At 41.6% G+C, this 72,089-nt stretch overlaps 2 protein-coding genes and 1 long non-coding RNA gene across 3 annotated transcripts; 2 read left to right on the top strand and 1 right to left on the bottom strand.

The window, feature by feature from the left end:
• Positions 1-20,217: 20,217 nt before the first annotated feature.
• LOC123083349 (uncharacterized) lies at positions 20,218-21,407 on the top strand. Its single transcript, XM_044505413.1, has 3 exons — positions 20,218-20,497; positions 20,594-21,013; positions 21,091-21,407. Exons 1-3 carry the CDS (start codon positions 20,294-20,296, stop codon positions 21,181-21,183), a joined length of 717 nt encoding a protein of 238 aa, XP_044361348.1. The 5' UTR covers positions 20,218-20,293; the 3' UTR covers positions 21,184-21,407.
• Positions 21,408-55,723: 34,316 nt separating this feature from the next.
• On the top strand, positions 55,724-57,005 carry LOC123083348 (uncharacterized). Its single transcript, XM_044505411.1, has 2 exons — positions 55,724-56,238; positions 56,320-57,005. The coding sequence occupies exons 1-2, from the start codon at positions 55,729-55,731 to the stop codon at positions 56,389-56,391; spliced, it is 582 nt and encodes a 193-aa protein (XP_044361346.1). The 5' UTR covers positions 55,724-55,728; the 3' UTR covers positions 56,392-57,005.
• Positions 57,006-67,949: 10,944 nt separating this feature from the next.
• On the bottom strand, positions 67,950-68,586 carry LOC123083347 (uncharacterized). Its single transcript, XR_006439277.1, has one exon. It is a non-coding gene; the product is annotated as an uncharacterized lncRNA (long non-coding RNA).
• Between the last annotated feature and the right edge of the window lie 3,503 nt (positions 68,587-72,089).

Raw genomic sequence — 72,089 nt, 5'->3', positions numbered from 1 at the left:
GCGGAGTGTCGCCGTTGGCGAAGCCGATGAGACTTTGAATGGTGGCCCTCCATCCGTCGATCTTGTCTTCCATTGGAGGGTAATCCAGGAGCAGCTGAGCTCGCGCCAAAGCTTCTGCTGGAGTGGTGGGTGGCAGTGGCGAACGGTGCGAGGAGCGGGATATGCTCGGACTCCTAACTATGTTAGAAGGAGCAGTATCCTGTCCAGGCGACCGTGCCTCGCTCGTGCCAGCATGTTGGCGTGCATGCTGGTCTTGAGCACCCCGAGATCCACCAGCTCGATCTTGGCCCAACAGACGTATGGTACCGCGAGTACCATGACGCTATTGATCCTGCGCCTCCTGAGGTGGGCGCGGAACATGTGCGGACGCCGAGGTCTGCGCAGCCTTGTCCTTGGACCTGGCAGCGTCGTGAGCTCCCTCGTCGATGTCCGTTCTCCCGTCGACGTCTGCCCCACCACTCGTTTGCTCCGGTGGTGGTGGGACCGACGTGGACGGAGCAGCTGTCGCCGAAGTCTTCTTCTTCGGTGGCATGTCGATGAAGAAAAATGAAGATCTAGCTCGTGTGAACACCAGATCAGGTTCACACAATCTCGACGCCCCCCTACCTGGCGCGCCAAAGATGTCGGGGAAACTGATCCACGAACACCTATAGGACCGGCGGACCGAGCCCCTTTCGGTTCGGCGGGGGGCGGAGATCGCACGAAGAGCGGATCGAGTCGATGCACACGAGCAGTTTACCCAGCTTCGGAGCTCTCCGGAGAGATAATACTCCTATTGTTGCTTGTCTGATTGTATTGATTTCTTGCTCGGGAGCGCTGAGTGCTACAGTACACTCTAGCTGCTAACGAGACCGAGCGTGTGTGATTTTCTGGGTTCGAACCCCCCTCTACGTTGCGCATGGGCCTCCTTTTATATGCTCAAGGGGTCACCGACAGGTGGCAACGTAGACAAGGGTAAAAATGGAAAAAGAGGGGTGGTTGGTACCTGTACAGTGCATCCTACCTAACCCTGACGGCAGGGGACAAAGGCATTAAATGCCCGTCTGCGTCGCCCAAACAGTGCAAAAAGGGACCGTCAGGGACGCCACCGCTCGCCACGATGGCAATCTTGTCAGCGTCGCATGCCACCACGCACCGCTGGCTGCACAGCCTCTCGCCACGCGCGCCTGGAAAGGCCCCAGGGCGACACGTTGGTGGATGTGCTGGAGCGTAGGTACAGAGTGGCCGCTTGCCGCGGCAAGCACCTTGCCGCGGTCGTTGTCTTGTCGCATCCGGAAGCTTGTCGCTCACCGGGCCTTGCCGGGACGCGTGGCGTGTCGCGGCAAGTTCCTTGAGATGCCTTGATTGGCCTTCCCGGCAAGCTCCTCTTGTCGGGGCCTTGTCTCCTTGGCTTGAATACTTTGTTCTTGAATGGCTCCAAGGGAACCACGGAGGACCTTGGCGGTCGCCCGGCAAGCCTTGCCGCGGGGTGCTGCAACTGCCCGTGCACAAGTTCGGGATACTAGGGTACCCCTACTCTAGTACACCGACAGGAGAGAGAGAGAGAGAGAGAGAGAGAGAGAGGGAGGGAGGGAGGGAGGGAGGGAGGGAGAAAGAGATTTTCCATTTTGAGACAGACTCAAGCCAAGGCTTTACATATTTTAACACAATACAGATGCATACGCTCATACATACGCACATACACGTATCCTTATGAATGCACACACGCGCACCCTACCTCTATGAGCACCTTCGAGAGATTGGTACGACACATCAAGTTGAGATTGCCGAAGTTGCCACAGACGCCTTCGTAGTCGGCGGAAACGTCTACTCCCACTGAAGGCACATCGTCGGAAAGGCCTGGAATAAATCCATGAAAATGCGAGCACCGGCGTCAAGTCTAGGACTTGAACTCTGGTGGGCTGGGGATACCACTGTCCTTCTAACCATCTAAGCATAGGTTGGTTCACGCCAAGGCTTTACTTGTTGGTGTTGCTTCTTCCTTCATTTTTTATTTCAAGTGAGTTCTTTCCATTCGTTTCACGAGCTTAACAAAAAAGTAGGAGATGCAAAAATAATCACTTCCAAGTTATAATAAGGATATCTTATCTTTTTTTTTGCGAGAAGGATATCTTATCAAGGCAATGGAAAAGAGAATAATACATATAATAATATATTTATTCCCAACAGGCCACAAATTTTGAATTTCTTGATATGATTTATTTTATTTTTAAAGTTATAGATATGTCTTAAGAAGTAGAAACTCTTTCTCGCAAAGAATACATTTTGTAGTAGGTTGACACATATTTAAGATATTTAGTTTAATTTATTTGTAAGACATTTTTCAACTAGACAATCTGCCCCTTTTCTTCTCCTTCTTTTGGGGGCTATAATAAAGTCGCTAGGGATAATAAGAGAGATATAACCTTTCCTCGCCTTTGGCAGTCTGTTAACAGGCTACGCGCAACACCATAGATCGTCTGGGCAGGTTCTGCTTTTTTTTTCTTTGTACCATTTGTCTTAGTTGCTTCACAGGTTTTCTTTGGTTTTCCTTTTTTTTGCATTTCTTCACCAGCTTTCTTTGGTTTTCTTCAGGGTTTCTATTTTTCCATTTTTATTTTTTTGAACACATGTCTACATTTTGCAATATGCATTGTATATTTTAGCATACATGAGGAACATTTTTTTGTATACATTGAACATTTTTTCAAAGACACAATGTACATTTTTCAAATACATGGCTTAACATTTTCTCAAATATATGTTAAACATGTTTAAAACACACATTGAAGATTATTTTAATGTCATGATTTTTTTCTAAAAATATGCAAACAATGTTTTATATTGTATACTTTTTTTAGTGTTATGTTTTTTTTGAAATGTGTGAATATTTCTTAAGAATGTGACGCCATTTCTTGAATGGTATGAAACATTTGTTTATACTGCAGAACATTTATTTACATTGTACGAATAGTATTCTAAATGTGACATACATTTCTCTGAATCATACAAAACATTGCTTTACATTGTATAATTATTTTCTGCATGTCACGAACATATTTTGAAATTTTATCAACATTTTTTTGAAGTTATGGGAACATTTTTTTAGTACACTGCATGACATTTTTTAAAGGAGTGATAAATGTTTTTCAGGATATAGCAAAAAATATGTTTCCAATTCAAAAAAAAAGTAATAAAAAATGTGCAATAGGAGCCAGCCCTGTCGTATGTGATGGGCCGACCCATTTAGGGGCGCCTAAGACAATGCGTCATTCTGTATGTTTGGTTTATTTGGTTTATACAGTTTTTTGGTTTGTATGATACTAATACTTCAGTAAATATGGTATGAAACTAATGCATGGTTCAATTTTGGTATATACCTAGTTATTTCGGTATGGTTTCGGTATAACGAAAGTTGACGCGAATTTGAAAACGAAATACTTCTTTTATACAAATAATATATCACTATATATAAGTTTATATGCATGCATGGATTCATTCGTTGATGGTTATGGACGTGCTTAGCATTCTTCTAAAGAGAATAATGACTGCGCTACAAAAAAAATGAATGCTTAGCTGGGATCTGGCTCCTAAACGAAAAAGATTACTTGTATGGTTGTTCGTCTCAAGAAATATAAAAATAATTGTTTTCTTTGGGTTATTCGGTATAAACCATATAAACCAAAATTCAAAATTGCAAGGAAACTTCATACTATACTGAAACAGGAAACCAGAAAAATCGTAAAAGTATTATGGTTCGATTTAATTTTGGTATGATTTTTCGGGTTGGTTTTAAAATGCACTGAGTGGGGCAAGGGGTTCTCTCATCTCACGGGAGCTATTTGTAGACCGTAGCGAGACATAACTCAGACTCGCCACCACTCACGTGAGAGTGGGCAATCTGAGTACTGTAGCCCTCTAGCTCGAATATTCTCTTGTCCGTGTTTTCCTTACCGGTTTACACAGCTTGTAATGTTTTGTTTGTTTACATTTTCTTTTCTTCTTCAGGTTTTTAGTTTCCCTTTGTTTCTTTCTTTGCTTTTTGCCTGTTTTGGTGGTCTTATTCAACACATGTACATTTTTCATAAACATTGTCCATTTTTTGTATATCTCGTACATTTTTTATATAGGTAACAATTTTCCAATACATGATTAAAAAATTTATATACTTTTAGTGTTTTTAAAATACATGATTAACATTTTTTGAAATAAATGTTTTTGAACATCTTTTTAATACCTGTTAAACATTTTTCATCTTTTTAATACCTGTTAAACATTTTTCAAATAAGCATTGAAACATTTATTTTTATGACACAAAACATTGTTTTTAAGCCAGGTGAACATTTTCGCCACATTTTTATATAACATGTCATGAGTTGTTTTTGAAACATGTGAGCATTTTCTGGCCTGAGGGAGATGCCTTCCTCTGCTCAGCTCACTGTCAACATTGGTGGCCTGAGGGAGATGCCTTCCTCTGCTCAGCTCACTGTCAACATTGGTGGCCTGAGGGAGATGCCTTCCTTCCTTCCTAGTTGCCAGCGGCGGAGCTTCATGGGGGCCAACCTGGGCGGTGCCCCCCCCCCCCCCCCCCCCCGCTCAAGAAAAAAACACGTACTACTCATTAGTTTTTCTGTCGTGTGTTCAGTAAAAACATGCTGAACCTCATAGTTTTGCCCTTGCTTAGCCCAATGCCCCTCCAAAGATTTGGCCCAAGCTCCGCCACTGCTAGTTGCCACCAATTTATAACATGGTCTTTAGAAGGGGCAATTGCTATTTTTTGTCTCTTGTTGTTCTTTTATGAAAGTTTGTGACATGCTAACATAATAATGCTACTTGTATTGAGCATGCGCGGTTGGTGCTCTATAGAGAATTCCGTGTATGTAGCTCCTCACATGCTGGTCAAGCCGTGGCCGACAGTATTTTGTTTTGTTTTGTTTAAAACAATTGTTTTTGCGAAGAGACATACTTCATGAATGGCGTGGATCATTGTTAAACCAAAGGCTTCTACAAGAAAGTATTGAGACAATAGACAAAAGAGAGGGGGGGGGGATTTAATTAAACACATAAAAGGGCTCCTCAATGCAGGGATAGTTGCTCTTGAGAAAGAAGAAAGAAAGAAAAGAACATCACTAATCATACAATTTCGTCGAGAGCTCCGGCCCGGATATCCTCCTTGTTTGATTTCGCTTAAGCGGGTCAACTTTTGGCCATCCGATGCGTACAACGAAAATTATTGGGATGCAACGATGATTCACCGAGCTTGCATCGAAACCCCTCTCTTGTCGTAACTATCCAGAGTAACATAATGTTGTACAACATACAAGAAAAAGTTAATTCATGAAACTATATACAAGGTTAGTGTTTTTATTCTATGTATTTTCCTTGAGGGATCAAGCACAAATGAAACTTCATGGCATACTGATCTAATGCTACTATTATGCATGCGTGGTTGGTGCGGAATAGAGAAATTGAGGTGCGCACGGATATCCTCACATGCTTTTCAAGTCATTGCTATTGTTTTTATGAAGAACCATACTTCGTGAATGACATGCAACATTGTTGAACCAAAGGCTTTTACAAGAAAGTATTGAGAGAAGGGAGAACAAACAAAAGATGGGGAATATACTTATACACGTAAAATAGTTCCTCAATGTAAGACTGGCTGCTTTTGAGAAAAAAACATATTCCAATATTTTGTTGATTATATCCATTCTAACCCTCAATAAATGAGAAAAGAGAGGTGTGGTCCTCGCACAAATGTGAGGCATGCCTTTCTTCTTCTAATACATCGGACCCAATTTTTTGTTTTATGTTTGTGTTGTATTTTAACTATTCACTTGTTTTTCTTGTTATAGTGACTGAGAGAGAGAGAGAGAGAGAGAGAGAGAGAGAGAGAGAGAGAGAGAGAGAGAGAGAGAGAGAGAGAGAGAGAGAGAGAGAGAGAGAGAGAGATTTTCCATTTTGAGACAGACCCAAGCCGAGGCTTTACTTGTCGGTTGTTGCTTCTTCCTTCATTTTTTATTTCAGTGAGTTCTTTCCATTCGGTTCACAAAGCTTTACGAAAAATAGGTGGTGCGGAAATACTCACTTCCAAATTATTTGAAGGATATCTTATCAAGGAAATGGACAAGAGAAGAACACAAATCATAATATATTTTTCCCAACATGCCACAAAGTTTCAATTGCTTTATACGATTTTCATTTTCAAAGATATAGATATGTTTTAAGAAGTAGAATCACTTTCTCTCAATGAATACATTTTGTACTAATAGTAGGTTGACACATATTTAAGATATTTAGTATACTTTGTAAGTCATTTTCAACTAGACTGTCTGCTCCTTTTTTCTCTCCTTCTGGGGCTATAATAAAATCGTTAGGGATAATAAGCGAGATATAACCTTGCCTCGCCTTTGGGAGTCTATTAAGGGGTTAGGCCCAACACCATAGATCTTCTGGGCGGGTTCTGCTTCATTTTTTTTCTTCGCGCTGTTTGTCTTAGTTTCTTCATTGGTTTACTTTGGTTTTCCTTTTTTTGCGTTTCTTCACCGGTTCTCTTTGGTTTTCTTCGGGGTTTTAACCTTTTTCCTTTATCCTTTTTAACCACATGTCTATGTTTTCCAATACACATTGTATATTTTGAGTATACACATGGAACTTTTTCTTTGATATACATTGAACATTTTTCTGCAGACACGCTATGCATGCATTCAAATACATGGTTTTAACATTTTCTTGAATAGATGTTAAACATGTTTAAAATACACGTTGAAGATTATTTTAGTGGCGTGAAACATTTTTCTAAAGATACGTGAACACTGCTTTACACTGTATAAACTTGTTTTCGTGTGGTGAACCTTTTTTTGAAATGTATGGATATTTCTTAAGAATGTCACGCCTTCTTGACTGGTACGGAGCATTTGTTTATACAACGTTAACATTTATTTACATTGTATAAACATATTTTATAAATGCCACATACATTTTTCTGAATCGTATGAAACATTGTTTTACATTGTATAATTTTTTTGAATGTGATGAAAATATTTTCAAATGCTATCAACATTTCTTAAAAAGTTACGTCAACATTTTCTGTACACTGCATGACATCAGACAAGTGATCAATGTTTTTCAAGATTTAGCGAAAATATGTTTGCAATTTAGAAAAAAAAAGTGCAATACGAGTCAGCCCTTTCTCACGTGATGGGCCGACCCATTTAGGGGGCGCCTAAGACGAGGCATCACTCTGTGTGCTTTATTCAGTTTTCATGGTTCGGTCTATATGGTTTTTTGGTTGGTATGATATTAATACTTTAGTAAATATGGTATGAAACTAATATATAGTTCAATTTTGGTATATACCAAATTATTCGGTATGATTTCGGTATATACCATAATAACCAAAGTTGACGCGAATTTGAAAATGACATAATTATTATTTTAAATTTATGACTCAAAACACATACTTCTTTTTTACAACCAATATATAAGTTTATATGCATGCTTGTATTCATTCATTGATGGTTATGGACGTGCCTAGTATTCTCCTGAAGAGAAAAATGACTGTGTTAGAATAAAATGAACGTGCTTTCCGCTTACAAAAAAAAGACTACTTGTATAGTTATTCATCTCAATAAATGTAAATATATTTTTTGCTTCAGGTTATTCAGTTAAGTGTTTGGTTTTTCGGTATACACCATAAAAAATCAAAATTTTAAGGAATGTTCATGCTATACTGAAACCAGAAACCATAAAATTCTAAAATTACTTTGGTTTAGTTTATTTTGGGTATGGTTTTTCAGTTTGGTTTTAAAATGCACAGAGTGGGGCGAGGGGGTCTTTCATCTTGTGAGAGCTACTTGTAGCCCGTACCGAGACATAAGTTGGTCTCGCCTCTTTGCACGTGGGAGTGGGCAATCTGAGTACTATAGCCCTCTGGCTCGAATTTTTTCTTGTCATTTATTTCTCCTTTTCTTTTTGTGTTATTTTCTCTTTTTTTTTCAGGCTTTTAGGCTCCCTTTGTTTCTTTCTTTGGTTTTTGCCCGTTTTGGTGGTCTTGCTCAACACATGTCTATTTTTTGTACTCATTGTACATTTTTTGTATACACCTCGTACATTTTTTAATATCAGGTTTAACAATTTATATATATATATATATATATATATATATAATATTCCAAAAATAGATGATTAACATTTTTTAAATACATGTTTTTAACATCTTTTAAATACCTGAAAACATTTTTCAGATACGCACTAAAATATTTATTTTAATGATACAAAATATTGTTTTTAAACTAAGTGAAGATTTTTTTACATTGTATATAACATTATTTTTAAATGTCATAAATTGTTCTTGAAACATGTGAATATTTTAAAAAATGTAAAATTATATATTTTTATCGTATGATTTTGTTTAAACTACATGAACAGTTTTTTAAACTACACGGCCATTTTTTACGTGAACAATTAGCATTTGCATGTGCAGTACGGCATATACATTCCGGTGGTTGGGTGGGGGGAGCATTAGATGCTGCATTCCCTGTCCGGTCCTCAGCTCACTATCAGCGTTGCTGGACGGAGGGAGATGCTTTCCTCCCGTCCTAATTGACACCAATTTCTAACATGGTCTTTAGTAGGAGCAATTGATATTTTTCTTTCTTGTTGTTCTTTTGTGGAAGTTTGTGACAAAATAACATAATGCTACTGGTATTGAGCATGCGCGGTTGGCGCTCAATAGAGAATTCCATGTACGTAGCTCCTCACATGCCGGTCAAGCCGTGGCCGCTACTTGTGTTTTGTCAAGAGGCATGCTTTATGGGTGGCGTGGAAGCATTGTTAAACCAGAGGCTTGAGGAAAGTATCAAGAGCAAACAAAAGAGGGGAAATTTAATTATACACGGAAAAGAGTTCCTCAGTCCAAGTGTAGCTGCTTTTGAGGAAGATTTTTTTTCATTCTTTTTCTTTTCCTGAAAAATGTGTGTGTGTGAGTGTGTGTGTGTGTGTGTGTGTGTGTGTGTGTGAGAGAGAGAGAGAGAGAGAGAGAGAGAGAGAGAGAGAGAGAGAGAGAGAGAGAGAGAGAGAGAGAGAGAGAGAGAGAGAGAGAAGGAGGGTAAGTGAAAGACCCATTTTCCAATCTAATTGCATCAACGTATAACTTGTTCTCGCGGCCCAACTGAATTGTATGCTCACCCTTCGACACATAGTTTATCCTCGACCCGATCAAGTTTCATGTTCACGAACAACATTTAACTTGCCCGACCTTACCCAGTTGTATGTCCAACCCTGACACGTAACTTCTTCTACCCGACCTAGCTGCATGTCTTCCCTCGACATGCGATTAGTCTCAACACACCTAGTTGTATGTCCACCATCAACACACAACTTGTTCCATATCCGACTAGTTGTAAGTTCTTAGTAGAGACACGACTTTCCTTGACCCAGTTGCGTGTCTTCCCTCAACACACAAAGTCTCGAACCTGCCCAGTTGCATCCTCAGGAATTTACTTTCAGCACACATTTTTGGGTTTGTTTGCTTTTTTTGGCTTTTCCTACGCTTTGAAGGAAAATATGTTTTTTGTTTTGTTTTTGGGAAGCGTTGCTTGTCCGTGAGAAGTAAACCATGTGCTTTCCGAAAAGGAAAAAGCACAACTGTGCTTCCAAGAGAATGCCAACTTGTCCTTCCATGAGAAGCGCAACCGTGCTTCCCAAAAATGAAAAACAAAATAGCTCGTGCTTCTGCGAGAAGCATAACTATGCATCCTAAAATGAAAAGGCAAAGCATGCGTTTCCCGAAAAGGGAAAATAATGGTTGTGCTTCCCAAAATAAATGAAAAGCACAATTGTGCTTTTGGGTTCCGTCCTTTTCTTTTATTTTTAGATTATTTCCCTGTTTATGGTCTTTTTTTGGTTTTTGTTTGTTTTGGTTCCCATATTTTTTTTTGCCTTTTGTTTTTTCTTTAGAAAAGCTCGTCGAAACCTGTTACAATGAGATCTAGTTTAGAAGATCTCGACGCGAGAAATCCAACAATAGAAACAGTTCATGATTTGAACGCACAATTCAAGAGATAAAACATTTAAGAAAATAAATGTATGGAAAAAGCGCAAAACTCTCAGGTTGTGACACCAAAGCGAGTGGATGTCACGTTTGCTAAGGGTATCCCTTAACTAGTGATTTCACCTAACTGGCTCTTCAGGCTGACTAGCGCCTCGGTTTGGCCCATCCCATTAACACTCTACACCGCTCGGTTGCTAGCGGTACACCTGCCCAATTGACTTTTAAAAAAACAAGAATATAAGAATTGTAAATTAAAATTCTGAACACTTCATAAAATTTAAATGAAACTTATGAATTAGTAAAACATACATAAATTTTCAAAAGGTTCATGAATTTAAAAGCATAAGCATTTAAAAAGTTCATGAATTGCAAAAACATCATAAATTTTAAAACTTTGTGAATTTGAAAAAAGAAATTAAACTAAAAAAATCATGAATTTGAGAGAAATTTCACTTTTTTTAAAAAAAATTGAGAATTTGAAGTATGCAAATCTTTCACTTTAAAAAAAATCAAGAATTTTAAAAAAACTTTCATGAATTGAAAAGGTTTGCCAATTCAAAAAATGGTCTTGAATTTGAAAACAATTCATGAATTTGAAAAAGAAAAAGAAAAAGGAGAAGCGAAAAAGAAAAAAAGAGAAAACTAAAAACTGGATTAAGAACAGAACAAAAAAAGAAGCCCAGAAATCGGAGGGAACCTTGTACGTAGCCACCGAAGGAAAACGATTTAGGCGCCAGATACCATTAAACACTGTAATTGGCCTAACATGCACTAAATAGGAACCGATGTCTATTGCCGCCTGTTTGGTTGCCCGCATTCCCTTCGGCTGGCCTTGGGATGCAAAATATGACATGTTTGCTTGTCTTGACTGGGTCGCACAAACCTTAAAGAAATGTTGAACCTGGCTGAGAAGTAACACTCGAATTGGTCAGCCCCGAGCAAGGGCAAGTGAGCTCACGGGTGGCTCTCACCATGATGGCACCTGTTCTATTCTACTCACCTTCCTTAATCTCCTCCACCTAACTCATCCTAATCTACACATCGATGCTTCGGTTTGAGACAATTCCATACGGAAAAGGTGCGCATGGTGTTGTGGCTCCATTCAAACGATCAGTTCCTAATTTTGTGGACAGTAAAAGAATCTTTAATTTTGTGTTTGTTTTGAAATCTTTTGAGTTTTATCAAATTTGCCGCACACGGTCGACCGTTTGAAATCATTCAACAAGTAGCTTTTTTTTTGCGGGTAGACAAGTAGCTTCATATCACTGTTTTCGCAACTTCGTGTTGTAAGTTTTCTATATCTTCCAAGTGCACTGTACAGACGTGTTTGTGTGTGTAAGTTATTTTGGATGGATTTTGGCAAATTCACCGCACACTGTCGACTGCTCAATTTTTTTTGACCACTAGCATCATCTCATTGTTTCACAATACCTTGGTAATCGGCAATCGCAAACAAATAGACCTATATGTTTCAACAAATTCGACCTGTCCACCGTTTGAAATTTCCTTTGAGTACTAGGACCGTCGACTCTCATGTTGCATGTTGTTTATTTCTGCACTCACAATGTTGTTTAAGTGAGGTGGTATGAGATACGTTCATCACATGGACAAAAGGTGAGATTAAATCATCAATCCGCACGTAACCAAACAGCCGCACGCGCGCAAGTGTATCAGGGAAGGGCAAACATGGAACCAAACGTGGTGCTTGTGTTTTTGCTCTGCATGAGGCTTTGTGCTTGTATTTTTGCTCTCATGCAGCATGAGGCTTTGGGGGAAAAGATGCAACAGATGCAAAGCCATGCTCTACTGGGCACAGATGCAAGGATGTCAAAGTTGATGCAGGTAACTAAAAGGGAAACGTTTGTACCAGGCGGACCGGCTGAAAATTGCGCCGGTCACGCACGGGCGTCACTCGTACGCATCTTCAGTGGTGGGGCCCGTCCACCACCCTCCCCTCATCTTATTATCTTCTCAGAGGCTCAAACAACCACATCCACTCCTCCCATCTCGTGACGCTTCCATCTCATCCGCTCTATAGCTCTGCTCCACCTCATCTTGCACGCCGCCGCCGGAATTCTCTGCCACCGGCGACGCGATGTCGGCCGGCCATGGCCACTACCCACCTTATGTTTCTTCTATCCCCGCCATGACTGCTCCACGAAACGCTTGCTGGAGACGGCGCCGCAACTCCTAGCGATGACCATGCTGACGTGTGCTGCAACCACGGTGGCAAAACACTGGAATCATGGCGGAGGATGCTTGAACTGGCTGAGCCCAGTGCTCCGACGAGGCGGCGATTTTTTGGAGTGATGAAGTTTTTGCTAGAACCAGTCATCAGCGGTGCTACAACCAGCCACGAAGATTGCTGGAACCAGCGTTCACCGGTGCTGGAACCAGGCACACTCTCTCGCCGCGGATGGTTTTCTGCTGGAACTAGCTACATTTTTTGTATTGCTGGAAACAATCATTTTTTTTGCTACCACCGGGTTGCTTTTTTGCTAGAACTAGTATCCATTCTTGCTACCATTATCTCTATTTTCGTTGGAAACAACACATATTTGCTACCACCGTATTCAAATTTTGCTGGAACCAGCGCCTAGTTTTGCTACAACCGGCTTTTTGAGTTTTGTTGGAACCAGCGACCACTCCCCGGCCATGTCCAAATGTGCTATGCCCGGCAATCAACAGTGCTACAACCGGCAATTATGGAAGCTACATCCGGTTAACATTTTTGTTGCAATGGCGACGACGGGTGGCAGCGGCTAGTCTTTTTTGCTGGAACCGGCCAACTTTTTTGCTGTTACCAGCACCCCCGGGGAATAACATTTCTTCGCGAGGGCGTCATCGGAGGTGCTCTGACTGGCGACCGCCGCCATGGAAGCTGCAGTCGCTGCCCCTGGAGCTGCGACCGTAGCCACGAGGAACTGCAACCGGGGGGGGGGGGGGTGCATGCGCGGAGCCTGCGAGCAACACATGAGACGACGGACGGCGAGGGAGGTACCGGCGGCGAGCAACACAGGAGACGACGGACGGCGAGGGAGGTACCGGCGGCGAGCAGCGGCGCCCGGCGGTGAGGTGGGTAACCGGCCGACAGCCAAGCGTTGCTTCGAGGATGGGCGTGTCGCTCGTCCTTGGCGGCCCGATGGGGATTTTCTTTCTGTAGAGAAGAAGAAGGCGTAGGGGGTAGATGAAGGGAGATCGTGCGGCCCAAAAGGCTTCAATCGCTGGAGTGCGACCGGCCGAAAGTTTAGGCCGGCGCACCGACGCAGATCAGTACCCTAACTAAAACGGCATAGGAGAACCTTCACAACGCGCGTGTGTGTTCCAAGTAACAGTGGTCCAAGTTATTGCATACTCCTCTGACCTGAAATAAGTAACTCAACTTTGTACTAAAGTTAATATAAAGTTGAGTCATTTATTTTGAGACAGAAGGAGTGTATCATATGTGAGCTAAATGGTAGAAGAGGTCAGTTGGCGGACTAGTTTCGAACTCAATAAGGTAGATGTGGCTTGTTTGCAGATAAATAGAAGGTCCATGAAATACTTGCTACATGAGCAGAACGACAACCATTTACTTCGACAACACGATCACGATCTACTGGAGAACCCTTCCAACATGTCGAGGGATTGGATCCCAATCCTTATCAAATAGAGGATGATGCCAGTATGCCTCGGGCACGAGCCACCTGTCAACAGTGAATCATCATCATCATCATCAGTATAATAGGGCACCAGAAATAATCGCCACTGAGAAAGAGGAAGAATACCTGTTTTTCTTAACTGTTGAGTCATTCATCATGTTCACGGGACTGTTTAATCCACTGTCATCCAACATATGTTAAAAATGTAAGTTGGTTGTATAACAAAGAGAGCCTACTGATGATGGAAGATAAGACCGAGACACGAAAAAGGAGATTACCTTTGTGATGGAAGATCAATCCCTTTTAAGACATCAACAATTTTACTCCTTGGCAGAAAAGGAGTTTCGTCCGTATCATCATAAAAGTTCAAGCCAACCAAACTCCCGTCATCAGAGTTAATCAGTGGGCCTCCAATCCCAACCTAGTACATAAATACAAGACCAAGCCTTAGATTTAGCAGTTTAGATCAAGGCGATAAGTCAAACAGATTCCCATTCAACTACCCTGCTACTACTATGTAAAATGGAAGAGAAACCATAAATGTACCTTCTTGATTTTACAAGTGGACAGCTTAAGGTCTCCACAATCAAGTTCACTAGGACACATGTTAGGCATGTCAGTCACTTCACCGAATGTCGCCAATAATAAACCCTCTGCAGCTTCACGCCCTATGGCTACTACATTTTTAGATGGCTTTTCTACCGTGTAGAAAATATTTTCTGGGCGAGCAGCAAGGAAACTCTTCTCAACGCTGATGATAGCAATGTTATAATTCAAATGATACAATTCTAGTCTCCCGTAGGCGCGTTGATTTGGTGGAAGAAATACCTCAATCTGCAATTGTACAGTGAGCCCTGTTAACATCACATCATGCACTAGCTTAAAAGACCAAACAGGGAGAAGATTAGGAACACCAACCCTCAAGTTCTTGTCAATCTCATCTCCATCATCAGCAGATCTAACCAAACTGGCCGAGGTCAGAATGACTGAGCGCGTGCGCATACGTGTACATGTGCCCATGCTTGTACGGACGCGTGTGCGAGCGCGCTCATGCCAGCTTATAAGCAAGCCTGTGCATGCAAAATAAACCTGTTCCCCTACATACCACACCTTTAATCATTAGTTAGTGAAGATCATATATTAGCAGTACGAAAGAAGCAGCGGGCATATATAACTGTAAAATCACCTTTGAATGAAACAACTGAGACAGCACGCCGGGATATATCTGTAAAAACTTTTCTCGGGACTTTATGCCAGACATACTCCGCACAACGACACATGAGATTGCAATCATACCCTTCCCAAGCAGACACTTCACCAAAATCTTCTTCGAATGTGTTAAGCAATTTCCCATTCACTGGTTAAAGGAACAGGTAGACAAGTTTTTATTGCTACAATAGTCATACAAAATTGCACAAGGGAGGGAGAAGTCGGGCAATATCAAAAGCAACGGCTTACCTTCGAGCATTAGTGGTGGTGGTGTAGGATAGCCCATGGATTTTAGCAAGTTAATGTTTCTCATAAATCCTGAGGCAACAAGGTTATTAATATTAAGTGGATGATAGTACTCTGCATACATTGGCTTGCAAGATAATTCACACCTGAAGGCACAATTGTCTCTACACCATCGGGCAAGGAATATCTAAATCTGCTACTTCTGGTTCCTCCACTTGAGCTACCTAAAATGAACAAGGTGAAGAGTAACCAGCAAACACTGGAAAATGCATGTATTGCCCAAAAACAAAGCATGCAGCATAACATCTTTGCATGGTGAAACAAGGATCTTATTTTTTCTTGCGAATACGTAGACTTGCGCATCTTTTCATTGGTAGAAAGGAGAAAACAAGGATCTTATATAGTGATCAAAATTCAAAAGTAGAGTTGTAAAGTATGACCACAAAGGAGGATTAATTAGTTTTTCATAATGCACAAATTAGTGGTCCTAAGAGATCAAGCCATGCTCACCTGCATCATCTGTGTCTTCATCTCCTTTCCTATAACAGAACATACAGGGTTCATTATGGTAATATATAAACGAAGTACTTGCCCAACATCAAAACAACCATACATGAACCTGAATAGAGAACCATAAAACAGGAAAAACATATAAAGTAAAATATGGAAAACATTTATAAATGCTCAAAGGAAGTCGGAAGGAAAAGGGATACAAATGCCACAAATATGAGTCTCATTGTCCATATTTTAGTCTGAAGAAAATGTTAGCTCATCCACATTTAGACAAATAATACTACGCCTTAACAATGAAGCAAGAGAAGCAACATGATTTCTAGTACTAACACTAAGTATCCATCAGGTTCCAAACTAATATCAATCCGCAGATAGTTCTCTCGTACTAATCCCTAAGGCTCTAGTGTGCATTACAAGGGTGGAATGGAACAGGAGAGGAGCCTAAGCCAATTGGAGAAGACATACTTGAGTACACCAAAATGCAGTAAGCGTTGACGAAGTAACGAAGGTGGTAGAGACCATATCTCAGACGTGAGTTCATTATGAATCATCCCACAGAAGTCGCCCGAACAAGTAAGTGATGCTCCAAGTGCGGCCTAGAACAAAATGAAAGAGGCAAGATTTTATAAATTAAAGAAAAGTGACGGACTATTACATTTACGGGTTTAGACCATTAACACCATGAGAAAAAATATCCGTTTCAAATTATCTGGAATGGCATCAAAAAACAAATTGGGACTGCATATACCTCTGTGAACAAGGGAAACAAGACCTTACGAGGTTCACCATCATCAGAAACGGGATATGGGATCGTCTGTTGCAGATGTTTACTCATCAACTGACCTGACTTGAAGGCACGCCCAAAAGCCACTACGGACTCAAGATTGCACTGTTCAAGTTGGCTATCAAGATTTACAGGACAAAAATCTGGGAAGAAGTCGAAGGACGTGACAATCGCAATATCCCTATCATATAGTCCCAGAAACCCATCCACAGCTCTGTTACTTGGAAGGCGCACTTCAATCTATAGTGATACAAGGAGTACATCAGCACAGAATGATCACGAACAGCCTAAAATAAAGTTGAAATATGGCGAATGGCAGCTAGCACTAACCCTCAATTTATCATCCTTGTTTCTCTTGGCCTTGAACTTTGTAACCAAAATTGTCGACGTAACAAACCTTGTTATGTGTTCTCCTTCAGGCCCGTGTGGTAGGGTTATGCCCGAGCACGCAAATAACATCTCATCTCCTGGATAAGATTGTAATTTTTTAAATAATTTCATTAGCTAGTAATGACTGAACAAAAACTTGGAAATCTCATCATTAGCATTTAGCAGCTAGCGTAATTAATTACTTACCATCGAACAAAGCGAGCGAGACAGTATAGTCATTCGCAGGAGGAAGTAGGCCAACAACGTTATCCCCAAATGGTTTCTCTTCGTAAGCACTGTCTGAAACAACTTTATCACCAATGTCACGGCAGCCAAACTGTTCCTCGTCAGCAGCGGCATCCAAGAACCTTCCCAAACAGGTTTTTATTTTTTGCACGATGCCCTTCGCTCAGCCTGGGTTCTAGAGTAGAACCTTCCCAAACAGGTTTTTATTTTCTGTGTATATATGTGTTTTTTTTTTAATTCTTCTTTATTTCTTCAGTTCGTTTTTTCTTTTATTTTATTTTCTCATCTTAGTTTTTCTTTATTTTTTCCCATTTTTATTTCTTTGTTTTGAAATCTGAACGTTTTATGAAATCGTAAACATTCTTATATTCCTGAGTAGTTTTTAAAATCGTGAAATATTTTTCGAATTCGTGACATTTTATTAAACCCGTGAACATTTGTTTTTGAATCAGAGAATATTTTTTGCATTGTCAAACATTTTTTGTAAATTGGGGGAACAATGTTTGAAATTCAGGAACATTTTTAATCAAATTGTTTTGAAATGCTTGTATATTTTACGAATACATGAATTTTTTTTAATCAATGAACTTTTTTGCTATTCATGAACATTTTTAGGAATTCATGAACAATTTTGAATTTGCGAATACGTGTTCAATTTCAAGAACACTTTTTGAGTACATGAATATTTTTCAAAATCACAAACATTTTTTGATTTCCCAAATGTTTTTTAATTGTGAACATTTTTCTAATATGCGACCAATTTTTTTAATCCATGAATATTTTATAATTTCGTGAACATTTTTTCTTTCAAAATTCGCATTTTTTTAAAAAAATCGAAACTATTTTGGAATCCTGAATTATCTAAAGAAAAAAATGAAATGAAAAAACAGGATGCCTCGCACATGGCTAGCCCAAAAGGGCGCGCCGGGGAGTGGGGGTGCGTGCTGTTTTGGACGAGGCGCGCACAAGTAGGCACTCTCTTTTTTTGCTTGCATACTCTTTGGATTTGGCCCTTCCCCATGATATTACAACCCCTTGGCTTCGTGAGCCCGGGGTGGCCGCCCCATCTGCGCCCCTCAAGGCTGGATCCTGCAAGCGACGAGGAGGAAACCCTAGCAACCAAGGCGGCTTCCCCTCCTCCCCCGCTGCTGTCGCCGGCTGGCGTGGACAGGTGAAGCCCAGTTGGAGTAGTGGGGCCTTACTTCCTCTCTGCCTGTAGTACAGCTTTGCGCGGGATGGCGGCCGTGGGCTGCCGTGGGGCTCAGCAGCGTGCTACGGGACGGCAGCGTGGTGGCATCAAGGTACGGTGGCTGCAGGGCATCGCCCTCCTTCTGGTGGATGTGTGTGAGCCTCCATCCAGCCAGATCTAGGCAGTTTCGCTGCTGGGTGGCGGGTGTGTTACGGCACGGGGCAAGCAACAACTACGCCCTGGTGTGGTTTCCATGGCATGGGGGCGTCCGATGGCGGGTCAGGTTGTGGTGGCGGTTGAACCTGGTGGATCTAAGCTTCCATCGAGCCGCGTGTGCGATGTGGTGGGGCTGCTAAGGCTTCTCGCGGGGCGTGGAGGCAGGGGAGGGATCCGCCGGTGGTGGCATTGGCTTGGACAATGATGACGTGGATTTGCGTTGGGAGCCAATGGGTCCATGGTAGGGAAGAGCCAAGCCCAGTGAGCCTAGGAGGGGACGGGACCATGACCCAATCATCCCCGTCGAGAAAGCGTGCGTCCCCCTTATCGCCTCTGCCGCAGCACAAGCCCAGCCAGAGGTCCCCATTGCCTGGAAGCGGGTGCAAGACCAGCATCATGACACTGTCGGCTCGGCTTCGCACAGTGGAAGCTGCTCGAGCCTGCCAGGCCGTGTGGCCGCGTGCCGACGAGTTTATGCAACAACGACGGAGTTGCAAAGCAACGACAACATTGACAACGATGCTTCCATGATGTCATCTTTCATTGCAAAAAAGTTGCAACATCATCCATGTTGCGAAAGTCCTTTCCGCAACATGACGACGAAAATAATAATCCTGCAACACAATCTTTGTTGCAAATATTTCTGTAACATAAGCTCTGTTACAAATGGTTCTGCAACATTGTCCTTGGTGAGGACAGGTCTTGGTCATTGGACGGCTGCCGTGATGGTGGATATTTTCAAAAGATCCTCCAACCGATGCGTACACGCCCCATAAAATTACGATAATTGTACTTGGCGAACATTCGCTGTAAAGGGGGTAACAGCGAACCATCTTTGATGGCAGTTTTAGTTGTAAAACAAGATCAAACGATGTTAGTTTTTATACGAAAATGGCCTTCTTGGGGAGAAACTGTCATGTCTTCTAAAGAAAATGTCACCTCCCTGACTTCATCACAATTCACAACTATAAATGTCATCAAATCGTTTGCATGTGCCACCTTCCCTGGCTAACATTCGCTAGTTAGGAGGGTCCTAAAATTAAGATGTTTAGCTAGTTTATTTGAAACATTAAAAAAATATACTGTCTCATCCTTTCTACCACCCTGATAACTGGTGGACCCACCTAGCTTTTTATGTGCATACCGATAACGTTTCAGGTATGGTTCCTTTCGGGATTTTTTTCTTCTTTTTGGGTTTCCTTGTACGGTTCATCTGTTTTTTAGCTTCATGTATGGTTTAATCGGTTTTCTTCCATTTTTAAAGTTCATGAATTCTATAAATTATTTTAAAATTGTAAAACGTGTTGGTCTATTTTGAGAAAAAAATTAAGAATTTTAAAAAATGTTGACTAGTTAGAAAATGGTTGTGTATTTCAGTAGTTCAACAAATATTCTAAAATTCAGAATGATTTCAAGAATTTTAAAAAATATTTTCAAATTCTGAAAGTATTGATGTATTTTAAGAATTTTCGTGGATATTAAAACAATGTTCATCTTGTACTGTGAAACAATGTTTACAAATTTTGTTAAAAAATGCTACCAACTCATTCACAGATTTTAAAATTAAATTGAAAAGTGAAAAATAAATAAAAGGCCGCTTACTGAATATCGACGAACTAGCTAGCATAGCCCAGTTCACTGGTTTGATAGCCGGCCCAGCTACCGTGCCTTGCAGGCTTCGTTTCTCTGAACCGTTCCACGCTCTGAATTCCCGGATCGTGGAGGCTGAGTGGTGGCTGGCGGTGAGGCGGAAGGTAGATGAGATCAAGGCGGCGGAGGAAGGAGAAGACCCGGCCAGTCCACACACCCCGCCGATCTTCACTCCCCCCTCCTACCATGCATGCCCGATGGCTTCCTCCTCCTTTATATCTCCCCCACTCCACCTGGCTGCTGCGAGGTCATCAGTAGTCGGTACTGTACTACTGTACTGCACGTCGACGATGGCCGCCGAGGTGCTGGTCGGATCCGAGCGCCGCGTGCTCATCAGCGCCCTCCCCGCGCCGCCGCCGCCCGACAGCCTGCTCGGCCGCCTCGACCAGATCGACCTACGGGTACGTGCTTACCGATCACGTTACTTACACATTTGCCATTGTGCGCCTGTGCGACGGCGGCCCCGTTCTTGACGCGTTCTTGGCAATGACTGGCAGCTGAGGCAGCTAGAGGAGGAGCGGCGGCCGTCCTCGGCCGCCGAGGGCGACGGCGCGCGTCCGGCGCCGCGGCACCAGCACAGCAAGTCCATGCCGTCGGCGCTCCAGCCGCAGGACGCGCGCGACGTGAGGGGCACGCTCATGGACCGCCTCAACCTGCTCGAGTCGCGCATCAGGCAGCTCAGCTGCGAGCTCGACCTCGACGGCTCCGGGAGCGGCAAGGCTGCCGCCGCGTCGTGCCTCCCGACGCCCGTGCCGCGCCCGCCCGAGGACTGCGCGTGGTCCGAGCCGCCGCTGCCCGACCCCGCCATGCGCGCGCGCGCGGCGGGAGGCGGCGCCGGGGCGAGCTGGAGCGCCGCGCAGATCCTGCAGAGGGGCGCCCGCCAGCTCAACCGCAACAAGACCAGCCACCCAGCCAAGGTACGTACGTACACGAGCTCCGTCGATCCATCCATCGGCCGACGCCATTACATATTTGTCACCTGAAATGACCGCAGGTGAAGAAGCTGAAGGAGGCCAAGTGCGCGTGCGAGGAGGAGAAGAGGAAGGCGGAGCGCGCCGGCCGGAGGTGGTTCACCGTCGGGTGCTAGTTTGCTAATCAGTGGACGGATGGCCTCACCATTTGATCCCTGCTTGATGAATTAGAATGTGCCATTGCCTCTTTTTTCCCCTCTGTTTTTTTTAAGTTGCCCTGTTTTGTTTTCAGTTAGTATATATATGTATCGATCGATTTGTATTTTGTAAGCATGTGTAGTGCCCATATATATGTTTGGAGTGCTGATTATTTACAACAAATCTCAATAAGTTTGTTCTATTGTGCTACTGGTTCACACTCTAGCTCTGCAGATCCACCACACACTAGAAGAATACTAAGAAGACTAGGCCCGGAAGGGATTCTTTTTCCTGGTTTTTTTAGAATTTTTTTCATGGTGCCTGTAAAAATTACGCGTGTGATGAAAGTGTTTCGTTGCCTTCGCTTGCCACGTTTCTATCCCACCGTGTGGATTTGACGAGTGTCACGCATGGTAGAACCTTCGATCATATCTTTTATTTCATCTTGGGCCTGTAGCGTTTTTCACGTGTGTTTCTTAAGCGGTTTGCACTTTGCCCAGGCCTTCTGGGCTGTACGTGTCCTGCACTGCGATTTTGTAGATATTTTTCTTGTCTCTCTCGAAGCCTCGAGTCCAATCCCGTGACACCGCCGCTCTTTGCGGATATAAAAAAGTCCACCCGACGGGCTCGATCATCTCTCGGTGTCTCCCGTTCCATCCCCATCTCCACCCCCCTGTCCTGTTTCCGGAAGCGCCCGTGGAGGCCGCCGGTGACCCTCACCATCGGAGCCCTCCCCATGCCGTCGTCGGAGGGAGTTGTCGCCTCGGCTAGGCTAGCGCCGTAGCCGACGCGTCTACACGCCCCAGCTCGCAGTCTCCTCGCCTCAGTGATTGATAGGTGCAAGATGGATGAGGGGAGGAGCGGGGATGGTGCAGTGGCCAAAGGAGGCGTGGCGGCGGCGGCGGGAGCTGTTGGAGATGGACCTCACTGCTGCCCACTGTGATGAGCCTCGCCGTCGCCATCCCATGGTGCTATGATGCCCGTACGATGGCCGGCCAGGTCCGTATTGTGTGTTGAGATCCGCCCTGTGGGCAGCCAACAAGGTCCAATATGCACGCGAGGGAAGGGAACAGCAACGTCAGATGGACTGGCCCGATGTGAGGGTGACCACGGGCATCCAGTCGTATGACACACCGCTCCCATCGGTGAGGCCAAATCTCCATATTATTCATCCAAATTTGTGTTCTCTGAATGACGTGCGGTGAGCTTCATAGTTGGGTACAGACTCCTGTTTAAAGGCTTCGATCTACACAGTTTCTGGGATGGATGAGTGATGTGAGTATGTGACTAAGTTCGAGCTTCTATTCTTGATTTCTATTTCTTCTGAAAATTGGAAGGTTTCCATGTGGTTTCAGTGAAATTTGTTGATTTGAGATAAGTTTGGTTGATCTGATGATTTGTTGTTTCTTACTGTCAAGCAAAAGTTGATCTCATGTTGTTTGTTTTGTAGTATATGGGATTTATTTTGCAGCACATAATTTTGCAGTGGACGAAGTGGCAAGAACTGACAATTAATCGATTTAATAGTTATATATTTAGTGTTTGCACATGCGTTCATCTGCTCCTCTGGCCACTTCATGCCATGCGTGCGTGCAGTCCTTGCCTCATTTGTCATATTCACGCTCATGGCGAGCCTCGGTGGCCTGCGGCCGCCGGCGTGCCCGCTCGGCCGCTGCGAGCAGGCATCGACGGGGCAGATGGTGGCCATGTATGCTGGTGGGTGCCTGCTCTGTCTGAATTTCGAAAATAAGTTTACATGAATTCTGCAAGTTCAGTAGATTTTGTCTACAGATTTCTTTTCCTAGCATTAGCTTTTACATGTTTATTTGGTTTGTACGCAAGCACTCTAGAGCCATGGATGCAAGACAATAAATTTGTGCCTGGTATTCCAATATGAGTCGTTTAGAGAAGTGAAAATGAAGACTCTTAATTGCAAACCAGTAACATAACAAGAAGAAAATTTTATTGATCCCAAATGACATATGATGGGTGTTATTAGGATAATGGATCTGCTCTCAGTTTCTATGAGTTCATTTCATTGTGCAAGATTTTCCAGTACTATAAATTTTTAGATATAGCATTGCCAATCGTCTGACTATCGCTTGTGAACATTCCAGGCAGTACCAATATTAATGTGCTTGAAAAACCTCGGACAGTGAAGACTGAAGAAAACATGGGGGTGCAAGGGCACATCCTGTATTCTTGATATAATGGTAGGAAGTATGTAAATAAGGTTTTTCATAGTGGCACTGACAAAGCTTCTTTTTTGTAGATTTTTCTATTTACTCTGTAGTTCAAAGCTGGTGCTTTTGTGAATTTAATTTGAGAGTATTTGTTGGTTATGTAACTGAATTTGGACCTCACAATCAGCTATTAATTTTCTCTGGAAATTTTGATAGAGAAGATTAATATTCCAAACGTATTCACATGAGGTTTTATGCTCTTCATAGTTCTGCAGCTATCTCTTCAAGTATTTTTGTGATTCAGTTTCATAGCATTTATGCCATGCCAGCAAGGTTCAGGGTAAATGGTCCTCTTGACCTATTCTATTCCTTAATATCATTTACTATTGCCATTTGTATTTTTGTGATTGGTAGATAAAGGCTGGCACAGTTGCACTTAGCGTTTATAGTACTATATATTTAGCTAATCGTACAAGAACCATCTTTGTAGCAGATCTAGGTTTTTATGTGTCTCTCTATACTTAACGGCTATGTTGTAAGGTTCAGTGGTCAATTGGAGTTTTAATTTCGTAGTTGTAGCTCTAAATAAGGTTTCCTTTGTTATGCAGTATATCCATATTATAATTAGAGGAGAGGAGTTGTACCGCCTTGCACATAATGTGTTTTAATTGAATTGGTTAAAAGAACACAACAACTGTTCACCTTGATAGAAGTTAATCTTTTGAATTCCTTGGGAAATTGGAGTGGCTCTTGTGCTTGCAGAAGCGCTCTTTTTGTGAATAATATATTGTCCTCCTGTTACAATATATACTATGTCAATATTTTTCTATTTGCTTAACTGATTAATGGTCTCCAAAACTGGGCCATAGTAGATGTCATTTCCTTGCTTCCCTTTCAACCAATGTATATCCTTGTTATTTGCTATGATTTGTCGTCCCTTCGCTTCTATGTTTCCAGTGTCTTGCAAAATTTGTAGCCAACAAGAAGATGATTGAAACATTGCAGTTTCTTGGTAGGCAGAGAAGACATGTTCATGTTGAATTGCCAAGGCCCATGCTTCAAGTGAGATCATTCACTTGAGTTCTCAATGGTTTATTCCAAATTTTTGAGTTCATTCATTTCTTCTTTATCTTAAAATTCAAGCTCCACTTGTGTATTGAGTTAGCCACTCATTTCCATGGAGCAGCTTGGATTTTATTCACCTACATGCTTCGTTAAAAATATGATTTATGCTAGAGATTGGTCTCTGTTTTCAGTACTAACCACATTCAGTAAATCTGAAGAGAGAGAGCATTCGTCTCAGATTGAGATAATCATATTGACTAGGTCCAAGTTCTATTTCTTCTCTGTCATGATGTTCTGGTCCTGATTATTGGACACTTGGTGTCCAATTTGGCTATAGCAGCCTATGTACTGAAGTATGTTTTTTGCATGTATGATATGGCTGGGACAGGTAGAAAGGTTGTTCAAGAAAATAATGTTAGAAGGCGTATAACAATTAAAGAATTTCAAACGCTTTCGGGTAATATGAGGTTGTTCCATAGTATTGCACATGTGTGCTTCATTGATATTTCAAGTGTACTGTTTGCTGCTTTTGAATGAATATATTGCTTCTTAACCTGATTTCTATTGAATTACAATGTTGTATGTATTGCTATTCTTTAGATTACTCACCTAGCAAAGAGGAAGAGGCATGCTTGCGTGGATCGGCTTGGATAGGTTGGCTGGTGATGATATGTCTATTTCGACCAGCAGCGGTTATTTCACTACCACTAGATCAGAGAGACAAACCCGGCTGGAGGATCAACATCATAGATATAAGAAGAGAACAAGAGCTTCGCAATTCTGCATTGAGTACCCACTATCACTACATGTAGATCACCTATGTATGTACCAAATAGATGTACCCTTTCTTGTATGAACTACTCTACCACGAACCAAATTTTGGGACGACTTACCAAATATTACAACAAAAAAAACTAAATTGCTTATCAGTCCTTATGGAGTCCTTATGGCGCGGCGTGCCGCCGCGCACTACCTGCTAGTGCAAATCTACTAGTGGTGGGACCGCCACCCTGTGGCGCCGCTTGAGAGAAAATTGTGCGCATGTTTTCATTTAAAAATAATACATAGAGTGCTCGCCTCGTCTAAAAAAACATCTCAAAAAAAATCCTCACATTCATAAACAAGAAAAAAATTACCACCGCAGCCTAAGAACGAGCGCCACTTTGCTTAACCCTCCATTTAAAAAATACCAAAGGTCCTCACCTCCATCTAAAAATAAAAAAATAGATTAAAAAATAATTCCCACCTATCTAAAAAAAATTTCGAAAGATTTTTCACCGCGGCCAACCAGCTTGCGCCACGTAGCATAGCTGGTTGGCCGCCCTTCACGCATAGCTTAATGGGTTTAATTTCTTTCCAATAGATCCAGTTTCTTTAGTCCCCAAGCGACCGTAGGATTATGCACTCTTAGCAACATCCTAAGGGCGCCATAGAAACAGACTACATCAGGATAGAACACATCATGTAGACGCTACCTACCTAAAACGATATCATGATATCGATACCAATGCAATACCATTACAGAATGTAAATGCAAGATTCAATCGTTGCCTAAGATTTGATTTCGATTTCATATGAGCATCGGCATTAGGTTTCACTTGAAGATAAGATCCAATAAATATAATTAATGCTTACAAAAGCATGTCCGACATTAATGCAAGAAGCAACAGAGCAATATATCTCAACATTAATTTAGGAGATAGATAAGTACAAGAAGCTATTGAGCGACATCCATCCAATATATGATTTTGCCCCTATATAAACAACAGGCAGAGCACACCAAACACAACACAAGCAAGGACTTGCCAACCCAAAGTTAAATAGACAATTCTCCTCATGGCACCCGTCAACCAGGGCATCACAAGAAGAACCATGGCCATTGCTTTCCTTGTCCTTGTGACAGTGTCTTCTTGTGCGGGTCCTTATGGTGATGTCTTCTTCTATGCCATGGCAAGGCAAAAGAAGACATTATCATAAGGACCGGTAAAGCAATGGCCATGGTCCTCCTTGTGTTGGCCTGCTTGACAACGCCACGCCATTGTCGTTGCAAGGGTGGAAATACAGACATTTGCTTGCCTAAAATCATTTCTAAAGGTGAAAGTACCTACCGCAGAAGGATTCTCCATCCAAGCATGCCGAGATCCGCATTGTCAGGGTCCCACACCAAAAGTACCCTGATGTATTGGCTACATCACATCCCGTTTAACACTAATAATCACCATGTGGGTCCCACTACATTTTTGTTAGAGAGCACGCAAGGTGCACGCATGGCTCTACCGTTCTCTCTCCTCTATATCACATACAAAAGGCTACATTTTATTTCTTAGTGATATTCATATATGTTAAATCAAAAATTCAATTTTGGAATTATATATATATATATATTTGAAATCCCGATGACAAGACCTTTCAAACAAGATAAATATGGACATATTTTGGACTCATTCAAATACTGATTTCACAAATTGATTGAGATAATCAAAATAAATTTCATAAGAGATTTCAATTGTTTCGATTTGTATTTTGTAATCGTCTGTAGTGCCCATATATATGTCTTCATTCTGAGAGTGCTGATTATTTACAACGAATCTCAATAAGTTTGTTGTACTATACTGGTGCTTCATACTCTAGCTCTGCCAAACTCACTTGTAGATCCACCACACATCCTCTATATCTAGAAGAATGCAAAAGTATTTATTTTCGATAGATCCAGTTTCTTTAGCCCCAGAGCGACTGTAGGATCATGCACCCCTAGTAACAGCCTAAGGGCATCACAGAAACAGACTACATCAGGATAGAACACATCATGTAGCCGCTACCTAAAACGATATCATGATATCAATACCAATGTAGTGTCATTAGAGAATGTAATCCTTACCTAAGATTTGATTTCGATTTAATATGAGCATCGACATTATATTTCACTTGAAGATAGGATCTAATAAATACAATTAATGCTTGCAAAAGCATGCCCGTCATTAATGCAAGAAGCAACGGAGCAAGATGTCTCAACATTAATTTAGGAGATAGATTAGTACAAGAAGCTATTGAGCGACATCCATCCAATATATGATTTTGCCCCTATATAAACAACAGGCAGAGCACACCAAACACAACACAAGCAAGGACTTGCCAACCCAAAGTTAAATAGACAATTCTCCTCATGGCACCCGTCAACCAGGGCATCACAAGAAGAACCATGGCCATTGCTTTCCTTGTCCTTGTGACAGTGTCTTATTGTCAAGAGCCCACACCAAAAGTACTCTAATGTATTTAACACTAGCAATCACCATTGGGTCCCACCACCTTTTTGTTAGAGTACGCAAGGTGCACGCATGCCTCTACCATTCTCTCTCCTCTAAACACATACAAAAGGCTACAATTTATTTCTTAGTGACATTCATATCTTTTAAATCAAAATTTTACTTTTTTGATTTCTTATATGTTTGAAATCCTGATGACAAGACCTTTCAAAAAAGTCAAATGTGGACATATTTTGAACTCATTTAAATACCATTGTTTCACAAGCTAATTGAGATAATTAAAATAAATTTCATTACAGATTTCAATTGTTTCGGTTATTTTGAAACAAGTATTCCAATTATTTCAGAAAAGTGTCTTCAAATTTTACCATTACCTTTTTTGTAAAGGGAATTTCAATTATTTCAAAGTAGTGATTTATATTATTTTTGAAAATTGATTTCACGTATTGGAAGTTACTGGATTTCTATTATTCAAGATAGTGATTGCAATTATTTCATTATTTTGTAACACCGATTTATTTCCAATAACAAATATTTCTATTATTTCCAAAAAAACTGATTGAAATATTTTTTATAAAGATTTCACATTTCACAACGTGATTTTAGTTACTTCAAAAGTGTGGATTAAATTATTTCAAAATACACATTTCAATTATTTTAAAGAACATTTTATTTTTTGGCACAAATGATTTTAATAATTTTTGTAAAAGTTGGATCCAATTTTTAGAAAGATTCCTGTTTCAGAAAAGTGATTTCAGTTAAGTCAACCATAGTGGATTTTTCCAAAACAATGGTTTCAATTATATTGTTGTTAGGAAAAGACCAATCTATGATACATTTTCGTATTTCGCCTGTATTCCTAGTTTTACCGAGTGACAACCACTTTACATGCAAAAGGCTACATGAATCTCCAACAAGCCTCAAACAGTGGCCCGTTACCCGGTAGGTACCTGGTTGCCTCAGTTAGAGGAGAAGATTAGTGTTGCACGGTCTATCTCCTAGCGAACCATCTCTTTCTTCTTCTCTCTTCCTGCTCATTGCTTGACCTAACATTCGATTGAATCTGCTTGCCTTCCATGGTGGCCACAAGCAGTAGACCCCTGATAGTCATAATGCGGTGGCCTTTTTTTGGTTTTGAGTAGGTTCTAGGAGTAGGTTCTAGAAGGTATTGTAAGTTTTTCCTTTCTTTTTTGTGTTTTGTCTATCAGTTATAATTGTTTCTTTTGGTTTTTTTTAAAAAAATTCTCTTCTCCCCCTTTTTTTTTGTTTTCATCTTCCTTTTCACATTTTAATTCATGAACAATACTAAAATTTGTGAATACTAAAAACATAGAAATTTAAAAAATGAATTGATATATATTTTAAAATTCATTAATATTTTTAAAGTTTATGCACATTTTAAAAGTTTGTTAACAATTTTAATTTGTGAACTTTGTTCAAATTTACAAAAACTGTTTAAAATCCACAAATATTTTAGAAATTTGCAAACCTCTTTTAAAATTAATAATTTTTTTATTCAGGAAATTTTAAAATACAAGATTTCCAGCCAAGGCAGATAAAACCAAAACAAAACAACTAACAAGAAAAACCTGCTAGAGAAAAAAAGTGTAAAATTGTGAATGAAGAGCGGTGTGATGATGCGTGCGTTAGCCTCTAGTATTACATAGAAGTGCCCTACGCCCCTTGTGAATATGTGGGGAACGTTGGTGGTTTGGTGGACGTCTACTATGTCAGCATGTGCTTCTGCCATTTTTCTCACATGACACCCGTAGTACGACCATTGGGGTTCCTTGGGCTGTTGGGCATGGGGACACATTTTTTTTCTTTTTGATGTCAATGACATGCACTCTATCAATTTCATTGAAATAGGAAAAGATAAGAAAAATACACTATACTCCCTTCACTACATAAGCCACATCCAAAACCATGAGGTTAGAGCCTAGGTGTCCGGAAATTATTTCTTAGTGAAAATAAAAAGTGGTGTGGGATCCTGGCTAGGTTTCCCATGGAGTGCTCCTATATGGCGACTCATGCGCCAGTTTTCCTAGGCGCCGCTCTCTTGCAAGTGTGTTGGGCTGGCCCATTAAGCATGACAGAAAGATCTATTAGCTCGGTCTTTAGTTGACTATTTGACCAATAACCGCTCACGGTTGACTTTTGAAATTTTTAAAAAGATCGTGAAATACAAAAAATATTCATCAATTTGAACAAACTCACAGATTTGAAAAAAGTTCGCATATTTTCAAAAGGTTCATGAAATTAAATAAAGTTTGCAGATTTAATAAAAGTTCACAAACATGATAAAATTTCAAAATTTATTAAAAATTAATGGAATATAGTTCTTGAATTTAAGAAAATTTATCGAATTTGAAAAAAGTTCACAAATTTCGAAAATAAAAGAGCCATGAAAACTAAAATTAGAAAAAAACAAACAGACAAAACCCGCATAAAACGCATAGAAGCAAAACAGAAAAGGACATGAAACAAAAAACCGGCAAGAAGAAACAGAGCACCATTATAATGATAAATGGGCCGATTTGTATATAGTCCATTGGTAGCCGAGATCAAGCATCTTATGGTAGATCGAGAGCTTATTCCGTTGAAGATTAAAGGTGCAAAACAATGTAGCAGATCGGTTGGAATTTTATAGTCGTACTGGGAGTACTACCGCTATATGGCTAGATAGAGGATCGGTGTTGGAGATGCCCTAAAAGAGTTTTATTCCATATGAATAGGGTTACAGTCGAGAAGCAAACTTTTTTTTTTGCAAATATGCGTGACGGCCAAGAGTACCTATTCCCGTTTATTAGTAGGTATATAAGTAGATATGTACTAAAGTTGCAGGCCAACTTATTTCCATGGCCATATCTATCAATGAAATCGTGTTTATTTATAGTTCTATGAATTGGTTGATGAATTTCTGGGTCATGTGCGTGGGTGGGTGGGGAAATGGGGAAGAAAGAGTTATAGCCAATGAGAGTTGGGTCCCAGCAGACTAAGGCATAGCCTAGTGGTAGGAAGGAGCTGATGTCTTTCCACCCACCCAGGTTCAAGGCACGGTACTTGCAATTTGGGTTTGTTGCACCAATTATACTGTAGGCAATTCCTTTACAGTCTTTCTGTCAAAAAAAAGGAAACAGTTGGGTCCCACCTACAAGTAAAACTATACGGCGGTCGGCATATGATCCAACTATGCAATTGAGGCGGGGTTGCATGTGCTGATGCAAGACATGGCTTTGGCGGCTCAACACAGTAATGATTCTATCATTGTCCAATCTAATTCCTCGGAGGCATTGATGGCTTTGACCGAGGACAATCTGCCCGGTCAGCATATGGTCATTTTGTAGAACTTTTGCCTCTCGAATGTAACCCTATTCATATGAAATAAAACTCTTTTACCCTCAGAAAAAAAAACTGCACGGTGGTGGAATCGACGGAGAAAGGCGGATATGACACGCGGGAGGTGAGGGAGCTGCTAGCTGGGCTCGCGGTGGGAAAAGGAAGAGATTCCGGCACGCGTGAGCAAGACAGAAAACGATCGACGTTGGGCGTCGTCTTGGTGAGGCGCGCCGGTCATCGCCCGCAGTTGCGCACGGCACCGGTCATCGCATGCGTGCATGTAGATGTAGTGGTTGGACGTACGTGAGTAGCGCCGGTCCAAACGCGCCGCTTACTAGCTCGCTTTGGCGAAAGACCGAGCAAATTGAGCGACACAGACGGAAGCTGCGCGCGCGTGGCCTGCCATTGCCCCTCCTCACCTTCCTTTCGCGCGTGGTGTGGCTGGCTAGCTACTTCTTCATGCCCGGCCGTGACTTCTCTGCCCTGGCTGCGCCTACCTCGTACTATATCTATCTCCAAACTCATGCACCAGCCGTGTACCCAATGCACTTACTCGCATCGATCTTAGCTAGTCCGGTGCCTGTGCGATCAAGATGGCCTCTCGAAGGAGAAGCAGCACTGCGAACCAGCTGACGATGAAGCTCCCCTGAACGCCCGTTATCAAGCGCGTGGTGTACGCGGTGAACCAGCTCACGATGAAGCCCGTCGGCTGGCCAGCAAAGAGGTCGAGTGGTCTCAAACTTGCTACTCTCTATATTTCTTGATAAAGGGTACGTACTTTCATTCAACGGTTATATGAGCTGATACAATTGTACTGAGTAGATACCGGTCTTTGCATAACAAGATGCACACAACCAACATGTCCAACAACAAACAAATCATTGTTTTTCTACGTTAAAGGTAAATAGGACCAGCCGACTGGATGTAGGAGGTCCTAACCTGCACCGTCATCCATGATGGAGGAAGACCTCCCCGGCCGTGTGCTCCAACCCGGTAGACATCATCGCAAAATGGTCTCCGGGATTGACCAAATACTAAGCCAATGTATATATGCATGAATAACCTGCAGAAGAGATGAAACAATTTTTTTATTGAAACACTACATCATTTCCCAAAAGCGAGAGAACTGAACGTAAGGCCATCACCCCATGAGAATTGGAAAGAACTCTTTTTAACTCTTTTTAACATGGATATTCCACATTATTAGATCTTAATTGTTTAAGTATGGATGATTTAGTTATAAACCTTAGTCTTGACTAGCTTAATTTATTTTAATATCAATTACAAAAATAATTATATTTAGAGTGAACAATATGGGGGTTGTGGACACTTGTGCTACAAATCTACAATGCTCTGGAATGCCTTATTCTCCTCTAGACATTATAACTTCTCTTCTCCGTGTTAGTAATCTAACTTTGTCTTAGAATATACTCGATTAAGCATGGCCTTGTTTTCACTTACTAAAACATTAAGACACTTAGATTGCGGAACCACCACTGTAACAAATCACGATTAAGGCACGAAACTATGCCTTTCTGAATAAATGGTGAGTTTTATTGTCTCAAAATGGAGCACTAAGATTATACAAACACAGAGAGCCCACTTCTAGACTCTGCATAGTTAGGATGCACACAAGAAACACCAACGCACACACACAAAAACATGGCGGTGAATAGCAAAGTCATATAAGACCAAAGCTATGCGTAGGCGAGAAAAAAAAACCCAAAGCGATCAGATCCACGATCGACAAACTACAACAATGCCAATATCCGCATCAACCATCTCATGGCACCACACGAATGACAAGGTTCTTCAACAGCAACGCCTTCGGGAAGCATCGATGCTCAAGCGCCACTGTTTCTGGATCCAACCATCCAAGTTCAGAATCTAGGTTTTCACCCCGAAGAATCAAACTGTGCTCGAGGATAAATTCGTGGACGATAACTTTGCTCCTACGGAATTTTGAAGGAAGAAGAATGCAGACTTGGGGGACCCACCTTGCTGTTGTAGCCTATAGGTTGGCATTTATGTGGGAGCAAGTAGCTCAGGCATGGAGGAGCATGTCGCAAGCGCCGATGGGAGATGCGGTGTGTCTTGTGTTTCAAGAAAGTATATGGGTCAAACAGCTAACAAACTGAAGCAAGACAATGCAAATAATACCTCTCATTGCTTGAGCTGCAAGTAGTCAAATGAAATTCAAGATCCAGGAAGTTTGAATCACCCGAACCATTGCAATAATTTTGTGTAGTGCTTGCGACATTTTGAATATGAGACACTCTCGGAAAAGTGGAGGTTAGGAAATTAGAACTTCACCCAAACATGGCATGCCAACAGACTTAAAGGGAGGAGTCCTAGGGGGTGCGACGAGGCTTGAACACAACCTCTAATTAAAAGGTATTTAAAATGCATATTTCATATATTTATAGCAAAATTAGGAAAACCCTTTTTTAGTACATATGTAGTACAATAACATATGAAACTTAATATTTATCTTAAAGACCCGCAAAAAAGAGAAGAATTATTTTAAAAACAAAATTTCCTCTGATATTAAAATTGCAAGCAATAATTTCTAATATTTTGTATACTTGGAAGCTAAACAGATGGTAGTATGCATTACTAAAGACAAGGTATTTGAGGAAAATGAACTTATAAGAATCTGATGTACTAATTTATGATATGCAACCTTGTAACAGTACCTAAAATATAAATGTCACAAGGCATGGTAATTTCCTTTTGTCTTTGGTCTTTACTACTAAGATGATGAACAAAAGTATGCAGAGATATGTGACTCCACATATAATACTGTATTCATAGTAAGATAGAATGAAAAAAATTCAAAGATGGATTACTTGGGGGAGACTCCACTTAAGATGGATTTTCCTTTGTCTTTATTATCTACCAGCTATGGCTACTTGACCTCCTCCATCCATCACAATCAAGAAAGGGGGAACGGGTCGCCTCACTACAAGAAGGAAAAGAGTGTATAAAATCATGCAAATGCCCCCCTCCCCAAGGAAATAGCAAGAAAATCATACCAAGGTGGAGGTTGATATGAGCGACTGGGGATAGCTCGTGTTGGGCGCCTCTAGAGCACCAGTGCGGCTGTTGGGACAACACCCCCTCATGCTAGAGCACGACGATCTGCCCCAGAGACGCCACGAGAACCAATCAGCCACACTGGAGATACGATGGTCTAGACCACCCTCGGAGCAAAAGCAAACCTGTCCCTGGCGGTAATGGAGTCAGAGGCCCAACTCAATGATGGGGGGGGGGGGGGGAGAAGTCATATTTGAGGAAATGTGAGATTAAAGGGATTTGCTAGATAAGCATTAATCCCCTATAAGGAATCTTTTCTCCATAAACATAGCTTTTAGGGGATCTTCTAGAGTTGGTTTTAGTTTACTCAAGTATCAACCTGCATGAATTGCAAGGGCATAGCTTATACAGTATTGAACGTATTTGAAAATTAATATTATGATTGCACAGACACTGAAAATATGGTGTTCAAAATAATCTAGATTTATACTCATTGTAAATACTATCTTGATTAAAATATCACTTATGTGGATTTTTTTTCTAAATCATTATGATTTTTGCATGAATTTTTATTACAAAATTTTGAAATGCACCATGAGAACATATTCTAGAACATCATCTACTCGAATCAGGTAATGGTATTCCATTCTTCGTTTACACCCTTCCTACTATTCCCCACTCTTCGATCATGATGTTTCAAGTTGTCACATACATGTATTTGTTGTGTCATATAACATTACTACGCAACTTGGATGTCACATAGTGTAAACAATCTAATCAATCAACTATTACTACATGATGTCAACCAAACCATGTCACCACCAATTGTGCCCAAATGGTTATCAACACTCCTCGGTGGTATCACCATAGTACCCTCATAGTTTATGTAATTTATGTACCATACATAACAAAAAAGTGTATTTGGTTACATCACAAAAAAGACCGATGATCTTTCTATAAAAGGTGTCACCCAAAGAAAATTCTCGTTTCAAATTAAGACTGATCAATGCAGAAACATTGTTAAGGCTTCTAATCCGCAACTAACAATCTCAAGAGAAAACATTCCTAAGAACAAATGTTCCACATGCTCTTGTCAAATTCCTTTAACTAAAAGGTCTGTAGATTGCAATGTCTATATAGATTATGCAATCTTATTGGGGATTTTTCCCATGACAATCCAATATGCCAGCATTCAGACTTCTACACCGAAATAACCATTCGGCAACATTATTGATCAATAAACATCCACCTCTATGCACATCTTGTGCTTGATCTCTATCTGTCATGATTCACCCAACTACAAAAGAAGGTTATTGACGGTTGTGGTCAAACTCAAGTCAAGTTGCAGAAAGAACTCCAACGTAGATCATAAGGTTGAACTGAAAATTGAATTTGCAACTACTAAAAAACACCAACATGGAAATTTCTATGAAGAAAATAATATACCTTATTTCTTTCCACATTTCTCACATAAGGCGCCAGGGCACATAATATCATCAATGTCTAGAAGATCCCGTGTAGATTCAGACTAAAATAGGGCACTGAAGTTAATTGTTGTTCTATATTCTGAAAGCACAACATGCATAGTAATAAAGTTAAATATTTATTCCATTTGAAGTTCTTAACCCATATCGACTTTTAGAGGAGTTCCATTACAAAAGTGAGTCGTAGTTATAATTGTGTGTGTATGTATGTATGCATGCATGCATGCATGTATGTATGTATGTATGTACGTACGTACATACGTATGTGTGTATTTTTAATTCCGAACTGATTAGTACACATGGCTAGCTGGATTTCATGCTTGGAAGTGAACCTACATTTAGGTTCTACATGACATTTAACTATCAATTTCGTGTCTATTATATTTTAATTACAGTAGTTTTTAATCAAAATACATGTAGATGAGTATTTCAAGTGGGCATGTTCTTGTTTAGCTAGCTAGCTGCTATCCTCTAATTATACGTGTATGACCTAAACTATCCTATATGGCCATAATTTAAAAGCAGACATGTAACCCTCAGTTTTCATTCTCTATTAGTTAAATTCATTTGTTGGTACTATTGGTTATCAGGTTATGATTCACTTAGGCATTGTCAAGAAAATTTGATTCGATGGCAGTGATTTATTTTCGCACATTGTGTGTACATGATAATCTTTATTTGTCGTTCCTTATTTTCCTCTGATGAGTTGTGTCCATGGGATTTTCTCGGGTCCACCACATATTCCACCTGATATTTTTGTGTTAGTGTTCTTTTGAATTGGTTAAGTATTACATGACAATTTCTAAACATGAAACGCTATATGACCGGGGCCGCAAGATAAATTTGCTGCATTACGTAAATTTCATAAAAAGAAAAAATATATAATGTATTTCATTGGGGTAGTGCTCATTGATGTCTACTACACAACTTGTTCTTGTAGACTCGTATTGGACCTCAAAGCGCAGAGTTTTGTAGGACAATAGCGAATTTTCCTCAAGTGGATGACCTAAGGATTATCAATCCGCGGGAAGCGTAGGATGAAGATGGTCTCTCTCAAACAACCCTGCAACCAAATAATAAAAAGTCTCTTGTGTCCCCAACACACCAAATACAATGGTAAATAGTATAGGTGCACTAATTCAACGAAGAGATGGTGTTATAAGTGTAATATTGATAATAGATATTGATTTTTGTAATAGTAACAATAAAAAACAGCAAGGTAGCAAGTAACAAAAGTGAGCACAAACAATATTTCAATGCTTAGAAACAAGGCCTAGGGTTCATAATTTCGCTAGTGCAATCTCCCAACAATGCTAATATAATTGGATCATGTAACAATCCCTCAACGTGCAATGAAGAATCACTTCAAAGTTCTTATCTAGCGGAGAACATAAGTAGAAATTGTTTGTAGGGTACAAAACCACCTTGAAGTTATCCTTTCCGATCGATCTATAGAGCTATCCCTATAAGTGCTAAAATAACGCCATATGATACACATCAACCAACTCTAATATCATCTAGATACTCCAATGTCACCACGAGTATCCGTGAGTTGATTATATGATATGCATCAAACAATTTCAGATTTTATACTCAATCCAACACAAAGAACCTCAAAGAGAGCCCCAAGATTTCTACCGGAGAAACAAGGACGAAAACGTGCATCCACCCCTATGCATAGATTACCCTAATGTCACCTCTAGAATCCGCAAGTTGAGTGCCAAAACATATATCAAGTGAATCAATGTAATACCCCATTGTCACAAGGGTATTCATATGCAAGACATATATCATGTGCTCACAAATCCATAAAATATTCAATCCGATAATAACAAAATCTCAAAGGGAAAACTCAATTCATCACAACAAGATAGAGAGGAAGAAACACCATATGATCCAACTATATTAATAAAGCTCACGATACATCAAGATCATGCCAAATCAAGAACACGATAGTGAAAGATAAAACATATAGCTACTGGTACAAACCCTCAGCCCCGAGGGTGGACTTCTCCCTCCTCATCATGGTGGCCATAGGGATGATGAATATGGCCTCTGGTGATTATTTCTCCTCCGGCATAGTGCCGGAACAGGGTATAGATTGGTTTTTCGTGGCTACATACGCTTGCAGCGGTGGAACTTCTAAGCCGGGGTTATTTCTAAGGTTTTTGCATTTATAGGATTTTTGGCATCGGTTCCACGCTGAAAGATCGAGGATATCTCCTAGAGGGGGGGGGGTGGTGAATAGGCGGTTTAAAATAATTACGGTTTAGGCTTGAACAAATGCGGAATAAACCTAGCGGTTAATTTGTCAAGCACAAAACCTAAAACACTAGGCTCACCTATGTGCACCAACAACTTATGCTAAGCAAGATAAGTAACTATGTGATAGCAAGATATACGACAAGAAACAATATGGCTATCACAAAGTAAAGTGCATAAGTAAAGGGCTCGTGTAAGAGATAACCGAGGCACGCGGAGACGACGATTTATCCCGAAGTTCACACCCTTGCGGATGCTAATCTCCGTTTGGAGCGGTGTGGAGGCACAATGCTCCCCAAAAAGCCACTAGGGCCACCGTAATCTCCTCACGCCCTCGCACAATGCAAGATGCCGTGATTCCACTAAGGGACCCTTGAGGGCGGTCACCGAACCCGTACAAATGGCGACCCTTGGGGGCAGTCACCGAACCCGTACACTTTGGCAACCCTTGGGGGCGGTCACCGGTACCCGTCAAATTGCTCAGGGCGATCTCCACAACCTAATTGGAGACCCCGACGCTTGCCCGGAGCTTTACACCACAATGATTAAGCTCCGAACAACACCAACCGTCTAGGGCGCCAAGCCACCCAAGAGGAACAAGCTCTAGGGTGTCCAAACACCCAAGAGTAACAAGCTCAAGGGTACCAAGCACCCAAGAGTAATAAGCTTCTCAACTTGTAACTTCCACGTATCACGTGGAGAACTCAAACCGATGCACCAAATGCAATGGCAAGGGCACACGGAGTGCCCAAATCCTTCTCTCTCAAATCCCACCGAAGCAACTAATGCTAGGGAGGAAGATGAGAGGAAGAACAAGAAGGAGAACACCAAGAACTCCAAGATCTAGATCCAATGGGTTCCCTCACATAGATGAGAAAGTGATTGGTGGAAATGTGGATCTAGATCTCCTCTCTCTTTTCCCTCAAAAACTAGAAGGAATCCATGGAGGGATTGAGAGTTAGCAAGCTCGAAGAAGGGCAACAATGGGGGAAGAACACGAGCTCAAAGGATGAGGTTCATTGGGGAAGAAGACCCCCTTTTATAGGTGGGGAAAAATCCAACCGTTATCCTCACAGCCCGCATAGAGCGGTACTACAGCTCCAAGGAGCGGTACTACCGCTCGTCCTCACGGTACTACCGCTAGGGATCGCGGTACTACCGCAAAGGGTAGCGGTACTACTGCTTGGGAGCGGTACTAAAAAAATACATCCGTGCCTACCACCGCATGACTTGGGACTAGTTTTTGATCCGGAGGGGTACTATCGTTGTAGGAGCCGCGGTAGTACTGCTCTGGAGCGGTAGTAAAAAATTACATCCGCTCCAATTTGCGGTAGTACCACTGCAGCCTTTTCAGAACACCAAAATGGCCACAACTTTTGCAAACGGACTCCAAATTCGATGAAACCAAATTTGTTGGAAAGCTAGCGACAAGGGCTAACACAATCTTGAAAGAAATATCAATAAGAAGCAAAATAGAAAAGTCCCATAATAAAAAGATGAGAACCCTTCCTCGGATAAGACCGGTAAAACCTCCAACACCAAAAACATCAATGAAGACGCATGCAAACTCCGTTTTCGATGAACTCAAGCTTGTCATCAAGATGACCATAAGCTCTAAGACTCACAAAGATAACCAAACAAGAACCAAGAAACATGATGCAAGGATGCAATGGTTTGAGCTCTCTACTAACGATACGATCAAGCTACCAACTTGGGAGCCCCCCTAGATAGTACGACAAACGATCCTATAACCCGGTCTCCCAACTACCACCACGAGACCGGTAAAATAGAAAACCTATCAAGGGCAAACCTTTTCCTTGCACATGGTCCACTTGAGCTAGATGATGACGATCTTGAGTCCCTCAAGTTGGACCACCTTTCTTGATTGCGTTGGCTCGATGAAGACTAGATGATTGCTCCCCCATAGTCCACTGTGGGTGATCCACTCTTCGGCACATCTTCATAAGTCCATTGACACCACAATGGATGGCAAGATTCAAGCACTTGATCTCTTCGTGATGCTCCACTTGAACTTGCACACGGCAATCTTGATGACGATCACCACTTGATGCCTTTCCATGGGTTGTATGATATCTTCCTCTTGACGCAAGCCCATGGACACATACCTAACTCCACATAGAACTCTCACATAGACCATGGGTTAGTACACAAAGTGCAATGGACAATGTTTACCATACCATGGGATCACGTGATCCCTCTCGATACATCTTCTATGCTTTGTGAGTTGATCAACTTGATTCACTCTTGACTTAGTCTTGATCAACCTTGAATCTTTCCAACTCTCTTAATTTGGATGATGTCTTGAAGGTAAACATGAATGATCACACAATCTTCTTCTTCAAGACATGCTTGCAATAAGGTCAACACTCACATGACCAATCTTCGGATAATTCCTTAATAGCACATTGGTTAACTCATAAACTCCTTGAAACCAACACATGGACTTCAAGAAAAGCCTATGGACAAAACCTTCAAATATAACTCAAGGCAACCATTAGTCCATAGAGATTGTCATCAATTACCAAAACCAAACATGGGGGCACCGCATGTTCTTTCAATCTCCCCCCATTTTGGTAATTGATGACAATCACTTTCAAGAGAGTTTATTCAAGGAGTTATGCATCACAATGCAATGCAACAACCAATGATGCAGGAGAATGAGATGCAAATGCTTAGGAAAAAAACCAAAGCAAGGAGAAAACTTTGAAACCTTCTCCACAAAACTCTCTGAAACTTCTCCCCCATTGGCACCGATTGCCAAAATAGGCGAAAAGCTTAGAAGGCTAATATAAAACGTGTTCATCCATAAATTGTGTATTTCTCAACAAGATAGTGGAATGCCATAGACATATCCAAAGGTAAATACTTGGAGGAATACAAACTATATTGAGGCACACAGATTGCTAAAGAATGATATGCCACAAAGACATAACAAAGAGAGACACAAGCAATGAAGCAGTCAAAATATACCAATTGAAGCAAGCAATCAAAGGATATCAACTGAACCAACTAGACCAAGGATCCTATGAGCCACAAGAATAAATGATATTATGATATGAGCAGAGGAGTGTTCTAAAGAAACTAGAGAAGCTTCACATGATTTGTGCACAAATAAGAATATTTGTATTGGATACCAAGTGCACAAGATAGGATCATAGCTCCCCCAGAATCAATAGAAACTCACAACCAGTGCGAGTGAGCATATAGGAAACAAAGCCTAGCACTTGCAACAAGCACATGATTGAGCAACATGTAAAAGAGGCAACTTAATAATAGGATCAACCAAAATGATGTGTGTGAGTCATGACAAAGCACTTGAGAAGACTAATAGAAGGATGAGCATAAAGCATCAACATAGTCTTGGGTAAATGAGATACACGGTGCATGACATGTCCTTCCCACACACAACAAGCAAACGGGTTCACAAGCACACTAAAAATGTAAAATGAATAACCAACACTTGTGACAACCCATGGTGAAGAAAGAAAAAGAAAGTCTTATCAAGATGAGGGATACCAATTAAGATGGCAAAAGAGTGCATCAAGATGCAACGAGATAAGACACACACTCAAGGCAAAAGCTTTCATGGAGCCACCAAAGAAAAAAAAAGAAAGACAAGGTGGACGTGAAAGAAAGGATATCATCTAGATATGCAACTTCTCTCAAGTGTATAAGGTTCTAGGTAGACAAAATCATGATGATATATGTCTACAAAGAAGGATGTACATATCCACAAGGAACAAGATAAGGATCACAAGAAGAGTGTTATAAAGAAAATAGGATAGCTCCCCCACGAGTTGTGCATTATAGAGAATTTGCATTTGAATACAAAATGCACAAGATGGGATCACCACTTTCACTATATCTAGAAAACACTAGACAAGAACAAGAAATTAATAAGATCCACAAGTGGTATGGAAGACAACGAGAGTTGACACAATCCTTGGCAAGAGAAAAGGCAAATAAAAACAAAAACCAATGTAAAGATGATCAATAGATTCTACCACACATAAGTGAATAGCAATAATCAAAAGACAAGAAGTATTTGGAAATAATTCCCTGTGGTAGATAACAAGGATATCCAACATCATCTTCACAACCAACACAAGCAAGATGCAACTTGTAGAGCTAACATGTCACCTAGGAACAATATAATTACAATATCAACTCTAAGTGACAATATCTCAAATGTACACATTTTCTAGGCTTGTAATATGCCCATAGCATATTACTCCCCCATATGTGATACCAAAGAAAACTTAACAAGAGGCAATAAGAGGATCCAACGAGAGATAATCAATGGACTTTTAGAATTTGAATTTCTCATGAGAGATATACCACCTAGCGACTAGATACTCTTGTAATATCAATACTAGACGGTATTCCTCATGTACACACATTTATAAGATTGTGAGGTGCACAAAGCACATCACTCCCCCATAATGGGATATTCCATTAATCTCTCACAAGAGCCAACTAAGAAACAAACAAGATGCACAAAGGCTCAACGCACGACACACACGTACATGACGTGCAAACCAACATACACATACTTGATTACTCAAGTTAAGCAAATTGGAAACACATCATATACAAACACATGCAAGGTACAAAAACACAACATGCTTAGGGGCAAGTAACTATCAATGTAAACAATTTAAGTACGAGTTACTGCAAGGAGGAACATTGGATATAACATAGAAACTTGATAACCCAATTGACTTGGCTTGAGACAATAAGAATGATGAAGTCCCCTTAATTCTTCATAATGTAGCCAAGTCTCCAATGCTCTCCAACAGCACCTATTGATCAAGTTTGAGCTTGTTGGTCCCCAACCAAGTTTGGTCCTAAGAGGGTAGTCACAATAGTCTTGGCAACCCAAATGGTTCTTTTCTTGACACCATTTTGAGTACCAACAAACTTGGCAAACACATTGCCAACCTTATCCTTCCCAAAAGAATAGATATTATCAGTAATAATTGGGTTGGATAAGTCACCACTAGTGCATGAAGAAGCGACGTGACCTTTCTCACGACATAAGTAGCAACGTCTACTCTTCACTTTCTTCTCACTTGATTTCTCAACTTGAGAAGCATTAGCTTGAGTATTCTTGGGAAGAGGCATTTATTCAACTTGTGGTTGAGCATGAGATTGAACTTGTGGCCGCTTCCCTTGTTGCTTGTCACTAATGGCCTTCTTCTTCAATGGGCAAGATCTCACATGATGCCCTTCAATTTTGAACTTGAAGCAAACAATCTTGGCCGAATTCTTGACTCGTTCTTGGCCCTTCTTCTTGTTCAACTTGGACTTCTTCTTCTTGTTGGAGTTGAATCCAAGTCCACCTTTGTCATTGGGGGATTTTTGCACACTCAAGATATTGTTGAGTGTGGACTTCCCTTCATGACTCTTTTCCAAGTCTTTCTTCAAAGAAGTGACTTGGGCCTTGAGCTCTTTGATTTCCTCTACATGGTTAGTCTCAACACAAGTACTAGAGGAAGTATAAGCTTCATCATTAGAGCAACAAGGCAAGGAAAGCAATTCATCACAAGATGTACCAATGTTATGCATAGACGAATTACGAGGACTAGCACAAGGCAATATAGCATTTTGACTAAAAGTAGTGCTAATATCCACATGAGGCTCACTATATGTTACCTTAGCAATCAAAGCCTCATGAGCTATTTTTAGCACATTATGGGATACAAGAAGATCATCATGAGAGCTAGAAAGCTTTTCACGACTTTCTTCCAATTTCCCATACTTGCTAGATAGCAACTCAAGTTGAGCCCTTAGCTCAACATTCTCCTTTAAAATGGATGCTTCACAAGAAATAGAGTTAGTAGCACAAGCATCATCATTAACAACAAGAGGAGAAGGCAACTTGGAAAGCTCTTTTAAATAAGAAGCTTCAAGTTGAGCATGAGACTCGGTGAGTTTGATGAGCTCACCCTTGATGACCCTTGAGCCATTTTCGAGGTGCTCAAAATCCTCAAGGAGTCTAGCATGAGCAACTTCAAGCTTAGCATTTTTAGTTTCAAAAACATTGGCCACCTCAAGAGCTCTATCATTAGATTCCTTCACTCTAGATAATTCTAGAGCAAAAGTCTCCTCAAGAGATTCCTTGGTGGTTTGTTCAAGTTCAAGAGCTTGAGAGAGGTCCGCAATCTCATTAGCGTAATCACGCTCATGACCTTCCATTTTATCAATGGTGACCTCATGCTCCTCAAGACGAGATTCCAACTCATCAATATATTTCTTGCTCTCAATAGCAATCGACATGATTTCCATGAAGTTGGAACGTGCAATTTTATTCTTAAGAAGAGCTTTAAAAATCATTTCCCCCTTAATTTTTAAGGAGGCAACATCATCATTCTCTTCATCATAATCGACATCATCATCACTCTTGCCATCATCAATATTATCACAAGATATATTGGGATTAAAAGTGGGAGATACCTTTGAAGCCTTGGCCATAAGGCAAAAAGCAATAGATGATGATGTAGGATCCCTTGAAGCACCATTCAAGACCACATCTTGTTCCATGGAGTGTTTGGTTTCCTCTACATTTTTAGCACAACAACTCGAGGAAATACATGCATTTTTATCATGGCAACAAGATATAGCAAGCATATCATCATGAGATTTAGTCAAGCAATTTCTACATGATATGCAAGAACTATGAAACATTTGGAGTGCTCGAAGTGCTAAAGTCAAAAGATGAAGCATTGCAATAAGAAAGTGATGAAGGATTATCAACAATAAGCCCACTATCATCATTGCAATGAACACCACTACTCACCATGTCATTACCTTGTGGAAAACCACATGTAGGTGAAGTAGAAGAAGTTGAGAACGCAACACGGTCGGAGGTGGAGGGAGAACGATCATCCTTACAAATCTTGGACACACCATATTTATCTTGAAGCTTTGTCCACAACTCATGAGCATCCTAGAATGGCATGAGTTCAAATATAACTACATTGCTCAAAGCATCAAAAAGCACATTAGAAGCTTGAGCATTGAGATAAGAGTTTTTCTCATCCTCTAAAGATAAGCTTTGGGGATCCTTTGGAGGAGAAAACCCCATATCTACAATTCGCTCTAAATTTGGGTCCATGACCCTAAAGAGATTAAGCACGCGAATTACCCAAACATCAAAATTTGTGCCATCGAAACTAAGAGTGTCAGAGAAACCTAATCCCCTAGTCGACATCTTTACTCTCTAGGCGGTTAAGCCCAACAAAGAGAGACGAGGCTCTGATACCAAATGAAAGATCGAGGATGTCGCCTAGAGGGGGGGGGTGAATAGGCACTTTAAAATAATTATGGTTTAGGCTTGAACAAATGCGGAATAAACCTAGTGGTTAATTTGTCAAGCACAAAACCTAAAACAACTAGGCCCACCTATGTGCACCAACAACTTATGCTAAGCAAGATAAGTAACTATGTGATAGCAAGATATACGACAAGAAACAATATGGCTATCACAAAGTAAAGTGCATAAGTAAAGGGCTCGTGTAAGAGATAACCGAGGCACGCGGAGACGATGATGTATCCCAAAGTTCACACCCTTGCGGATGCTAATCTCCATTTGGAGCGGTGTGGAGGCACAATGCTCCCCAAGAAGCCACTAGGGCCACCGTAATCTCCTCACGCCCTCGCACAATGCAAGATGCCGTGATTCCACTAAGGGACCCTTGAGGGCAGTCACCGAACCCGTACAAATGGCGACCCTTGGGGGCAGTCACCGAACCCGTACACTTTGGAAACCCTTGGGGACGGTCACCGGTACCCGTCAAATTGCTCGGGGCCATCTCCATAACCTAATTGGAGACCCCGACGCTTGCCCGGAGCTTTACACCACAATGATTGAGCTTCGAACAACATCAACCGTGTAGGGCGCCAAGGCACCCAAGAGGAACAAGCTCTAGGGTGTCCAAACACCCAAGAGTAACAAGCTCAAGGGTACCAAGCACCCAAGAGTAATAAGCTTCTCAACTTGTAACTTCCACGTATCACGTGGAGAACTCAAACCGACGCACCAAATGCAATGGCAAGGGCACACAGAGTGCCCAAATCCTTCTCTCTCAAATCCCACCGAAGCAACTAATGCTAGGGAGGAAGATGAGAGGAAGAACAAGAAGGAGAACACCAAGAACTCCAAGATCTAGATCCAATGGGTTCCCCTCACATAGATGAGAAAGTGATTGGTGAAAATGTGGATCTAGATCTTCTCTCTCTTTTCCCTCAAAAACTAGCAAGAATCCATGGAGGGATTGAGAGTTAGCAAGCTCGAAGAAGGTCAACAATGGGGGAAGAACACGAGCTCAAAGGATGAGGTTCATTGGGGAAGAAGACCCCCTTTTATAGGTGGGAAAAAAATCCAACCGTTATCCTCACAGCTCGCACAAAGCGGTACTACCGCTCCAAGGAGCGGTACTACCGCCAGAGCGGTACTACCGCTCATCCTCACGGTACTACTGCTTGCGAGCGGTACTAAAAAAATACATCCGTGCCTACCACCGCATGACTTGGGATGAGGTTTTGGTCCCGAGCGGTACTACCGCTGTAGGAGCCGCGGTAGTACTGCTCTGGAGCGGTAGTAAAAAAAATTACATCCGCTCCAATTTGCGGTAGTACCGCTGCAGCCTTTTCAGAACACCAAAACTGCCACAACTTTTGCAAACGGACTCCGAATTCGATGAAACCAAGTTTGTTGGAAAGCTAGCGACAAGGGCTAACACAATCTTGAAATAAATATCAATAAGAAGCAAAATAGAAAAGTCCCATAATAAAAAGGTGAGAACCCTTCCTCGGATAAGACCGGTAAAACCTCCAACACCAAAAAACATCATAGAAGACGCATGCGAACTCCGTTTTTGATGAACTCAAGCTTGTCATCAAGATGAACATAAGCTCTAAGACTCACAAAGATAACCAAAAAAGAACCAAGAAACATGATGCAAGGATGCAATGGTTTGAGTTCTCTACTAACGATACGATCAAGCTACCAACTTGAGAGCCCCCCTTGATAGTACGACAAACGATCCTATAACCTGGTCTCCCAACTACCACCACGAGACTGGTAAAATAGAAAACCTATCAAGGGAAAACCTTTGCCTTGCACATGGTCCACTTGAGCTATATGATGACGATCTTGACTCCCTCAAGTTGGACCACCTTTCTTGATTGTGTTGGCTCGATGAAGACTAGATGATTGCTCCCCCATAGTCCACTATGGGTGAGCCACTCTTCAGCACATCTTCACAAGTCCATTGACACCACAATGGGTGGCAAGATTCAAGCACTTGATCTCTTCGTGATGCTCCACTTGAACTTGCACACGGCAATCTTGATGACGATCACCACTTGATGCCTTTCCATGGGTTGTATGATATCTTCCTCTTGACGCAAGCCCATGGACATGTACCTAACCCCACATAGAACTCTCACATAGACCATGGGTTAGTACACAAAGTGCAATGGACAATGCTTACCATACCATGGGATCACTTGATCCCTCTCGGTACATCTTCTATGCTTTGTGAGTTGATCAACTTGATTCACTCTTGACTTAGTCTTGATCAACCTTGAATCTTTCCAACTCTCTTAATTTGGATGATGTCTTGAAGGTAAACATGAATGATCACACAATCTTCTTCTTCAAGACATGCTTGCAATAAGCTCAACACTCACATGACCAATCTTTGGATAATTCCTTAATAGCACATTGGTCAACTCATAAACTCCTTGAAACCAACACATGGACTTCAAGAAAAGCCTATGGACAAAACCTTCAAATATAACTCAAGGCAACCATTAGTCCATAGAGATTGTCATCAATTACCAAAACCAAACATGGGGGCACCGCATGTTCTTTCACATGCAAAGATGGGCCTCAGGGGGCCCACTACCCACCGGGCATGCCAGAATGGGGTGGCACGCCTTGTGGGAAGCAGTCCCCCCCCTATAGTGGTTTTTTTCTCTAGTAATTTTATTTTCTTCCAACAAAAAAATTGTCAAAAAGTTTCGTCCAATTCCGTGAACTTTTATTTCAACACAAAAAACAACACCACGATAGTTCTGCTGAAAACAGTGTTAGTCCGGGTTAGTTCCATGCAAATCATACCAAAACCATATAGAATTATTGTAAACATGGCATGAATACTTCATAAATTATAGATACTTTGGAGACGTATCACTCATCTACTCTTAATTTTCACCCAGCATGTCGTGCTTTGCATGTTTCATACTTTTACTATTTTTTACTTTCGCTTATAAATGCATAGGAATCATTTTATTTCTTGCATCCTCACACATCTTTTTCTGTAACATCCTAGTGTAGGTACGTCAATGCATACAAGACACACATGCTAAACTGAACGCAAGCTATATATTGATGGAGTCACTTTGCACACCCTACAAAAGCAGAACAAAGAAAACATAAATAAGAAAAAGGGAAATATTTTTTGAAAATGGAAAACTCTTGGCCATTGGCATACCGATTCAACACCAGGGAAAATCGTGTTTGAGGTACCTGCTTTGCACATAACCCAATTTCACATAGGTTCACTAACGAAAATTTCCCTCAAACAGAATTGTATGTTTATAAGGGTCCTATGTCAAATATATTTAATTACTTGTAATCTCTAGTTACATCTTGACTGTATGTTGCAAATCTAACAATTGAAATATTCTTGATAATGTGGATTAACATGGTGGCTAAAAAAACATGTATTGTGCTTTTAATATATACCGATAAATAGAAGATTGATACATTTCTATAGACCTAACAAATGTGATATAGATACGTTGCTTTTAAATATAACCATTATGATATATTCTTATGCAATTGTTAAGATCTAATGCATGTGATCTATTTATTTACGATTGTGTAAACGGTATGGTCTATCTAAATGTAGTTATGCAAATCTAATGGAAGTGGTCTCTTTCAACGTGATTTTGTTGACCCAATGGTTATGATTTGTTTTTTTATAATTATGAAGATCTAATGGACACAGTCTATTTATTTATGATTATGTAGATTTAATAGATATGATCGATAGCAAAGCTAACAGTTGAAATATTTTTGATGATATGGATCAATATGGTGGCTAATAAAAACCATATTAGGGTTTCAATTTATACTAATAGATAAAGTATCTGTACATTTATATAGTTATAACTTATGCCATATTTTTAGTATGTTTATCAAAATATAATGATTATTATATATTTAGATACACTTATTAATCTACTCCCTCCGTTCCTAAATATAAGTATTTGTAGCGATTTCACTATGGACTACATACGAAGTAAAATGAGTGAATGTACACTCTAAAATGCATCTATATACATCCATATGTGGTCCATAGTGAAATCGCTACAAAGACTAATATTTAGGAACAGAGGGAGTAAAACATTTGATCTATTTAGGTACTATTGTCTGGATCTAAGGGGTACGACCTATTTAAATGCAATTATGTAGATCTAATGGATGTAATCTAGTCCAACGCGGTTATGTCGATCTAACCGTTATGATATGTTTACTATAATTCTGAAGTACTATAATTATGAAGATCTAATGGGTAGAGTCTATTTACATACGATTATGTAGATCTAACATGTATAATCTGTTTGGGGGGGGGGGGGGGGGGGGTTATGTAGATCTAAAGAATACAATCTATTTATGTATGGATATGTAAATCCAACGGATACAATTTGTTTAGGGACAATTATGTACATCTAACGGGTTGATATGTTTAGTTACGTTAATGTACTTCTAACACATGTGATCTGTTAAATCATAATTCCAACGGTTAGAGTTATGCACGTGATGTGGAGTCACGTGGTGTCTCGAATAGAACCCCATATTGTGCTTTTAGCATACTATATAGCTACATTATAAAAGTAATTATATTTAGAGTAAGAAATACCGGGCATGTGAACATTCGAGCTACATTCTCTAGAACGCCTTATTCTCCTTTAGACATTACAACTTCTTTTTTCGGTCTAAGTTATTTGACCTTGTCCTAGAATATACTCGATCAAGCCCCTTGCTTTGAGCTACTAGAACAAAGACACTACTCATATTGGGGAACCACCACAGCAACACAGCTTGACTAAGACATCATATTGTGCAAGAGGATAAAGTCGTGAAAAATAACCTTGTTGCTAGGGAAATTTGAAGGAACTCACCTTGTTGTTGTAGCCTATAGGTTTGGCATTACTTTAGGAGGCAGTAGGTCAGGCATGGAGGAGGAAGTTGCAAGCACCGATGGGAGATGCATTGTGCATTGTGTGTCAAGAAAGTGCATGATATAGATGGTAACAAAACTAAACCAAGACATCACAGTAGCAGTGTCAGCATGCCAGTGCTTAGGCAGCAACCCCAGATCTTGACCAAGACCTTGGGCATCTCGTCAACCTTGGGCTGCTCCAGGACAAACTCGTGAATGTCGGCGGTGATGTCGTTGAGGGAGAGGTAGAGCTTGCCGCTACGTGTAGCCATCCGTAACATATTCGAGGTGGGAAGGTCACCAAGTACATGTCATCACCGAGCTTCTCCACCTGCCAGTCCCACTCGCCATCCACTAGGTGCACGATCTCCACATCCAACACCCGCCACGGCAACAAACAGGGGGCCGCCGAAATGATAGTCGTGTTTCCCCCAGCACGCCTGGTTCCACCTCACCTTCCTCTTCATTGAACTGGAGGCAGTAGAAGCCCTCCCTATGGATGGTGTGGCTCACGGTTGCAGTTACTTGCCCCTAGTTGGGAGGTGGGCAGTCGCGTGGCCGTCCTCATTGCACAACACACAAAGAAGCTTGAAATCACGCTGCGGCTGGAAGTGACCCAGGCGACCACAACGAAAGCATTCCGGCCCATCCACATCTTCCACTGGGGTTGGGGCGTCCGTCATGCCTTTGAAGGATGAAGGAGGGTAGCACTATCGATGGCAGCGCCATTTCCAGCCGCACCGCCGGCTTGTGCTTTGGCTTCTTGGCAAACGGGTTGCCCACCCTGTCGCCGTAGTGAGGGTGTTGCATCTCCTTCTCTTGAGCTCCAAACTCCACCGCTTGTGCTCCTCCTCCTTCTTTTTCTTCTTCTCTTGCTGCTTGATCCACCACTAAGGCTTCCCCCATGGATCATCGCCCTATGCCTGTCGCTCTCGTGGCGGCTGAGCCTGGACGTGCAGATCTAGCAAAAGTCTCCTCTTTGCCTCCGGATGCAGCTGCGCCATGGGGCGCATCTCTGCGAATGACCGATCAAGCCGTGCAGGAGGCATACAGGGTGAAGATGATGCGCAAAGTGACTCAGCCACCACACTTCAGAGGGAGCTGCTGGAAAACCTAGTTGAGGATCCACCTCTCCACACCGCAACCACAAGCACATATAGTGGCGCTCCTCAAATTGGTCCACACCTTTGGTTGGGCCAACGATGGCTTGGGCAGCCACACCCCACCCGACATGCCAGAAGCATGAACTAAAGGGCTTGGGCCACCGGTCTAGAAACCCCATCTATAGCTGGCGAGAGACTGGGCCTGTGCCTGGGCTTGGGCCACTGGTCTAGAAACCCCATCGGCCCAACTCCTGGCACGGGAAGCACGCTACCCTTGCTCTAGGGAGTTCCTACCTGCCGCATTATGCGGCAGAATGGCAGGGTTTCGCGTGGGTAGTCCTCTGCCTGGGCCGGCCCACCTACGTGCCACTTCTTGCTTTCTGTCGCGTGAAAAACAATTCCGTGAGAGGCAGGATTCGGTCCTCAGACCTCACACTACACAGGCTACAAACCCACAAGCAGATAACCAATCCACAAGACATAATGTACGAGAAAAATAAGCGCAAAATTCAATAAGGACACATAGCAGTTGTTGAGACTTGGAAAACATTTGTAAAACTTTTTTTTAATTGCAAACATTTTTAAATGCCATTTTTTACATTCCAAAGTCTTTTTCTGAAAAGTAAACAATTTTTGCAAATCCATTTTTTGTAAAAAACAGAACGAAAAAATGTGAACATTTGAAATTACTGAATATTTACTGAGATTATGAATATTTTATGATTTTGGAACAAAAATTTGAAACAAAACTATTTTATAAATTCAGTACAAAAAGTTAACATGTAAACAATTTTTTCAAAAATACGAACAAAATACGTATTGGTATGCTTTTTTGGAAATGTAAACAAATTTGAAACATTGGAACATTTTTTGAAGTTGCCAAAAAAAATGTTGAAACCGTGTACAATTTTTTAAGGATGAACATTTTTATGAAAAAATGTGAATACAATTTTGAAAACATGAACATTTTTTTAGTAAAATGCAAAAAAAATTTAAATACCCCAAACATATTGTGAATTTGTAAATAAACTTTAAAAACATGAAAAATTTCGAAAACAAGAACGATTATTGAAATCCCAAACATTTTCTTAATCTGTAAACAAATTTAAAAAATATGAACTTTTTTTAATTTGTGAACAAAATTTAAAAATGGGAAATGTTTTCTAAATTCTTGAACAATTTTTTGAAATTGTTAACAAATTTTAAAATAAAATAGTTTCTCAAATGTTGAACAAATTTATCAAATTGTAAAAAATCGAAATTTTTGAACTTTTTTGACAATATGCTAACAACTTTTGAAATTCTAAACTTTTTTGAATTTTGAACATTTTTTCTATTTCCGAACAATAACTGAAAATAGGAACATTTTGTGAAATTTGGAACAAATTTTGGAAAATGTGATTTTTTTATAATTTCTAAACATATTTTGAAAACGGAAAAAAGTGAAAAAAGTAAAAGAGGAAAGAAAAAAAAAAGAAAAGAAAAATAGAAACAGAAAAAGAAGCAAAAAAAGAATGAAGTGAAAATAAAAAACGAAGGAAAACCGAGAAAACCCGAAAGGAAATATCACAGAAAAAAAATCCGGTACAAGGAACCTTCGAGAAGGTTCCCAAAACCGTTGGCCGCACATCAAGTGGGCCGGCCCATGTCTAGTCGCTCGCATAATTCCCCTGTGCGAAATCCCGACAATTCGCCGCAGAGAGCGGCGAATAGGGTTTTCCCTGCTTTATGCCCCCACGAGCTCATTTCGTTGCTTCCTTAGCCCATCACTGATGCACCCTGCAGTGTCTTCAGTTACTTTTACTTATCATAATGTATCAATCCCCTGGAACTCAATGGTTTTGAGGAATATCTTATTGATAATTCGATCGTATTCACGTTGGAACATGTTGATTGGTCTCGTCCTTGGTTCCCGCATGTAAACAAGTTGATTGATTGAGAAAGCTAAGGGTAGGGTGTGTTTGGTTAAAGGTGTGGTATGAATGGGTTGAGACCGTTCAATTATTTTTGGGATTGAACCATTCAATTCATGTGTTTGGCTCAATATAAGAGATGAGCTAATTATTTAGGATGGAACCACCAGTCATGCTCACATGGGCATGCCTGCAAAGGATGGCCATTTGATTCGACCAATTTGGTTGGGTGAAACGGTTCAGCATCTTCGCGGCATATTCTTTTTTTTGACTCGAACCATTCAAGTAATTTATAACCAAACATGTATATTTTTGGACGATCCCAACCCATCCGTGGCCACCCTTGCAACCAAACGCACCCAAGAGCATCTCCAATGCCGACCCTCAAATCCTCGCACGCGTACGGATTGTGCGGTCCTGACGTGGTACGTCATCCAATGCGGGCCTATGTAGGTCCGCAGGACGATCCGGGCTCACTTTCTCCCACACACCGGAGATAATCGCTGGGGGGGGGGGCTTTGCGGGCGTCCAGATAGCACCCACACCCGCTTCTGACCACCCTGGCCCACCCAAACCCCTCCTCCCTCACGGCGTGCGTTCCCTCCTGGCACCAGCTGCTTGCATTCATGCCAATGTGGAGCGGCCGCTCCACATTGAAGCCAGTTCAGAGCGGAGGCGACCTCTGACTGTCTCCGCCATTGAAGTGGGGCGTCGGTCGAGGGCGCCGCCCGCTGCATGCCCGGCTGAACACGCCTCCTCGCCACATTCAAACGGATGTGGATTGCCCACCTTCCTCCATTAAACCCACGCGTTTGCCGAGATGCCTACTCCGGTGACACGTCTGTTCGCGAGCTGGCCGAAAATAAACACAATGCCGGTTGGCTCCTCGTGTCCGCCCTTTATTTAAACGATGCCAGATGATGGTCAAGAACCGCATCACACCTCTGCTCCCCGTTTTCTCCTTGAACAATTTTCTTCATAGCATCTTGCGAGCAGGAAGAAGAGTTCTCCGGCACAAAAGCCGGTTGGGTGGCCCGTCGAGCCCGCCGGTCACGAGCCAAGCAACTGTCTGTTCCACCTCCATAGACGCTCCAGGCTGACGTAAGCCAACTCACAGAGGCTGAAGCTCCAAGTCGGTGTGTTGTTCAGCTCACCGAGGAGTGACGAGTTGCTCCAGGCCGACACGAGGGGGGGGGGCACGGTGGCAGGGTATCATGGCTTCTGTGGACAACATCGTGTCGTACCGCGCCTGCGACCGCTCCTCCCGTGCCTGCGACCGCGCCATCCATCGTCGACGTGCGCGTAACCGCACCCTACCAGCACTGAAAGGAGTCGAATACGCGGACATCGATGAGGCGGTGGCCAACACATCTGCGCCCGCCGCCATCATCGACGAGAAGTAGAACACGGGAGGCCGACGCCGCTTGGGTCGCATGAAGGCCACCACCGAGGCGACGTCGGGTGTACACAGCCAGTATCTTTCCCTCCGGTAGGTCACCGTTGTCCCCCTACCCTAAAACCAACCCTGATACGTGGAGCGTAGGGCACCCTTCCCCTCAGGCTGAAGCATCAGCCGGCGGTTTCACTCCTATGAGCGGTGGGGAAGCGAGCCGCCTTTGCGCTGAAGCATATACCTCCGGGGCTCACGGCTGTCGGCCATGAGGAAGACAACGGAGATCCGCCGCGGCCGGCTGTGTAGACTAGTCAAGAGTATCCATGTCGTCGGAATGAATATCCACCGGCGCCGGCCGTTGACTAGTTCTATCTTAGCCTGGTATCATTTTTAGGTAAAAGAAATGTCAAAAATATAATAAATTTCTTCTGGTTTGTATAAAATCCGCCGTGTTTGCATGTATTTCGTCCGGTTAGTTCAAAGTGGTTAAAATGTATGCGAGCAATGTTGAATGATGGCCTTCGGCATCCGCGTCCGCGGATTGGTCCTCTGTCCGGGGACGGATTCGACAGAAAATTTGCGGGTTGACGTTGGAGATGCCGTAATGCATAAAATCTTGTTCCCGCCTGTCCGCGGACACGTCTGAACACGAGCACCAAGATCCCTGCGTGCGTGTGTAGTACTCCCTCCGTAAACTAATATAAGAGTGTTTAGATTACTATTTTAGTGATCTAAACGCTCTTATATTAGTTTACAGAGGGAGTATTTGCTAGCTAAAGCAAATCTTTGTCTCGTCCACCACAGCACTCGCGTGGGTTGGTCTAGTCCTTGGCGAAAGCTAACAAGGTTGGACGTTGTTGTGACATACGTGCGGTGCCGGTCGTCGGCGTACGTAGCCGTCCATGCGAGCTTAGCGGTTGATCGTCGGCGTACGTAGCCGTCCATGCGAGCGTAGCGGTTGGTCGTCGGCGTACGTAGCCGTCCATGCGAGAGCGGCGGTTCAAACGAGTCGCTTCGTCGAGCGACGAATGTGACTGGTGGAGAAGCAAACGACCCAGACGCGCGCATGAGGACACGTACGTGACCGGCCGAAAGCCTGGCGTGGCCTGCCCTCAGCCCCTCCTCACCCCTACCTTACGCACGAAGCTAGCCAGTACTCCTACTTGTATATAAATATCACTACATGCCCGGTAGTGCATTCCAGTGCCAGTGCGACATGGAGATGGTCTCTGGAGGAAGGAGGAGGAGCGACACCCCTGGAGGAGGAAGGAGAAGCCGCCCTGCGACTCAGCGCACAATAAAGCTACTGGTGAACACCCGCACCGGGCGCGTGGTGTGCGCGGAGGCGGGCAAGGATGTGGTGGACTTCCTCTTCTCCCTCCTCGCCCTCCCCATCGGCACCGTCGTCAGGCTGCTCGCCGCGGATCCCATCGGCAGCGTCGGCAACTTGTCCCGGAGCCTCGACGAGCTCGACGGCACCTACATCGTCGATGAAGATGCAAGGGACGCCCTGCTCCCGCCCAGGGCCGGCGGCGGCCTTCTCCTCCTGCTCACCGCTGGCGCGTCGTCCTTCTCTCGCGGGGTCGTGCAGGGCGTCGTGACCTACACCATCACGGACGACCTCAAGGTCACCCCCATGTCTCGCATCTCCGAGATCCCCATGATCAACGCACACCGCATCAGGGACCCCCGCGACCTCCAGGAGAGGATTGTCCACTTTGGCCGCACCGAGGTATGAAACTAGTACTATACTAACTATTAGTAGAGATCGATCGGTTGAATTAATTTTGATGGAGGATATGATGTTTGTCAGAGTCTGAAGATACTCAAGGCGTCACTGCAGTCCCAGACGGTCCTCACCGACGTCTTCCTTAGGAGGCCTTAAACCGCAACCTCAAGAGTCAATAATCGATCCTTATGATCCCCACCAGAGTTCACAGTCTTCTTCCCGTGTCGGTGTTGCATGCGCGTGTGTGCATGTGTGTCTAGCTTTGGTGATTTATATCTATATATGGTCGTGAAGAACATTAAGTAAAGAGTCTGGTTAGTGGTTTAGGTTAGGGGTTTTTTTGTCCTCGGGGGTGCCGCACTCGGATGGATGGTGGTGCTTCTTCTTCGAGATTGTCTTCCGGGCTTCAATCCTCCTTGAGTTTGTTCGTTTGGACATAATCGGTGGAGCTCCGGTGTAGATTCCTACCGTCTCCTTGGGACGGTGAGGTCAGGGTTTCTCGTCATGTGGCGAGATTTGGTGTCTAGTGGTTCAGTTCTATGCAAGGGTTCAATGGCGACGACGGTGCCTCCAGGACGGTCCTTAGGGACACGTGCATGAAGATTTTCCAGCTATCATCGACTAGGTCAGGCCGGCTCCGGTAGTCCAGCGGTGACATCGGTGTGTCGGCGGCTCGTACTCGTTTGATGGTCTCAAAATCTCAATGTAATTTTTATTATGTTTGAAATATTTTGTATTTTCAATGAACTTTCATAATAGATCTTTCTGCAAAAAAGGGGTAGTTATCATCTGGTATCTATTCAGCTGCATGTGACTGTAAATCACCGATCAACTGGTCCCATCGTGTTCACTTGGTCCTTGAATCAACTGTGATTTTTCTTCCGTGACGGTGCACTGTGCAATCTTGGTTGGACTTTGGCGTCCTTTTGATAACAACTTCTCCTGGATTTTGCGATAGTGCTTCACACCTATACAGAAAATTTCCTACGGGTAATCTCCTCCATGAATTTAAAGTAACCCCTTTATTCCAACTAATGGACCTTGTGATATTTTCTTCAGTAATGCTACACCTATGTAATTTTTTTTCGAGAGTACGCCTTGGCGTACCATAGCTTTATAGAAGGCAAAATTAGAGTTACAAGAAACTACACTCGCTGCGAACAACGAGCATAGCACAACACCACACCCAATCACAACACCGCAAAGCAAGCTACAACACAAATGGCCTATCCTAATCGAAACTCAACACCGCGTCTCGACCGACGCCGGACATCTTCGAAGAACACCAACTTCCGTATAGCTTCACTTGTCGACGCACCATCCACTCTTATCACCTAAGAGGAAGTGGCAAGTGGATGGTAGGACTCGATCCGGTCCGAGAAAGACGCCGTCTTGGACACACCAGCGACGGGCGTACATAGCCGTAGAGGATCAAGGAGGACAGCGGCAAACACCGAAGGAGAGCGACGAGGAGCCGTCCATGTCTCCAAACACAATGCTCCCAGCAGAGGAACGACGTCGAAGACGCCACCATTGTGTCAATCCAACCGAATTGAGGCTTTCGCCCGAAGACAACCACAACTCCAAGCAACTGAGGGAGGTGACGAGCACACCACAACGACGCCTCCAAGGAGGGGAATGGCATCCGCGGGTGCCATCGCCGCCGGCCTGACGGAAGCCGAACAAGATTTTCATCCGCACGTCGCACCTCACCACACCATCTAGTATTGGGCAACACCGTCCCAGAAGCTTCACACAGCCGCCACCGCAGCACTTCGCCGACGTAGCTGCCAAGCCGAGGGCCATCGACCGGACGCACAGCAAGGAGCACACTAGCCACACCATCAACGACCCCGCCTGGACAGGAACCGCAGCCTCTCCGCACCTCCGGCAAGTCCAGGCCGCCCACAACAGCCATCGCCCACTCCAAGGGACAGCCTTGCAATGACTGGACCCGCATCTCGACGAAGCCAGGCTGCACCATCGGAAAAGCATCCTTGCTCATCACGCCGAACAGAAGTGTCCGGCCGCTCGCTGCTCGCCAAGACTCCATCTTGGCTGAGCCTCACAGCGCCAACACCAAACTGCCCGCGGACTCACGCTTCTGCCACCGAACACCTACGTAATTTTAGTTACGTGTTTAACGTAAAGAGCAACGTGAAGGGCATTGATTGGACATAGAGGGAGGCAGCGGCCCAGCCCTCGTTAAATTAGGGGGGCTGAGGGGGGGGGGGGGTTTCTTTAGGCAGTTTACGTACACAATTACGTAGCTTCACGTAGATGAAACATTATCGCTAGTCCTGGCCATGGGTAGTCCGGCCCGAAAAAGCCCGACCCGACGCTGCTCCCGGGCTTGTCCCAGGCCTAGATTTTGAGCCCGAAGGTCGGGCCCGGGCCCATTGTTTTCGCATTTTTCTGAAGGGGACCAGCCCATGGCCTGAGGCCCGGCGGGCTTTTACGCGTGCGGGCCGGGCTTGGGCCCAAAAACCAGGCTCGATGGCCGGGCTGGGCCGGGCCCGGGCCTGGATTTTTGTGTCGGGCTTGGCTAGGCCCGGCCCGAGGTATGGCCAGGTATAATTATCGCTTTTTCTTTGGCCTCCATGTCAACCCGTAAATTAATTCCTGTAGGAAATCTCCGGCAAGTGCAGCATGCTTGCAGTTTTTAGTAACAGAGAACATGGAGAATTAAGATTGGATGGAAAGGGATGGGAGGGGCCCACACCCTTGAAAATCAGGGGGTGAAAGAATTTGTTAGGCAGGTTATGTAGGTTTGTGTAGATTACCCGTAGATGTAGGATTATTCTTACTCTGGATTTTGCCAACAACGACCCGCTAGATTTTCACAAGAGACTCTTCCTCTCCAATAACCACTAGATTTTTTTTCTCGCAAAAAAACCACTGGATGTTGACAACAACATCCTTCTAACAGCCTCGCCACCCTTCCCAGAGTGCAGCGAGACGACCACAAACATCCACAGTGTCGCCAAGCGTCCCATTGGCACACAGATCAAATATAGAAGATAGCCAGAGATTGATAAAAACTTGAAAGATTACAAAATCTATTTTAAAATGCAAGAAAATTCATAAAAATAAGGGAAATTTGAGGGGCAGGTAGAAAAAATACTAGAGGGTTGAGAAATATATGAGGAATGGTGTGAGCACCTTATATCCCCTCCTAGTTATATCTTCCTTATTTTTCCCTTCCAAGAAATTTCCTAGAAACTATCAGAGGCTATGAAAATAGGAAAAATGTCTAGGATGTTGAGAAAATTGTGGGTACAGCTGTTTATCCCTTCCCAACTATTTTTGTCCCTTCTCCTTCACCACACCAAACATGGAAAATCCATTTCTCTGTCAAGGAACATCCAGGAAATGTTCGTGCAGGGAGGGATGCCTGGGTAATCCTTGAGCCGGGATTTTTTGGGCCGCATCCGAGTACGACCTTAGCCCCAAAACTACAAACAATAGTATTTACTTACTTAATGTATTATTGGGATATATGAATTCATAGTTACCCCTAATTTCTATTTAAACCTTGCTCTTCTAGTGTTTTGATTTTTTGGGGCTTTTGGGATGAAAATATAAGCTCGATTCCGGCCCGACATTGGATTCAACACAAACTATTGAGCTGGAGTATCCATGCCTAGGCCTACCTCAGAGCCTTGGAAGGCTTGGGTTCCCTACGGACCAGAACATTCCGTCCTCCTAGGTTATTCCTTGCCCTAACACTAGGAAAGACATGATTACTCCGCGCTATCTTCATTGATCCCATCACTTCAGATATTGGGGGTCTCCCCTATCCCATAATCAGGAAGACATTATAGCACACATAAGGAATCTAGGAAGAAGCATAAACATCTACAAGTCAGCTTGAGAAGGTTAGAAGGAACGTAAGACTATCCAGATTCAATTATTTGACACTTTAACATAACCGCTACGGTTTAAGGGGGCTCATGTTGTGCGAATGTCTGACTCAGTCCCGCCTGGCCTATGTGACGGACGCCTCACAAATAGTAAAATTCAAGTCAAGTCAATGAAAGTCCAAGAGACTAACCATGCTTCAAAAGTCAAATGAAATGCGAAGCTGAAATCAAAAGTCAAGAGATGAAGGCTCAATCAAGCCCGCCACTACTAGGGATAACCTTTGTAGTAGTGCTTGTTTTATAGCTAGTAGTAGCGCTTGTACAAGCGCTACCAGTAAGACGCTACAGCTAACTGGTAGTAGTAGCGCTGGTTTTCCAACGCTACTACTATACCTAGTTAGCAGTAGCTCTTGGTAATGAAAAGCGATGCTGATAATAGTAAGTAGTAGTATTGTTTCTTCTGAAAAGCGTTACAGCTAAATTTTTCTGTATTTTTGGAAATGCAGCTTATTGTCGCTGTATTTGTATAGGTTTTATATACAGTACTTTCATCATATGATTTTATGACCATGATTAGTTATTATATATAACAGTGGTGAAATAAACGTGGATTAGATTGAAGTGGAGGCAACATGTGGTGCATGTCGAAAGTACTACTAATCCAAACTTGATCATATTCATTTCACCCACTAATATATATATATATATATATATATATATATATATATATATATATATATATATAATAACTCATCATGCTCATATAACAACTTAGTATCATGCATCATCATAATAATAAATAACTCATCATTGGTATCATAATAACAAGTCCTACTCATCATCATCATACAACTTCTACTCATTATCATAATAACAAGTCATACTCATGATCATCATAGTCATCTAACCAACCGTACTTAATTGTTCTTAGCACATGACCATGTTTGTTAGGTAGGACCTAACTACCCTCTCTAAGGTAAGATAGAATAAAATAAGATAGGCCCTGACTCTCCATTATGGAGAATGGAGACTATCCTGTCTCCAATTCTTGCGCTTTCCACAATGTTCAATGTTGCTTCCAAGTAGCTCCCTACGATTGTCCATATATTTTTCCATCCTTTGATTGTCATGTCTTCATCGGTTTTAGAAATCCGGTATGAACAGTAGTGAAGCCTAGGCAGACCTAGCTGTAAGCTAATAACATCAAGGTGACCTTTCGGGAGCATGAGATGAGTCACACAATCCTTCGGGATTTTCTGTTGAAAAACATAGTAATAACATCATAGTTAGCAATGTAGTTTAGCTTTAGAAGAATTTATGCAAAAGAGGCACGAATGTCGTAATAGTAAAAAAATCTTACCATGCCATCTCCATGGATGTTACCGTAGGTCAGCATGTGCACTAGTGGCACGTATTGACCATAATGTGCAGGAGTTTGATAATTGATATTGTAATTCTCAATATCAATAATAAATGAGATGAGATAATCTTTCTCCTGATAAGTTAATTCTGCGCCATCGATGTAGTAGGTTATGTCTACCATCTTCCATACATTCTTTGAAGAATGAAAATAAGCTATCCATGGAAATAAACTGTCAACCATTTTGAAATAAACAATATAAATTACTTAATAACTATATTTGAGAAAATCACATAGCGGTAGAATTGGAAGCATACCAACAAGGACCCAAATGTCCATATTATCTTGATCGATGTCAGGATCACCAAGATCCAGGATGACAAGCATACCCTCATGAAAATCATACGCCTTGCACAATGCTTCCCAATTCGAGTAACCAAAATGAGATACGCTCTCCGAATTGTATAGATTTACAGCAAAATCAAAACCATGATGGGTCCTTAGGTGAACTATCTTTATTTCCATACTTTCTCGATCTTCAAAATCCATCATCTCCAAGACATAGCGTGTTGCATGACATGGGATAAGCTAGTTGAATTGTAAAAGACAAAAATTACACGTTGAAGAAGCAGAAGTCGTGCTTAATTATGAAAAAACACTTGTCGTCGTTGCGTACCATTTCAACATCGTAGGTCTCCTGGAGCTTAATGTTGAAGCCCGACCTTCTACCAGGTGAGGCCTGTCGCACAAACCCCAGTCGTCGCCGCACCAGTCGCACTCTGGGAGACTTTCATCGTCCGATGACATTTCCTATGTTCATAATTCAAAGATTAAACTTCTAAAATTAAATATATGTACTAAAAAACTAAATTAGATCATTATTATTCATCACGGGTTGACTATCGGTCTTTCGGGATTCTCCTTCCTCTCTCATATATGGTGGACACTCCCTCACTGAGTTTTTGACCGTCGATGATGGTCGCTACTCCTCCTTCCCCTAGTGCATAACAAAGGTCTAGAACAAGGAGAAGAAGGAGAAGCGACCCACATGACAACAGTCGGCATTCTTCTTCTCTCATATATGGTGGAGACTCTCCCTCACTCATTTCTGTCATGTATGGAGCCCCGACAGACTTAAAGTCAACTCGAAATGTCGTTTAATTCTCTTTCTAGCAAATCCGGGGTACTCGATATTTCCTACATATTCTAGCATGCTAAAATTCACGGAAAAATCTGGCATGACCTTTGCCAAAATACATATCAAGCGCCTGAAATTTGCGTGAACAAAGATGGATCAACACTCCGGCAAAACATAGGCCACTGTGAGGTGTTCCCTGCAAACATAGGCCACTTCGGCAAGCACTAGCACTACAGAACACTACATATCACATGTCTAAATCTCCATCATATTCCATGAAAATTATCACAGCTACTCATGTAGCTACTACTCTACTACAACTATCAAAACATCTACATCATCATCGACATGGGGATTTGGCTGGTCTCACCTCTAGGTCGGAGGTGGTCGGTGACGGGGATGATGCACGGGCTCCTTGATTTCTACAAAAACTAAATATAGAAAACATTATTATCCTCATCTTAGGACTTAGTGAAACCCTATGTCTAAAACATCCTAGTTCTAGCCCTAACATTTACTAAAAATACCTTGTTCTAACCCTAAAAATTGAAAAGACCTATACATTTACTAAAAGTACCCTAGTTCTAGCCCTAACATCTGTCCATCCATCCATCTATCTATATATCCTCATAAACCCTAGTTCTAATCATCGACATGGGCTTTTCCATATTTTATTTGATGCCGACATCGAACGAAATCTATTGTATTCAAAAGGACTTAAATTTACTAAAAATATTCTAATTTTCGGTTCTACTCTACATTTACTAATTTTCTATTTTATTCAAAAGAAGAAAATTTACTAAAAATTCCTATTCTATTCAAAAGACCTGCATTTACTTATTTTTTCAATTCTATTCAAAAACCTACATTTACTAAAAAATCTCATATAGCATCATACATTTCCGTACCTAAAAATTTCTATTACTAATTTCTTTTACTAAAAATTTTATTACTAAATTCTATTACTAAAAAACTTTCTATTACAGAAAGGAGGAGGAGGAGAGGTGGAGGAGGAGGAGGGAGGAGGAGGAGGGGGAGGAAGAGGGAGGGAGGAGAGAGCAGGAGGAGGGAGGGGAGGAGGAGGGAGGAGGAGGAGGGGGCCGTCGGAGGGAGGAGGAGGGAGGGAGGGACCTTGGGGCGCTGGTGAGCGACGGTGGGCGACGGCGGCGATGGCGCGCGGCGGAGTGGTGTGAGAAGAGAGTGGGGACGCGAGCGGTCCGGTTGGATAAGGTGCCCTTAGTAGTAGCGCTCGTTCACAACCCCCGCTACTGCTATGATCAATAGTAGTAGCGCTTTTATAGAACCAGCGCTACTGTTATTGATCATAGCAGCAACGCTTTTAGTGAAACAACGCTACTACTAAGGCTAAGCATGTAAAAAAAGCATAAAAAAACATTGGTCATCATTGATCTTTTTGTGTAGAATCTAAATTGTCAGTATGAATCTTCACCGGTTTAGGAACCGGTGAGGATTCATATTGCGACCACAAATCGTACACGTAGAGTACAATAAAGACCGAGTGGTTGTGATAGTTTGAGAGGCACCATATTTAAGGTGGTAAACATTCTGTTCACGGAGCGAGGTGGGACCAAACTTGGGTCCTAGAGGGGACTGAAGTTAGCAGTAGCGCTGGTTGCAGGAAAGTGCTACTACTAAGTACAATAGCAGTAGCGCTTTTTACGTATGAGCGCTACTAGTATACCTAGCCTGCCGGCAACGGTCTGGCAATTATAGTAGTAGCGGGTTTTATAACTACAACGCTACTGCTATGTGCATAGTAGCAACGCTTTTTCTTCCCAAGCGCTACTGATAATTAGTAGCAGCGCTGCCTTCTAAACAGCGCTACTGGTGAACTCCTGTGTATAAGGTTTTTCCTAATAGTGCGGGGAAATGAAGGCCCAATCAAGCTCAAGCAAATGATTGAGCTAATCCACAATGGACCATGCATCATCCCCTCCTTCCTAGTCCACCATGGACTCATGAACCAAGAACGATCATTTCTCCCCCTCCTGCCTATCATCTCAAGGCGGTCTTGTTCTTTTGTCGAGGACCACTAGGCGATAAAATGTCATGCACTCGGAATGTACTCACAACTACTCTCACTTAACAAAACTAAGTGGCAGAGGCAACAACCCCTCCAAGGAACGGTGTGTCGAGGGAAGTGGGCTCTGCCACATTCCCCTACAAGACTTCCATCTTTGAGTCCTATTTCCCCATAAAGGCAAGGTACTAGTGTTTGTATTAGAGCCCCGATTTTCATAGTTGTACCACCCCAGGTTTCCTTAAAGGGAGCCACACAGCTTCCGTATACCCAAGGGCCTATGACGGGGTGAAGAAGGCGTCCATAGCGGGATGGATGAGGATACAAGGTACTGCTAGAACGACAACTATGCCCAGAGTTATTTCCTGTTTTCGGTGTTTATGTTTGAAGGTAAAATAAATATTTTGTACTTGTTAAATCCAGAAAAGTATAAGAGCAAGTTCCAAGTCATAAGAGACCAGATGAGCCAAGGACCCAGGCCAAAGTTTTTCCAAGTGCAGGAAGCTTTTTTAATTCATGGATATTTGTTTTAAATCATGAACATTTCCCAAGTACATGAAGTTTTTTTAAAAAATAAAAAATATTTTTTGACTCCACAAACATTACTTAGTTTGTGTATTTCCAAATTTGCGATTACTCTATAAATTTGCAAATATTTTTTAGATTTTTGCACATTTTTTGAATTTGCGAACATTTTCTAAATTCATGCACACTTTTTTAATCTGTATACATTTGTGTAAAAACTTTGCAAACATTTTTTGAGTACACGAACAGTTTTTGAATTTGTAAAAAAAATTCAAATTAGTGAACATTTTTCAAGTTTATAAACATTTTTTTGAAATTTCCTACATTTTTACATTTTTTAATATTCTTAATTTAAACAAAACCGACGAAAAGAAAACCTCCTTTCTTGTTCCCACGTACACACCTCGGTCCCATTTTGTTTTGAGACATTATTTTTCTAGAACAGAGCCGACCGAGCAGTGGAATGGTGGATGCGAGCAGGATGAACTGGTGCCCCGACCCACAGGGGCTCGACGTGAGTGAAGCCTGTGTACGTACACAACGGGAATGCTATATCTATACCCCTATATAGTGTGCGAATAACTTTGAAAGATGGTCGTTGGATGAAGTCAATCTGACGGTGCAGAGATGGCAAATACGAGCACTACTGGCCGTTGGATATCATCTACATTCCACCAGATTTTGCCACATGTACAATCTAAAAGGCTCCATGGTTGAACTTAAGCATAATACATAAACCTCAAAACACAAGCACTTCTCCTTTGTTCTACAATCTTCAGTATCATAATTGCCCAAATTTTTTCTACATGAATTGCCATTATTTGTTTTTACTTTATACTTTACGACACACAATTCCATGAATCTTAAAATAGATTAGCTTTTTATAAAACTAATTGATTTTGAATGAGATGAACTATAAGAATTAAACGAACATCTACATCTTGCATATATGGCTCAAAGCTTACATGCTATAATGTGGTATTTATTCATAATTTGGTTGTCAAATCTCATGTGTGCAATGCACGTGTACCTTACTAGTCTTGCTTAGAGCTAGAATAGCATCCATGTGTGCGAGCATATAGTGCCGGCCTGTTAGCTCAGGTCGTTTGCTCGCTCGGTTCAACGTATTGGTTTGGACCATTTTTTCTTTGTTTTTTCACTGATTTTTTTGGTTTTGTATTTTTAATTATTTTTCTTTGTTTCTTTCTTGACATTTACTGGTTTGTTCTTGTTTTTCTTTGTTTCTTTCTTAGTCTTTTGCTTTTCTTTATTTTGATGTCAAATATTTTACATACACATTCAACATTTTTTCTATGCATTAGGAACCTTTTTGGTATACACGTTAACATTTTCCAAATACTTGACCAATTTTTGGTATACTTGGAACATTTTTTATATAGACGTTTAACATTCTCCAAATGATTAAAGTTTTCAAAACTTATATTTTTTCGTGTCTGCTTTTTTTATACATCAGGAAACATTATATATACATATGTTTAACATACATTTTTTACGTCTACTTTTTCCATTCACATTGGAGATGTTTTGTTTATTTTATGAAAAAATGTTTATATACATTTAACATTTTTGAAAAGATATATTTTTTATGTCTACATTTTTCATACACATTGAACATTTTTTGTATACAGTGGAAACATTTTCTATATACATGTTTATCATATCCAAATGCAAGATTAATACTTTAAAAAAATGCTTTTGATGTCTACTTTTCCCATAAACATTGTACAATTTTTTTATACATAGGAAACATTTTTATATACATGTTTAACTTCTTTCAAATACATGATTAGTACTAATTTATATATATATATATATATATATATATATATATATATTATGTTTTGATGTCTATTTTTTCATAAACATTATACCATTTTTGTATGCATTAGAAATATTTTTCTATACACATTTAGCGTTCCTCCAATGCACGATTAACATCTTTCAGAAAAATTATATACAGTGATTTTTATGATAGATATAATCAGAATATTCTGAAATACAAGCAAACGGGAAAAAGGAAATAAAACAATATTAGAATGCAAAAATCAAATAAAGAAAAAGAAAAAAAAAGGCTAAAGGCCTGAGACCGCGTTGTGCCGGGCCAATCTGGCGGCTGCCTGAACCGAGACACCCTACTGTCTCATGTCAACCGAATAAACTTGACATGAGCGGGCGTCACTGCCAACGGGTCAGGGGCGGCTTCGAAGACATATGAAGTTGAGGCGACGTGCCCAATCTGTCAAGCGGCTGTGGATTCATGGCGACATGCTTTATTGGACTGTAATATGTCCAAGAGTGTATGGTCCTTGCGCGACGATGATTCTCTTCTTCCAATCTATGGCGACGAGACTACCTATCCAAGGTTGTGGCTGTTTGTTTGTTTTTTTTTTTTGTTTTTTTTTTGGAGACAAGGCTGTTTGGTTTGTGCAGCACTCTCAGCAGGGACAAATTCATCTCGGTTCTTTTTACGTTGTGGGCTATTTGGTGGGCTAGGAGAAAGGCCATCCATGAGCATGAGATGCAAAGTCCGTTGTCCACACACATGTTTATTCAGAAGTACTTGCAGGAGCTCAACGACCTCCAAGCAAAGACCCGAAGTACTAGAACTGCAAGAACTCCGAAGGCGGGGCATGTTTTACACAGCCCAGCGGCACTAGGCGCATTTTGTTTTGCTCTTTGTGCCATAGGTTCACGCCTCGCTAAAGACACAAGTGAAGTAGTTTGAAGTGGCCTGCACTCTCTCTGTTTCTCTGTTCGGCGTGACAGTTCAAGGCTGAAGAGGTTGTATAACGGTCACGTATGTAGACATGAGGATTACACCTACATCATTCATAATTAACAAGCTTGGATCCGCAATGCGGTCGATCGTGAACCTTTCCCTCTCACTTGCATTGGTAACACACATTGACACGCCACAACCAGGGTGGACTTTTATTTACTTATAGGAGTACGTACGTACAGCGAAGTAGTAGTAGCAGCATCAAGGACAAGTGAGGAGCAGGGCATGCAGCTAAGCGTGGAGCTGGTGACGGAGGACGATGGCGCCACCTTCCATCAGCCGGGCCGCTGCCGCGGCAGCAGTCTCACCCATGGCGGCAACCTCGAGGGCGGCCGGGGCCTTGTTCCCTCCGGCGCTTACAGGGGCCGGCGCCGGGGCACCGCCACCATGTACGAGGGGATGGCCGGCCCTCAGAGCGTCGAACGAGATGTACCTCGCCTTGGCGGACTCGCCCGCCATGACCGCGCACAGCACCACGGCCAGCGCCAGCAGCCGGCCGGTGGAGAGGCGAACGGTGGCCGTCGCCATGTCACTCTGAGTCTGATCTCTCCTCCGGTGAGTACGTCAGACCGGGCTGGGATCGTATGCGCTGTTCAGTCGCGACGAGGTGCGTGTGGTTCTGATTCAGGTGCATCCATCCCCTCCCTCTCCCTCTATTTGTAGGAGGTGAAGAAACCACTGAAGATGCGATGCTGCAGCTACGGGCGCCTCCATTGAAGGAAGGCACATGGTTGTGGTTGGCGATGATCATCAAGTGCGATTAATTGGCCGGCTGCAATGGTCGCTCGTCGTCGTAGGTTTGGCAGGCCTGGCTCCTAGCTAGGTTCGGCGGCCGGCGGTAACTCCGGCTACTCTCTAGCCTCAATTCTTTAGCCAGTCGTTACGTCCACCACGAAATTAATTAGCTCATAAGCTGCAATGAGATAGATACTTTTTTTTTGCGGGTATCAAGATAGATACATTGATCAACATAGCATGGTATCCCACTATTCGCTCAATGCAGCTTCACATGGCACAACTTTGTCATTAGTTGTGCATCATCTCCCACTCCTCTTTGACAGCTCTTCAAAATGTTTAGGAATTTCAAAAAGTGTTCCAGCTCTTCAAATTTTTTCACCAATTTATAAAATGTTCATGTTTTCATATATTGTTCACAAATTGAAAAATTGTTCACATATTTTTTTATTTTGTCCACAATAAGTTCGAGAACTCAAGTATTGTTTGAAATTCAAAAATGTTTCTTGCTTTTGAAAATTATTCATCATTTCAAAAAAAGTTCCAAATCAAACATGGTTCTTATTTTTTGAAAAATTGTTCAAATCTTCAAAAAATGATCTTACTTTACAAAAAGTTTTGGGGAATTTAGAAAATGTTCCCATTTTCAATTTTTGTTCACAAATTTAAAAATGTTCACGAGTTTTTTGAAAAAAATATTTTTTAGAAAAGTTTGCATTTGTCAACAATTTGTTTTCTTTTCAAAAAATTCTTCCTATTTTCATCATTTTTTCATAGATTCAAAAATTGTTCATATTTTCAAATTTTGTTCACATCTGAAATTTTTTCATTTTTTCAAATTTTGTTTGGAGCTTCATAAAATTGTTTGAATTTTCAAAAATTGTTTATACATTCAAAAAAGGATTGTATTTTCAAAAGAACATTCACATCAGAAAAACTGTTCATGTTTTCTGTTTTTGTTCGGAGTTTCAAAAAATGTTTGTTTTTTAACTTTTACTCCCAATTTCAATTTTTTTCCATTTTTTTAGGAAAATCGCAAAATCAAGAGATGTTTGATTTTCTAAAATTTCGGTAGATTTTCTTTGTTTACTTCGCCTGTCAAAAAGTAATTAGTTCATTAAAAAATCTTGTTTGAATTTTCATTAGACTTTTGATCTTACAATACTTCCTTATTAAAGCCCCGAGCTAGGAATTTAACAGCAAGCCCCTTCAGGCGCGCTGGTTACTTGCGCGCTTGTAGTTTGTGATGTCGTCGGTTCGAACCTGAACGACCGCATTAATTTTTGGAGTTTTCGGGTGCTATCCCGCTGGTGGGCCGGCTCAGTTCGCTGCTTCTGTGTGCGCCGGAACGCTACTCGCCGCAAAATGCGGCGCATAGGAGTTCCCATGGACACAGACACATTTGCGTGATTGTTTGTGGTGTGAGCGTGCATGCATGTGTTGTGTGTGTGTCGAGATGTGTGAGACTGCGTGTCCATGTGTGTGTGTGTGTGTGTGTGTGTGCGAGCGCGTGCAAGAAAGAGAGAGACAAATAAGGAAAGAGACATCATTGATATAAAATGCGATTAAGTTTCAACTCATAAAGAGAGATGATTAATCTCTTATGTTGTTATTTTGTTGTGCGAAGCGTGGATATAACATGGACGCATATATACAAGTTACAATATCATATTATTGTTCTTGCATATTATGGATCATCACAAGTTTTGTTTATAATGTTTGCAAGTTTTTTTGTTGTTTATGTTTTTCTTCTTTTTTTCTTGTTATTTAAGGTAATACCAATGCCATGGATCACTCTTTCTGAGAATACTTTTTTTAAATTTTTTTATTTGACAGCCACCTAATGTTTTTTCTCGTTTAGTCATTTTCTTCCCACTTTTATGTGTGTTTGTTTATATTTTTTTAATTGATTTTTTATGTGTATGAATGAATGTTGGGTGTGTGTGTAAGTATACTTATGTATTATACAATATGGGTATAAATTATACTAGGGCGCAAAAAATACAATATTATATATTTAATATTGCATTTATAATAACTTGCAATTGCTATACAAATTGTGTGCAAGTTTTCAGCATCATTATTTTTTATTTTACTTTATTTTCTTCTTCCAGGGTAATACTAATGCCAGTAATGCATATGTTCTTAGAAAATTTCACTTTTAGAAAAACTCCATTATTGATATGACCAGTGCAAAAAACATTGTGATTCTAATTCAAAACTTTAGCGTGATGGTTGCTAAATATAATAGACTAGAATTTTGGTTTTAATTCATTCCTTTCCCCTCTATTAATTTGTATCATTACGGTTTATGTGTGCGAAAGCAAACATACGTGTTAAAGCAAAGCATATGTATTACATGATGCTGATTATACAGTTCTTTGCATGGATATTGTGTGTGCATGCACACTAGCGGCTAGATTAGATATTGGAGTATCTAGTACTAGTGTCTAGTATCACTAGTGCGTGTCTCTCTCTGAGAAAAAAAATAGTACTAGTAAGTAACAACGGCAATCCAGTTATTTGCTAGTGTTTGATTGTCTGCGCTTAGATAAGGCATAGTAATTTTCACTGTTGGGCTTTGGGCTCTGATCAGCTAGTACTGAAAATAATTGAAACACCTTAAGTTTTCAGTCAAGCTTTCGATAGGACAAGTACCTTCTATGTTGTTCGTTAGATGTGAATCAAGCAATATAGGTGAAAAGCCACCAAAACGAATAAATCTTTCAAGCACCTGAGTCATAGGTGCTCCCAACACTTTTTAGACTCCGGAACATTTCAGAATTTCCAGGCCTTTTTCTCTTCAAGAATATTTTTAAATTAGCAAGCATCCTTAAAATTACGAACAATTTTCAGACCGCTGATTTGTTTTTTCAATTTATGACCATTTCCACATTTTTGAATTCACCAACATTTTTGAATTATGAACATTTTTCAAATTTATGAACATTTTTAAAATCAAGAATATTTTTTGAATGAGATAACACTATTTGAAATAATTATTATAATTTGTGAATTATTTTAGATTTTTCAAGAATTTCTTGAACATCACCAACATTTTTTGAATTCGTGAACACTTTGCGAGTTTTTCAAACATTTTCTGCAGCCACAGACTTTTTTGAACACTTAACATTTTTTGAAATTCAAGAACATTGTTTTAAATTGGCAAATATTTTATGATATCAACAACCTTTTTCAAATTCACAAATATCTTTTGACTACATGATAATTTCTTAAGTTGCAATTTTTTTTTGTAAATTTGAAAACATTTTCTATACATTTTTGTGAATTCACAAACAGTTGTTGGATCTATAAACAATTTTTCAATTTTGAGTTTTCGTAGAATACACAAATATCTTTTATGGCACAACATTGTTTTAAATTTAGGACAC

Source organism: Triticum aestivum, chromosome 4A, assembly GCF_018294505.1.
Source record: "Triticum aestivum cultivar Chinese Spring chromosome 4A, IWGSC CS RefSeq v2.1, whole genome shotgun sequence".
In the NCBI taxonomy this organism is placed as follows: domain Eukaryota; kingdom Viridiplantae; phylum Streptophyta; class Magnoliopsida; order Poales; family Poaceae; genus Triticum; species Triticum aestivum.
Note: the sequence above shows the minus strand (reverse complement) of the source record. Positions and strands in the feature narration are given on the sequence as shown.

Coding starts and splice junctions, on each gene's coding strand:
- LOC123083349 (XM_044505413.1), top strand. CDS start 20,294: ATGGCTTCCTCCTCCTTTATATCTCCCCCACTCCACCTGGCTGCTGCG. Junction 20,498..20,593: donor TCGACCAGATCGACCTACGG/GTACGTGCTTAC, acceptor AATGACTGGCAG/CTGAGGCAGCTAGAGGAGGA. Junction 21,014..21,090: donor AGACCAGCCACCCAGCCAAG/GTACGTACGTAC, acceptor AAATGACCGCAG/GTGAAGAAGCTGAAGGAGGC.
- LOC123083348 (XM_044505411.1), top strand. CDS start 55,729: ATGGTCTCTGGAGGAAGGAGGAGGAGCGACACCCCTGGAGGAGGAAGG. Junction 56,239..56,319: donor TCCACTTTGGCCGCACCGAG/GTATGAAACTAG, acceptor GATGTTTGTCAG/AGTCTGAAGATACTCAAGGC.